At 35.4% G+C, this 72089-nt stretch overlaps 1 pseudogene; it reads left to right on the top strand.

Annotated features, from left to right (window-relative positions):
* Window positions 1-12750: 12750 nt before the first annotated feature.
* On the top strand, window positions 12751-37908 carry LOC141660925 (uncharacterized; annotated as a pseudogene).
* The last annotated feature ends 34181 nt before the right edge of the window (window positions 37909-72089 follow it).

Below are 72089 nucleotides of genomic sequence, written 5' to 3'. Positions count from 1 at the left end.
GTATACGAAATATCAGGACGAGTACATATAATCGCATACATTATAGATCCAATTGCCGAAGCATATGGAACTTTGCTCATACGGACCTTCTCATCTAATAATTTAGGGCAGTTGTCTTTTGAGATCAATATCCCATGAGACATTGGGACATATCCACTTTTTTCCTCTTGCATCCCAAAACGACGCAATACTTTACCAATGTATGTACTCTAACTTAGGCCAATTAATTTCCTTGATCTATCTCTATAGATCTTGATCCCTAATATATAGGTGGCATCGCCTAAGTCCTTCACGAGAAACTATTTCCCAACCAAGTCTTAACAGCCTGTAGAGAAGGTATGTCATTCCCTATTAGTAATATGTCATCTACATATAGTACTAGGAATGCCACATGGCTACCACTAACCTTCTTATAAACACATGGTTCATCTTCATTTTGAATAAAGCCAAATTCTATGACTGTTCCATCAAAATAACGATTCCATCTCCTTGAGGCTTACTTCAATCCATAAATAGATCGAAGCAGCTTACAGACCATCTTAGAAAACTTGGGATCAAAAAAACCCTCAGGTTGTATCATGTATACATCCTCTTCAAGGCTCCCATTTAAGAAAGCGGTTTTGACATCCATTTGCCAAATCTCATAGTCGTAGTAAGCAACTATTTCTAGCAAAATCCATATGGACTTGACCATAGCAACTGGTGAAAAGGTCTCATCATAGTCTATACCATGAATTTGTTTGAACCCTTTTGCCACTAGTCGCGCTTTTCAGGTCTGTACTTTACCATCCATGTCAGTTTTCTTCTTGAGAACCCACTTGCACCCTATAGGTTTCACCCCTTCAGGTGGATCAACTAAAGTCCATACTTTATTTTGATACATGGATTCCATTTCGGATTTTATGGCCTCTAGCCATCTCTCGGGGTCTAGACTGTTCATAGCTTCTTGGTAGGTAAGAGGCTCATCATTATCTATGAGCATTACATCATCATCTTCAGTCAAGAGAAATCCATAATATCTCTCCGACTCATGACGAGCCCTACTAGATCTACGAACAACCTGTGTTTTCGGAGCAGGAACATCTTGATGTATTTCCTTCCCACTTTCTAACTCTGGTTCAATGTTATTTTGTACAACTCGATCTTCATCGAGATCTATAGTCCTCCCACTAATTTTCTTGAAAAGTAACCCTCTTTCAAGAAATACAGCGGTTCGAGCAACAAACACTTTGTTCTCGATAGGATTATAGAAACTATACCCTTTAGTTTCTTCAGGATATCCCACAAAATAAAATTTATCCAATTTTGGTCCCAGCTTGTCAGACACCAAGCATTTCATAAACGCTTCGCATCCCCATACTTTCATAAAATACATGCTGTGACGTTTCTCAGTCCATATCTCATATGGAGTCTTTTGAACCGATTTAGTTGGAACTCGGTTTAATGTATATGCAGCCGTTTCTAGAGCGTAACCCCAAAAACTTATTGGAAGATCTGCTAGACTCATCATCGATCGCACCATGTCCAACAAGGTACGATTTCTCCTCTTATAAACTCCATTTCATTGAGGCGTTCCAGGTGGACTAAGTTGTGATACGATACCACACTCCTTTAAGAAAACTTTAAACTCGAGGCTTAAGTATTCTCCTCCACGATCTGATCGTAAAACTTTTATACTTTCCCCTGTTTGCTTTTCCACTTCACCCTTGTATTCTTTGAACTTTTCAAAGAATCGGATTTGTTCTTTAAAAGATACACATATCCATATATACTGAAATCGTCAGTAAATGTAATGAAGTAGTAAAAACCACCTCTTGCCATCGTACGCATTGGACCACATACATCACTATGTATAAGTCCTATTCGTTCGGTGGCCCTTTCACCTTGTCCGGTAAAAGGAGCTTTAGCCATTTTGCCAATGAGACAAGATTTGCATTCTTCGTATGATTCAAAATCAAACTTATCCAAGTAACTATCTTTATGTAATTTAGAAATGCGTTTCTCATTTATGTGACCTAAATGACAATGCCAAAGGTATGTTTGATTTGAGTCTTTCATCTTAATACGTTTATTATCATTATTTAAGTTATAGACAGGAGTATCTAAATCAAGAACATATAAACCATTAAACAAACGTGCAACCCCATAGGTAATATTATTGAATGAAAAGGAACAACTATTATTCTGAATCAAAAACCAAAAACCTTTCTTGTCCAAACAAGAAACTGAAATAATGTTTCTGCAAATCGTAGGCACGTAAAAACAGTTATCTAGTTCTAAAACAAGCACAGTGGGCAATGATAAATGATAAGTCCCTACAGCTAAAATAACAACCTTTGCTCCATTGCCAACTCATAGGTCGACTTCTCCCTTCGCCAATGTCCTACTTCCCTGCAGTTCCTGCACATTTACACAAATGTAAGAACCACATCCAGTATCTAATACCCAAGATGTAGAAGTAGACAAATTGACTTCTATAACATAAATACCTGATTCAGAAGCAGCAACAACAGCCTTCTTCTTCTTCAGATCCTCCAAATAAGCATGATAGTTCCTCTTCCAATGACCTGGTTTCTTGCAATAATGACAATCACCAACCTTTGCAACACCACCTTTAGGCTTCAAAGCCTTGGTCGGATCATGTTTCGGATTGGCATTAGATTTAGATCCCATCTTCCTCTTGCCTTTCTATTTACCCTTTCCTTTGGCCTTCCCCTTATTCACCATCAACATGGGAGCATGGGACGCCTTCTGAACGTTGATCTCAGCAGTTTTCAACATAGAAAACAATTCGGTGGGGTTCTTATCTATCTCATTCATATTGTAATTCATTACAAATTGAGAATAGTTGTTGTTTAAAGATTGCAAAATTAGATCAATCTGGTGCTCCATAGTAATCGGGGAACCCAATTTGGCAAGGTACTTAATATACTCTATTATCCTTAGAACATGTGGTCCAACCGGATCACGTTCTCCCTGCTTACATGCATGCAACAATTTGAAAGTATCAAACCTCTCCTGACGAGCCTATCCTTCAAACATACATTTAAGGTGCTCAATCATATCATAAGAATCCATATTCTCATGTTGTTTCTGAAGTTCAGCACTCATGGTCGCTAACATGAGACATTGAACATCAATGTCATTATTAATATATTTCTGATAAACATTATGTTAAGCACGTGATGCTCCTTCAGGAAGAGGTGCAGGGCGAGGGATATTTATGACATAGAGCTTGCGCTCTTGTTTAAGGACAATCCTCAAGTTAATCTGTCAGTCAAGAAAGTTTGTTCCTGTCAGCTTGTCCTTCTCAAGGACTGATCGCACAGAGGAGTTGTTTGAATTGATTGCCATTTGGTATCTACAATGTTTAAAATGCATAAGATAAATTAATCTATAGATGATTATTAAATTATGTCAAGTGATTATTCATATTTATTCAAAATATATATCTCCCACTATTTTATCAAATTAATAGCCCTAACTATTAATTTGGAAAGAATATATTCTATATACTTTCTAGTGAGCCAAGATCCAAATTTCACAACGTTTTAGTTCAGCTTTGGCTTTACTCCTAAAACATAATTTAATAAGGTAGACAACATTTGTCAATTATATCAACTATATAACTCTTGGATAGTTTAGTAGAACAACATTTATTTTTATTTATCCAATAAATCACACCAAACTCTATGCCTCTATGTTTACAATCCTATTGTGGTAACTTAGTTAAGTCAAACCCAAAGGTCTAAAAAGTATCATATACTTCAACACGTCGTCCCACGATAGATGAGAATACTTCGCTCTGGCGAACCCACTCCTTATCGATCTAGGAGTTAACGCGTTGGACATATTGGAAGGCATCTAAACAACTTAATATAAACATTAAGGTTTTGTTAGTATTTTAATGATCATGATCCCATCATAAAGAGATTCCCAATTTTTTCTTGAATAAAATACTTTAAATCAATACTCGTCAATGGTTTGATTTCCAGGTAGTGGAGGAGTCACATCGGTCTCGCTTAAAACCCACAGCCTTATGAGTTCAATGAACCCGTTGTTGACAAAATCGCCTCATGTCAGAAATAAAGAAGATTCGTATTTCATTTCGTGTTTCATAAACATGAGAATCTCATAGTCGTTTGTAAATTTTAAAATCTTGAGTCGTTACAGATTTTATCTTATTTAGCAGGCATGGCCTGGGTGACATATCTAATACATACATTCATGCATGATTAATCTAATTAAAGCATGCATCATCAACTATTCTATACATACATTCATACATCAATACGTAAAGTGCGGTATGTAAACGTGCTTGGTTATTGGCTTTATCCTATGTGATCCTATCAAGCTAATGAAAGGATCAAGGTCAATCTATGGTGAATAATATATATACAATTACAATAACAAGTCTTCATTTTTCTTGTCTCGATTGCTACTTCTCCTCTTGGATCATGCCTCCTTGAAGTACATTACGTTAAAACAACCTATACTACTGTACTTACATAAGAAAACTCGAGTTACATTCGAGATAAATGAATTACAAAGAATAAACGACGTGCAAGTCGTATTTAGAAACCAAAACCATAAATAAAAAACCATTAACTAAATGGTCTTAAGGCCATAACCATACACCATGATATCACATGACACATAAAAAATACTTATAATCTTAACATGGTATCGCATATCATTGTTCAGACTATATAATCAAACACAACATATTTTCCAAAATCAGAAAATTAAAATCAGCTTTCTAAAAAATAAAAATCGTTGTTTCGATGCCTGTAACGACATCCAATGGCTTACAGACGCGAACCTGACTATGTCAGTCTTACTCAGTGACCCGATTCCCGTCGAAAAACACATATCATTTGCAAAAAACGGACACTGGACACATATTTCACTAAATTTGTTTAGCTTTTTTCAGAAATTGCATCGTGTACAATCTCCATAATAAAAATAAAGTATATCATATATATTCACACAACGATACATACAACCATCACATGATTATAAAATACATCATAAATATCATATATATATATATTCAAAATCACATATACAGGCATATACTCGAACCAAAAATTATATACATGCTCGCTAATATCACAATTGTAAACATACAACCGAATTAAAATATTTTGCAAGTAGCTCTGATGCCATTTGTTGGGATTCATGACACAAATACAGCGGAAAAATCAAAAATAAATATGAAAAACGAAACCCCAAACGCAGGATCCATGCGAAAAAAGACATTTAATTTGGAGATTAGATGTTTAACTGAATAAAGCTTTCCTTCTGATTGTAATGAATGTATAGATCTTGATGAACCAACACAACAGCTATCCTTTCGAAGATCTGCTCTCCAAGGTATCCACACGAACGCCCGATCATCCAACGATCACCAGGACCGGTACTAGCCGATTTGGTTGCCTCTTTTCTCTCTCTCTCTCTCTAGCCTCTCTAAGATGTAAACCTACTAGGGTTTTCTAAAAACGGGATGTGTCAACTAAACCCTAAAAATATACATCTTAATGTATATATAGAGAGAGAGGATTTGGGCCTAACCCTAATCTTAATGGGCTTCTAAAAGGACCCATGCTGATTTTGGGTTTATATTATTATTAAATTTGAATTCTAATATATATACAATTAATCAAGTCTCACTTAATTAATTATATAATTAAATTCGAATTAACAATAAAATATTTAAATTCATAATTTAAATAACACTCCGTTTTAAACATTCTTTGTGTGTGACCCTTTAGGTTATTATTACGTTGGCAATAATTTTATTTTCAAATAATAAAATTATAAACAATGAGTGGCATATAGTAATACATCATTGCTCCCCAAGTAATAATAATAATTAGTGATTCAATTAAACCTTTCGTGAATAATGTACAATGTAATATAATCCCTTTAGCCTTATATTATAGATGAAACTCGAGGCATGCATTGTGTCATCCTCTTCAAGCATTTAATCCTTCTTTCCATGATCAATGAGTAAACTATTAAACAAATCACTATTTGAGCACGACCATGCATTTTATAGTTTTACTCAATCAAGAGGCCAATAATATCATTCCTTTAATATAGGAGGGCTAAATCCCATCTTGATCATTTATATTTCTCATACGATTCATAATACACCCAATGTCTACTTTTATGATTACCCGGTCAAGGATAATTTTTCAATGGTATCAAAGTATATTAATTCTCGTATAGAAATATAATGATTTCAGGTCAAAGGACCAATACATCATTATCACTGTGAGATTAACTTATGACACCTTAAACATGTAGTATCTCACAACGGGTCAATCCAGCACCATGTATTTAATACATGTGCCCGTGTTTTGACTTTAGTATCACCATATCTTTGATCAATAAGATGTGATCATCAGTCGTCAAACACACTAGTCTCAACATATTTATTATCGTCCCTTAACAATAATACTTGACTAGGGACCTTTAGGAATATCAATACTACTCTCATAATCTCATTTCTAAGTCACGTACTTAGAGATACAGATTTACATATCATATTCCAAGGACATTTATTAATCTAACATTTTATCGCATAAAATAAAGATATAATAAATTACTAAAGAATAATTCATAGAATCATAATTAATAATCCAAATGTTTCATAATAGTGTTGTCTCTAGGGCACAAACACTAACAGGCAGAACGTGCTCGACTAGCAGCTCTTGAGCTGTAAGAGAATATTATCTCTCTTGCAGGCACAATGAGTAGGATTTACCATCGCAAAGCGATGAAGGCGAAGCAAGCGGCAAAGAAACAGAAGAAATCTATAAAATTCTATGCTTAAAATTCTATAAAATCTTGTGCTTTGTTTCTTCATTATTAATGGAAATCCTTAAGCTTCTTTGCTTTCTAAATGAGTTCATGTTTACTTTCTTATATGTGTGATTAAATATTCTTGAATGTTAAATGATAAATCAGTACTGCATGCTATACATCAAATATTTTTCATAGTGCATGTGACTAAACTAATATCTGTTTAAGTTTCATATGATCATTACAGTACAAATTGAGCACTACAGGAGGTAACTATTGTTCAAGAAGAAAATTTTAGAAAGATTTAGTTCTTGATCATTCATAATTATAATCTTTGAGTGTTGCTTACACTTCATAATCTTTTGAAACTTTCTTTTCTGATCAAGAAAGTTGTCCACGCTCAATCTCAAAACTCGTATATCTTATATCTTAAATTTCTTATTACAACTGAAACACTTGAATTCTTTTCTAAAATGTTGCCAAAAATCAAGTATCATAATTCTTGAATTATGCGCACCACTCAGAAACAACATTTAGTTGGTTAGAGACTACTTGCTGAGGTAGATCTTGATGATACTAACAGAGACGCAGAGGTTGCATCAGTCTTTACTGAAGACTCTGTGATAGATATCATTAAACACATTCAAGTGTTAGTTCTTTGCAAGAAGAACAAAGGTATGAGATCATGGTACATGACAATAACCTGATCAAATCATCTCCAATTCAAATGGAGGTTCTCATTATTGATGAACAATAACTGTCATAACCACAATATCTACTGTGAGTCTAATTGTGAATTCACAAGGTATAACTACTGATATTACTTTATCAGCATTCATTTTAAATACTGATTTAGTTCTTTCATCATTTATAGTATGCTTTTTATAATATAAATCATGTTGATATGATTGCATCTAGACCTTACTTAAGGACTACCTCTAGTTGTATGATCATAGATCAACCTTCTTTAGCCACCTCTTATTTCTGTAGGACAATCTTTCTGAGCCTTTTTCTGTGAGATGTGTGAAAAGATTGAGAGAAAAATAGAATATAAGAGAGGCAGGATCCTTCTTGGCAAAAGGAGATATAGATGAGATATATGATTTAATAATCCTTGTGAGGAAGCTCTGACTATTAAAAGTCATGAGATGTGTGGTGTGAGGAGTAGTGAGACTACTTTAAAAGAATATAGAGACTAAGTTTTAATTTGCTATATGTTTGCAGATGCTCAAAGTACTCAAAGAATAGATGTTGAACAACAGTCTGTTGAATCTTATGATAACTCTGATATATCAAAGGCTATTGATCTCCCTACAATTCTAGGTACTGATACTTTCTTGCAGTCTATACATTCTACTATTCCACCACATGAGATAATCCATATTTTTGTTGAAAAACTGTTCATTCATTCTTCTTTTCCATCACTTGAAGTAATCTCTGTTGTTGCACAACAGTCCATTCATAAAGATTCATCCATTTTAGAATCACCACAACATATTACAGGAACTGCACTCCTGGAAGTTAATATTGAAGCTCAAATTCATTTATCTACAATACTTGAAGATGTGGAGAAGACTGCTGAAGGTGTTGAAGCTTCTGAAGCCACTAGATCAAGTTCACATTCTATTATGCATACTGAAGCTGATGAAAAAGTTCAGAAGTTAGTGCAAGATCCAGCTGCTGTTGAAGAATCTAATGATGGTAAAGAAACTCGTGCATCTAATGCTATATTAGATCTTGAGAATCATCTTTTCTTTCTTGAAGATATGTCTATGCATTAGAGACAACAAAAAATGAAAGAGTTAGACGTTAAGAAGAAGCAGGATTATTCTAATAATCTCTGGAATGCTTATTGGAAAGATAATACATATCCTATTTCCAGCACACATGAAGTTGAACATCTGGAAACAGTAAAATAGAAGATTACAAATTCTGATATGCTGAATCATCTAAAAGCATCTACTTTAGTTGTCAGATCCTTACACACAGCTCATGAAGCAACAACTACTCAAATCAATCAGATTAAGAAATCATTGATTGCTTCAAAGCTGCTTACTCATCAAGAAATTCATAAAGAAATTTCACCAATGGCTCTCAGACAAACTGCAATTAAAGCCAGTCAAGCTAGATTGGAAGATAATCAAGCTCAGATGTCTGATCAACTTACTGAAGTACAGAATTCAATGGAGCTGATTCTTTCTCTACTACTTGGCGATGATGCCAAAAAGAGGGAGAAAATTGATAAATCTAAATGCAAACAGCTGTCATTAATAAGTAATGATGATGAAAATCCTGATGGAGGGAAACAGAAGGAGAGTAAAAGAGGAAGCAAGAGGAGTGAAAGAAGAGTTGAAGAATTGACTGTGACTACTAAAATGCAAAAATCTTCTCAAGTCACAACTGTTGTTGATGAAGACCAAGGTATTCTGGAAAAGAAGCTGGTGCTGAAGCAAGCCAATATCTTCAAACTCTGAAAGATAAAGGAAGAAAGACAACTCTGTTCTACAAAGATCCAAAGATTCAATTATTTGATTTTGAGGTGAGTAGAAGACTATTTGTAAAGGAAAATCCTGGAGTTGATCTTGAACAGCTAAGGAAAACGGAAAAAGACTAAAAATTCTATGAAGACAGCAAATGCTGATATTTCTCAAGTACTTTATGAAGATGATGCTTCTAACAGACCAACCAGAGGTATAGTTATAAGGGAAATTAGTCAGGCAGAAGATGAAAGATCTTTCAGATCTCAAGCTATTGGAACTGCTGACATGAAGCTTAAAAGAAAGGAGAAGATTGAAGAAAAGTCAAGGATTTCAAAGTCTAAAGCCAAAGCTGGAGACAATATTTAAGGAGTTTGAATCTTAAAATCTGAAAGTTTTAATCTCTACGGTATTTAAAGCTCTTGATACTGAAGAAAATTTACTTGAAATAGAAATCATCCAAGATGGTCAAAGAAGGAAGATTTCTGGAAGCATTCTGAGCTGAGGAAGTGAAGTTAACCTTTGACATTGCTCAAGTTAAAGAAGTAGTTCAGGATGAAGAGTTAAAGTCTAATATTCACTGAAGCAACATTGAATATGTATACTTGATTCCTGCATTTAGATAGTCTTGACATCATCAATTGAAATTTGTCCATAATTTTATAATGAACAAGTAGGGGAGATTGTTAGGAGAAATTGATGATATCAAACAGAAGCTATCAGAAGCATCTATAGATGGTAATTACTGACATTGATGGATGATGGTGATAAGCATCGACGGATGATTACAAGCATCGACGGATGATGATGACATCGACGGATGATGATGACATCGACGGATGATGATGACATCGACGGATGTTGATATTCGACGGATAACGATATCAATAGATGATGATGACAACGGATGATGAAATAAGTATTTGTCACATCAGTTGATCTTTGAAGAGGAAAAGGAAATAGGAAACTCAAGTCGGTGGAGGACTTTAGCTCAGAAGCAATAGTATACGTTTCCTTGTTAATAGAATAAGATTCCTTATACATTGGTAGTTGTGCTCTATATAAAGCACATATTAGGTTCATGCTATAAGCATTGCGATATTGTTATATCTTTCGCATAACCTAGCAGCTCTCAAGGATATCTTGTTCATCCTTTCGAGAGAGTACTTGTGTAATAAGTATTTATAAGATTGATATGAAAACTGTTAATTCTGTTGAAACTTTGTCGAGTTGATTATATTAACTGTATTCACCCCCTCTATAGTTGATTACGGGCCTAACAGTTTAATACTGACTTGGTTGAAGATGGTCAAGAAGCTGTCTTGGAGCAAAAAAATCCAAAAATCTTGTCTGCTTATGTTGATTGCTACAATGCTGAAATTGATGAAGAAGAAAGTAGAGAAGAAGGCAAAATCAGGATAGCAGTCAACATGGCTAATCAAGAGTTTCATAATATATTGTGGAGGTCTGGGAGAGAAAGATGAAGATGCACTGATGTGAATGTACTTTATGAAAGAGCAGAAAGAATGGCTTATAACTTTCCTAGAATCAGGAACAATTACAAGTGGGAGAAAATTGATGATCTGACATGCATAAAGCAAATCAATTTTACTCCAGGAGGAATAAGGGAGGAAGGATTGCCTGAACCCAATGTTATGAACAAAAATGATGATATTCCTTCATGGGTGAGGCTGGCTCAACCTCTAAAGTTAATTGATCCTTACACAAGAGGAGGAATTGGGCATCATAAAGCTTAATTACTGAATACAAGGATGGTGAACTTCACTTTAGCCGATAGATCTGGTCATGAAGTCACATTAGATCATTTGGTTAGGCTTGAAGCTGTGAAAATCATCCTTGACATATATGATGGTTCAGAATCCAAACAGATAATCTTGTTCATACAATAGGGTGATAAAATTTAAGTTCTTTCAATTGATGAACTTTTGATAATGTCAACCAAGGAACTCAAATACATTCACTGTCTATTGAGGGTTAAAAATGAAGCATCCAAAAAATGGTCAGATTTAATCTTCTATGCCATCAAAAGAAGAATTCTTGATAAAGGCATACAATACACTGGACATTATATTCTTACATACATGAACTTCAGTATTTAGGAGATGAACATGAAAAAGGGAGCAGCAATATTTGAAAATGTCTGGACTCAAAGGCACTTAACTATGAATCATGATGGAATGAAGCCTTGCTATGTGTCATTGGATGAGTTGATGATTGAAAGGATTCCTATTGGAATGCTGAGAGCTGCTATATACCAGTTGTCTGAGGAAACTGAGTATGAAAGAAACTTGAAGAAAATGATATAGTAGATACTTATAAAGAAGATAGATGAAAGAGCAAAAGAATTTTTCGGAGATACTTCAGAGTTTATCAAGAACCATGAAGATCAACTTCTATTTCTGATTATGCTCTACAAATTCTGCTTTCTAAATTTTGTCTTATTATTTTTGGCATCAGACATTACTACAGAATTTATGCTTATTCTGCAAAGTATAAATTGGGGGAGATTTTTGGAAAATATTTAAGTCAGAAATCAGGATTTGCTGGGATCAAGATTAGGATACCTGAAGTCAATCAGGATCTGCATATGTCAGTCATGATTTGTCAACGCATCATGATATGATCAGTTGTCAGTATCTGCATATATAAGGATATGACACTGTCAGGATAAGACTGTACTACAGGATAAGTTAGAATATGTTTGATTGATACAATCCTAGTATTGGAGGAGTTTTGTATTGTCGGTTCCTGACTTATAGGAATGTAGCTGTTGAGTAGATATGTATAGAAACTAAATATACCATACTATAACATATCTTATAATTGATTGAGATTGATCTTATAGTTGTGTGATATATAAACACAGATTAGGCTACCACTTTTGGTACACATCTCGAATATTATTCATAACCTAGCATTTTCTTAAAAATCCTGTTTCTTGAAAAAGTTATGTAACAGTTTATAAAGATTTAATAAACTGTTATTTGATCTATATTGTTCTTTACTTCCTTGACAATCAATTTATTTATTAATTGTATCGAACCCCATTAAACAATTATCATATTATGGGTAACAAGACTGCCAAAGCTATATGTGATGCTTTGGAAACTCAGTATCAAGGAACATTGGCAATAAAAAAAATAGAAGGGTTGTTCTTGTGCAAGAGTATGAATAGTTTGATGCTAAACCTGATGAAACCATTACTGATATCTATGACAGATTTCTGACACTGTTGAATGATCTGTCATTGGGTGGAAAGGAGTATGACAAGGAGGACTCGAACACCAAGTTTCTAAGAGCTCATCCAGAAGAATGGGATACACGGGCATCCATTATCAGACATTAGTATGATCTTGATTTACGACCACTGGATGAAGTCTATGGGATGCTAAAAATTCATAATTTGGAGATTTAACAAAGGAAGAACAGGAAATGTCAGAAAATGAAAGTTGTTGCTCTCAATGTTGAAGCTCACAAAGGCAAGGAAATGGTCAGTGAGAGTTCAAGAAGAAGGAACATGGTTGAGGAGTCAGATATTGCTGAATCATTAGATCCTGACACAGATATTGATGAGGATTCTGATATTGAACTGGATGATTCTCAAGTAGTTTAAATGGCTGCCATGTTGGTGAAAGGTTTCAGGAGGATGAGATTTGGAAAGCCACAGAGAAAAGATGGTTTTAATAAGAATTACTCTGGTGATTAAAAAGGGAAATTTAAAAAGAATGAAGGTTAGTACTCAAAAGGAAAAAAGTTTGACAAGGCCAAGGTGACTTGATACAACTACAATGAAAGGGGACATCTGGCTACTGAATGTCCTAAGTCAACAGGAAGGGCACTTTTCACCTCAAGCTCAAACAAGGACTAGATGGACACATCAGGACCTGACAGTGATGTTAAATGTTATGCACTAATGGCAACTCATGGAGAGGATGGGCCTTCCACTGATAAGGAATAAATGACTATTTTCCTATAGATACTAATAATTTGGCTAAGTTAAAAAGATTCTTACATTCTCTACATTTTAACTTTAAGAATAATTCAATTGAAAATGATAATTTAATTACTGAGAATAAAGAGCTTAAAAAGAGAAATGATCACTTAGAATCTGAGCTTATATGTATTTAAATAACCCGAATTTTTGGGAATTTATAAAACATTAAATGAATAGTAACCCTGACGATCGGGGAAACTTTTGAGCCCACACTATGTTATGCATGGAAAGTTTAGTTTCCAAGTCGATATTGTGATTATACGTACCAAATAAGTGTATATAAAAGTCATTAGTTTTCGAAGAAAACCAACTTTGTAAAACGACCTCATCTCATGAACCATCAAGGAATACGAGAATCACTTTACAATCACGAATCTATAATTCTACAAAATTAAACCCAAGTAGGACCTATAAGAAAAGGAATTACCCCGCGAATCGCTTATGGAGATTTATCACGATAACGAATAAACGGCCAAGCGAATATGTAATAACTCGAATTTTTGAGACCTTGTAAAATGTTTAAATGAATAGTAACCCTAACAGACGGGAAATTTTTTTTGAGCCCACACTATGTAGTGCATGAGAAAATGAGTTTCAGAGTTGATATTACGATTATACGTACCAAATGAGTGTAGGTAAATGCTATTAGTTTTCGAAGAAAACAAACTTTAAAAAATGACCGTATTTATGACTCATCGAGGATTACGGGAATCACAATATAATTATGAGATTAAAACCCTACATATTTATACTCAAGTATGATAATTAAAAGTATAAGGAATGAATACGAAAGGAATTACGTCACGAACCATTTACAAGTAAGTATTACAAAAATGTTTAAGCAACCGAGCGAACGCGTAAACGATTAAATAAACGTAACACACTAACTAAACCATGGTAAGGAAGTAAACATGGTTACTTCATCAAATAGTGAGCTAGCCATAGGATTATCAAGCTAGCTAGCAAAATAGTGTGCTAAGGAAGCTAACCATGTAGTTTAGCTTGTAACTTAGCAAGCTATTAAGATTTATCCCTAAGATTTGCAACCAAGAATCAACCTAGAATGCTATACTAGGAAGAATAAAATCAAGTGCAAGATATCACCCCATCTTCCTGGAAGCAACCTAGCAAATCAACCAAGCTAAGCAACCAAGAGGAGTATAAATACCCCCCCATCACAATTGCTTCCATTCGACAATTTGAAGAAGAAAAGGGGAATTCAAATTCAAAAACTCAAGTTCTAGCTCTTGTAAAATCATCCAATTAATTCTCAAGCCTCCTAGAAATTAAACTAAGGTAATAAAATTCTTTCATCTCTTTTTATCAAGGTTTGATGGGTGAAATAAAATCAAGAAACTCACTAATGAATAGTATGAATAGTAACCTCTGTTTGGTTTCTTGATTTTAATGGTGGTTTTAGGTTCCAAAAATCACACCAAGTACTTCCAAGCCTCCACCATCCTCAACAAAACATCTCAAGCTTTCAAGAAAGGTAAAAATCTTTGGCCCAACTTTATTTAAGATTCATTTTTAAGATCCATTTAGTATGTGGTAATAAACCTAGTGTAATGAGTGTTATTGATGAAATCTTGATGATAAAGTTAAGTAGATTTGAGGTTGGTTGTTGTTGCCTCAATAACATGATGTTCTTGAGAGGAGTTTGTGTGTTGATGATGATATGATGATTGTTGGTGGTTGTATTAAGAGTTAGGGCATAAAGGAAACCCCGATCGTAAACGTAACTTCGTTAAAACCAACAAATCGTAACTTTAAGTTTCTTCAGAAAGTCCCGAAGTTCTAAACTCTAGTTTCTTGAAAAATAACCATTGTTTAGGATATAAAATGTTACAAGGATCGTTTAGGCGCTTGAATCGCTTGATTCTGATTTACGGATCAAAAGTTATGATCGTTTTACTAGAAGTGATTTACGCGACAAAAACTGCTACGAATCACGAACTTTGAAAATATAAAGGATAGACTTAAAAGGGTTCATAAATCATGAAATTTTTACAGAGAGTAACATATTGAGTTTCCTAACTTCCATAAAAATTTCAAGTGAAAATAATTATTTCTTTTTTTATAAAAATATCAGAGCCGAGACCGCGCGAGTAGAAACCGTAAGAATCCATAAGCGGAGCCGACGGCGATAATAAGAATGAACCTAAGATGCTTAGGAAAATGAAGCGACCATAATGTGAATATGACTTAAAGGAATGATAAGGGTAGTATGAGTTGAGAGGGTGCATAATAAGTAGCGCATGAGTGCGAGTTGCCGTAAATTGGAACGGAACCTAATGAAATGAAATGTGTTTATGATTATAGATTTCCGAGCGGAACCTAGAGCATCCTCCACCTCGAGACACCCAGGTAAGTTTACGAACCCAACTCCATTTTTACTGTTGTGTTGTGAAATGATTGTTTTACTACCATCGCATAAATACCATTCTTGCCATGATACGTAGTTGTTGAAATTTCGCATAATGTAGTGATGTTGTACGATAAAGTATATATCGTTAAATTTTATTTCGCTTTAAGCGTGACGTATTATATAAGGCAGAGAGTCGGTCGGGATTTAAAATAAATCATGGGAATCATTCCGGTGATATTATAGGGCGATTATAAGTCCATAGTAGTACATTTTAAAGGGACTCATCATCCACTTACGAAACATTAAACACCTCGAACTTTTATTAAAACGATTTCCCAATGATCATATTCCCTCAACTATATTTTATTGTTTGAATAATAAATACTATATACTTATTCCTTATTATAGGAGTAGTATACTCCAATGATTATTTATTTCAAACCCGATTAATCACTATAGATTATTAATTATGGAGACAAAAACCAGTTGAGGAATATTATTTTAAATATTCTTTTAGAGAGTAAACCCATTCGAGGTTTAATTATTTATTGACTATTATTTAATTAATTATTATTCTTAAAGGGTTTATTATTGATTTAAAAATCATAGATCCTGATTTGAAATATACTTTCTGATTTCAGAATATCATTCGAATAATTTCAGATCGTCGGTGAATATTATCCCGACTTATTTAATATTTTGAATATAGTTTCAAGGAGAAACTTTTCCCCCTTATTAATTATCTGTTGACAACGGTCAACTCACATCCTTAGTACTTCCTCCGAAATTCTCGGAAGTACGTATATACATATATATACACTTATATCTTAGAGAGATAAGCTGTTTTTATCAACAAGCAAAACGCTTGGGGAACTTCGATGTGGTTCGAGTTGTCGAGATTGATAGAATTCTTTTAAAGGACAAGGGAGGGGTAGACTCTGGTACTATGTGTGCTAGATGGACTACCAAAGGTACCGCAAGCAAAGGTACTCTGTGTACTCAGGAACTTGTTAAGTATGCGTATACCCAAAAATGGGACACGTAGCCCGAATGCAGCAAGGGTGATAACCGGGATACGAAGGTGTCGTCCTTCTACTAGTAGAAAAGGTTACTATTATCGTATTACGATTGATCATCGTATACGGTGGCTCCAACGAGTGTGCTAGTTCTTCCAATTGGAATTGAGATGCAATACCGTAACCCAAGCCTAGGTGCTGGGAGTACTATTAAGGTATTCGCATGATATTAAAATCCCTTAAATAATTGTTTTCATAAGAAGGTGTGTATCATGAAGGAAAACTATTTTCAAATAAAACATAATTATCATATATGATGTTGTTATACAGTCATTTTCATACTGTACATTATTATGTTGGGCATTATAGCTCACACTTATTTTCTTAAATTGACACAACACAACAGTGAATCAAGATGCCTTCCATGAGAACCACAGCCAGGAAACGGGTAGGAAATGGCCAGCTGTTCCGTAGATTGTTTGGTGTTGTACCACAGGTAGTCAGAATAAGCTGGATTAGTTTTTAATTGTTTATAGTTCGGCTTATTTATAAGTATGACTTATGTAAGGTAAGAAACAAGAAACATATATTTGGTCGGCGGACTAGCCTTACCTAAAGGTCACTCCCCGGTAAGATTAATTACTTTTGGGTTGTAATAAATATCACTTGATGGTTGATAATTACTCTAGTTATGATGGTTCGTTTCCAAGACAATAACCCGTAAGTATGTGTGTGTGATAAGTGTGGGGTCGTGAAGCGTGAGTATTTATATATTGTAGTGTGAGTTGTGTGAGTTTAGATGGCGTGGCCTCCGAGGCTCCTGCCCCGGGTTTTTGGGCGCCACATAAATGGTATCAGAGCCTTAGGTTATCAAATCTTGGAAATGATAGGACATAAAATACGTAGACATAAGAATAACAAAATAATCAATTAGAGCTCAAGTCGAGTTCGTCTTCGGGCTACAGGGGTAGTCTTGACCATTTTACCCTCAAGGGAATTCCAACTCTAAAGTTAGTAACACCTTGCCTATTATGTCAGGTACCAAAGGAGCCTAGGAGGGAGGTTGATCATGTTGATGATGTCATAATTCCTGAGCGTGACCCTATTCCCGAGTCAGAGAGTGTAATAACCCCAATTTTTGGAAATTTTTGAAACCCTTATGAATAGTGTTTTTGCTGAATGAGAAAACTGTTCATGCCACGCTATGTAGGGGTTCTGTTATTGATCTTATGGGATATTATTAGTACTCTATGTGGTATATAAGTGTATGTAAAGATCGTCAGAATCCAATTCCGAACACTTTGGTTTTTCCCGGAAATCCACAAGATACGGGGAAAATTGAGTATAAGGTAACAGGATAAAAAGGATTTAAATTAAAGGATTATATTAGAGGATCATAAAAAGGAATATAACGTATTGAGAAAGGTTAAGGGAACCTAAGTAATAAGATCCCGGGTATGATCCTTCAAACGATAAACGAGAACGAAAGTTAAGCGAACCGTACAACAGATCAGCGGTCATTAGACAAACGATTAGGAAGCTAATCAAAGGGTTTAATGGGAGTGATGTCATCCAACCAATAGAAAGGAAACAAGGAAGGGAGGATGACATCATAAGGGTGACATAAGCATGACATGGAAGAAGGGAGGTGTGGTTGATTAAGAACCACACAAATTCAAGGGCAAGGTGGTAATTTGCTAAATCAAAAGCAAAACCAAGTCAACCAACTAGCAAATCATTTCATCAAAATCAAAAAAATCAACCAAGGCAATTGTTCTTCACTTTGCTCTCGGCTTTCTTCACTTTTCAAAGCATAAATTTTCAAAAATCAAGATCCAAGCATCCTTAATTGGTAAGAAAATTCCCTAACCATCCTTATGCTTAGTTATGGCTATATCATGAGTTTAAGCCATTAATTCTTTCTCTAACTTCTCCATTTAATCAATGAAGAAGACAATGAATAGTGTTTTCAAGTTTTTAACTTGAACTTTTTCTTGTTTTTCTTGAAGATCCAAGCTTTCCTAAGGCTTCTCCAAGCTTCTTAAGGCTTCTTAGCTCAACCCACCACTTCAAGTAAGGTATACCATTCTCAAACCCTAGGTTCTTATATTTTATAAGGTGATTTTGAGTAGTGGGTTGTTATTGTATCTTGTTGATATGATTTAGAGTTTGAGGTTTGGTATGATAGTGAAATGAGTTGGTAATTTTGTGGTTTTGATTTAAAGAAACTTAAGTATGATTAAAGTTAGGTTTAAGCATATGTATGAATGATTAAAATTGAATTGGTTGGGATTGTTATGATGTGATAAGGATGGGTGTTTGTTGTTTGTTGGATTTGAGGATGGTTTGTGTTGATTGTGGATGGTTTAAAAATGGGAAATCGCGTAAACATAGCCGTCGTAACGTCCGATTTTCTTTGGACTGTTTTTGTGCATAGCATTAGGACCCGAGAACCCCCTGCTAAATTGTGACCACTGCCATGTTTAGATAGCTCATGTTACGAGCTTCGTTTTGATATGTAGTTCGTTCGATTCCGATGCACGGTTTAGGAGAAACGACCGTTTCAAGTAACGGCGTTTCGCGAACGAAACATTTCCCCTCGCCTTACTTTGAAACATAGGTTAAAGACCAAAAAGGACTAATTGAAGTATGAAACATTTATGGTAAGTGTGTTAGGCAGTTGGTAAGACACTCGCGAAGGAATCGCCTTAAAACTCGTAAAGGTTAAATTATTAAAAATGGTGGAGCCGAGGGTACCCGAGTGACTTAAGCGAATCAGTAAGCGCAAAACGAGCGTTAGAGTCTAAGTTAGTTAAAGTATAGATTTACAAGTGACTTTGGTTTAATTCCAACTTACTTGTTGCTTATAGGTTACCAGACTCGTCCCGAGCCATTCGTAACCCCCAGTCGCTCAGGCAAGTATTCTATCCGTTATACTGTTGTTGTGATGTATACATTTGCATATGCATTATCTTGTGATATTGCATGATTGTTATTAGCAGATTTTTGCGATATATTGTAGCATGTGATATGGTATATATGCATGCCTGTTTTATATTCTTGAAATATATATCTGTTGGTTATTTGATAATACCTATGCTAGAGGATAGTTGTATCTTGCGTATACCCTTAGTATAGGGACCCAAAGGTGAAAATATTTTCTAAAACCGGGAGTCGAGGATCCCGAGTAGATTTTTGTATATATGGATATGGATATATATATATATATATATATATTTATATATATATATGGTTATAGTTTTTCCAAACTATTAACCGAATAAGGTTTATTCGATAACTTTATTTTATTTAATGAATATTATTATGAATATTCATTCGAGGACTTATGACTCCTTTTATTTTATTATTGGAATATTATTCCGAATATTATTCGAAGGCGTATTACTCCTTTACATTATTTATTGAATATTATTTGAATATTCATTTGAGGATGTATGACTCCTTTATTTTATTTAATGAATATTAATTATAATATTCATTCGAGGTATTATGACTCAGCGTATTTTATTTATTGAATATTATTTGAATATTCATTTGAGGATCTATGACTCCGATTATTTGCTGAGATATATTCTTTATTTTATTAAAGAATAAGGTGTCGATAATCAAACTTATTTTTGATTATTCAAATAAAGATATTACTTTCGTATAAGTATATCTTTGATTATTTGCTATTCCTTTCAAGTATAAGTTTTAATACTTCTACTTCAATTATTTTATAAAGATTATTTTTTTATGGGAATATTATTTAATTAATAATATTCAGACATTTTCTAAATATCCTGGGGACTGATTTACTTCATTAAATCAGTTTTACTCCAAACACTCTTTAAAGTGTTTTCGAGTCTTTAAAATGATTTTCAAAAGATAGAGCGGATCCCAAAACTATTTTTATATTTAAATTTAAGATCTTCCTTTTAAAAAGGGGATTTAAATACTCGCTCAAAACATGGGGGATCCGGCTCGGTGGTGTGTTTTATATTCGCAACAAGGTTGCTGTCTTGGTAAAAGAGTTTTTGATTACTTACCCAATATTCGGGAAGTAAAATTCTTGGAACAAGTTAATCCATTAACAGGCATCGCCTGGGAAATATCGGTGAGTTTTCCTTTCCAACTAGATACGACTTCTTGGTGGAGCCGTATCAACAAGTTTCTACTTGGGGAAAGGGGGAAACGAGCTTTACGTTTCAGAGTCATGGATTTCATCTGAACTAGGAGTGGCGTAAGTGGCCGAGTAGCGCCGGCCCAGCCTTATTATATTGGCCCAAATGGCCTGGAAGTTCCGCTAAGGCGGTCCATTCCTTAGGAGTTCAGTGTTCGGTTGACAAGTAAATCCGACAGGTTCTCCTCTACATGTAGAAAATGGTGGGGTTGTACTACTACGACTGATCATCGTAAGTGGTCTTCCTGGCGCGGTAAACTCCCGTAATGAGTTCATCATCCATTTGGATAATTCTGCAACACTACCCGTAGCATTTCGATCGAAAGGCTACTAATGGGTGGTTGCCGAAGCATTGACAGGGTCAAACATTTTTATTGGTGTATCCATTGAATGAAGTATCTCGTAACTTCATCTCTTTTCAAAATATTTCAAAGATCAAATATTTTCAAGTTTTATTTGTGGTCTCATCTATAAGATGACCTCGTGAATCTTATAATACTTTGAACGGTGATAGTTCAAGTAGCTTTATAAATGATATAAGTGTAGTGAAGTATTTGGTAACTTCATCTTTTAAACTTATATCTAATTAATAATTGTCTTATGAATGACAAAGATTTTCAGAAAAACGTTGAGACAAGGTTAGATATATGAGATCACCTTGCAACGATATTTTTATATACAGTTATACACTGGGATTTTGTGTATATTATGCATGGAAGAGGACTTCCAATATTTTGAAAAGTATATATGTATATATATATACTGAATATTTTGCGACTTCATAGCATTAAGTTATCAACTTGGTTCATTTCTTTTGACCAAGACTTTCATGAGTATTATGAGTAGACTCATATATTGTTTATCATTATACATATTATTTTGGTGGGCTTGCTGCTCACCCTTGCTTTCTTCTTTCATCACACAACATCAGATAGATAAGATGAACAGGACCAAGCTCCCAATTCGCGAGCGGATAGGAAGCGTTCCGCAGCTTCCTATAGGCATTGAAGTCACTGTAGCTGAGGTAGGGAACTACCAATAGACTAGGCTTCAACTTTTGATGTACCAGATTTATGTATACTTATGAATTGTAATAATGGCAAAGAAATGTAAATTTATTCAGAACCCTTTTAAGGTGTATTGACTTATAACTGTGGAATAAAACGACTTGTGATTATTTGTGGATGTTCATCTCTGAGACTATAACGTGTGGTGTGTGTTTATTGTGGGGTCACAGTACAGAGTAGTTGATTGTGTATTAAGATCGGGTGTTATTAAGGGAAATGGATCTCGTGACAACCCGGATCCCCGACCCCGGATCTGGGGGTGTTACAGAAATGGTATCAGAGCTAAGCGTTATAAACCTCAGAGATGATGGGACGTTAAGATAATAAGTTAACTAAGATAATAAGAACTCTTGCCAAGTTCATAGTCGGACTACCTAACGTAGTACTGACAGTTAAAACCCTTATGGGAACCCTTATAAGTATCGTGATAGTAACATAGTTCGTTCTCGTATAGGGCAGCGGAGCACCGAACCTTGAGGTTCAGGAGCATCCACATGAGGATGTTTTATTACAAGTTGGAGATCAAATTATGAATCCGATGGAGTACCCTAATGAGGGACCGGATGAGGTTCAGATAGAGAATGTTGCGGTTGAGGATGTTATTCCGGAAAGGATTGTGACTGAGGAGGATCTCATGGAGGATCCTGATGAGAATGAAGAAAGGACCGCTGAGGAGCTGATGACCGTAGTCAGGGCGACTACCAGAGCAAGAATGGCCGCGAGAGTGGCACTAGAGGATGAAGAGTTGCCAAGGGCACCAAGGTTAATGAGGGCAGAAGGAGTGGGGCCTTCCACGACCCCAATTATACCAGTATCAGACCCTCTTCCAGAGGCCCCTGTAGACATCCATGAGGTTCCACCAATTCCTGTCCCATCCCCTGTACAGAGTCCAGCACATACTGAGGAAATGCCACCTTTATTCCCTGCACCATTGTCACCTGATACCGTGCTTGGTTATCCATTTGGATCTCCTGGGTCTGCACCACCCGCACCCCATGGACTGCTAGATGCTACCACTCAGGCTTCTCTTATCGCTGATTATCATATGACTTTGGGTGGCCTGTCAGAGGCCCGGAATGTTAGGAGTGATCTGTTGGATCGACTCACTGCACCAAGGATTGAGGGTGGGATACTTCCGGCAGGATTAGCGTATAGCATGGAAAGGATTGAGGCTACCTCCCGTGTTACAGCTAGAGGCCATCTTGAGGGTCAGGTTGATCCAGCTCTACTTGCAACTATCTTAGACCTCATCACCTCTGTGATGGAGCAGGTTAGGGATGTCGTGCGTGCTCGCATCTCTTAATCCATGGTAGTGTGCAGAGCCAGAGCAATCAAACAAGGGTTTCATGTAGCACCGCTTTCGGAGGATTATCCTAAGTAATAAATGATTAGTTTTAATGACGAGATGACTATCTATGGTAGTACTTTTGGGATAGGAGCGATAAGTTCATATGATGTAATCCTCTTTAATATGTTCAGTTGTTGTACCCTCGAACAAATGGTTATGTATATAGTCGTTAATTTCAGTTCAGATCAGTATGTTGGTGATAAATCACATTGTTAATTGCTCTATTAACACTTAAGAGAGTGTCATGAAGTTTATCGAACTTAAGAATTCATAATTTGCAATCGTGCAAGGACTAAACGAGGGGAAGACTTAAGCAAAGTAAGTAAGACAAATATCCGGAGATTCTCAAAATTTTCCAAGTAATATGCCCCCCCACAAGGAATAAGATGAAGGGCAAACCTTGAACGTGATAATCAGGGAGGTCGCAATTAAGATATAAAGAACCCGGAATATAATAAAGTGGAAAATGAAGATTTTAAATTAAAAGATGACTCCAAGTATGGGGAGTAGGAAGAAACATTTAGACTGAGGAAACAAAAGTCGAGCGAGATAAGGAGACCCAAGACGGTACTCCTATACGGCAATTCATGGACCTGTCTAAAAAGAACTTAGACTATTATCCCCAACCACCACCCTGAGGAGACAGTGCTGTGAGAAATTCTTTCAGGACCTCTAAGTCGCTAAGCTCTCAGAGTTCCAAGGAACAAGCTGACCCAGTCGAGGCAAGACCCTGGCTAAAGGAAATAGATGAATCATTTGAGATTCTAAATGATTGACGAACCACAAAAGACTGTTTTGTCACTTACCCTCCTAAGAGAGAGACCACCCGCTGGTGAAAGGCCAAGGAAGGCACGGAGCAAGAGATTATAATAAACTGATTTAAGTTCAGTCAATTGTTTTCAGGAAAGTACTTCCCAAAGACAAGGAGATAGTGTAAAAGCTTTGGAGCTAGAACAAAAGCGGATGAGTATGATAAATTATGAATCTAAGTTGAAAAAGTTATCAAGATTCGTTCTGAGGACACGAATCCAGAATGACGGGATGTTTGAAATCAATGCTTGTGTTGTGTTGGTTCATGAAATAACGATAAGAGAAAGGAATATAAAGGCAAGAGAGTTTGAGGAATGATAAGGGAGTTGGGTATGAGGAAACCCTAAAGACTCGTAGAAATAGAAATAGAAAAGTATGTAATCGTCCGGATGAGAGTGATTCACCATGAGTTAAATTGATGGTTGAAGGTATAAGAGATACATATATTTTATCCCCTGTAAGTTGGAAAGATTCGAGGAAACCTTGAGATAATTCGAAGGATAGATAATGAGACGCGGATAGACTGAGGAGACAAGAAAGTAAGAAACTAGGAAAATTGGATGAAGGAAGTGACCTTCAAGAATGTGAAGTCTAAGACCGGTGGCATGATACCCAGAAAGGGAGACGCCAGGTATGAAAGATATCCCAACATTGAGATGACTGTTGAGATAAACAACAAAAGTAAATAAGGAATTATTAAGAAGAGGTTCACGTTGAACACGACCAATATCTTCCAGAACATCCATGTTATCGTTACCAGATTAGGCAAGAAAAGCGGATAACCGTTGTTATCTTTTGGAGGCCATTTTGATTAACCTCATTTTGTATACAGATGTTATTGTGAAATTAGGAATATACTATCGAGGTGGGAATGATTGAATAAGATACCCTTATCAGGGATATATGACTCTATTTATCCATGGATGGATGCATGTACCTTTTCAAAGGTGGAATTAAGGAATGAACATCAGTAACTTAAAATGAATCCTAGGGGAATGCATAAAGGTTGGCATTTCACCCTTAATAGGGACAGTATGAGTTTTGACAGGATGAATTGGAAAGGGTTAAGGTAACAACAACCTTTAAGGATCAGTGGAGAATTTTTTTCAGAAGTATATAGACAATGGTTCTAGTATTAGTAAATGGTATCCTGATATGCCCTGTATCTAGGGAATACAGGAGGAACGATTGAAGGATAACCTTAGAGGTTTTACAAGGAGAAAGGAAATATTCAAAATTCTCAAGAGTAAAAATATTGATAAAGGAAATATGACGTAGTTATAATGATGCCAAGTGGGGCACGTGTTAAACCACGAGAAAGTATGGATCGAACCAGTAATGGTCGAAATTGTTCAGGGCAATTAGGACTTAAGAAAAAAAAAAAAAATGTTCTAAGTATGATTGAGAGTCAGTCATGACAGTGATTATCCTCTAAAGACTGAGGCAATAACTTATGGAAAAATGGTGATATTTTTTTTTACTCATAAGATTTAAGGAAAACATCTTCACATAAGCTGTGATTGAAATGAGGTAGAAAATGTAGTTGAAGGTGGTTAAAAGACATTGACTGTAAGAAACTATTACTATCAGGAAAGGCCAAAGAGGTGGCCGACACTTTAAAGGTAAGTGGATAATTATAGGCGCGTGTGCCAAAAGAATACAGTGATGATGGTTAAAACTGTGAAGGCTGTATTATGGTTTGGAAGATTGACATTCCTTCTGATGACTGTGCAATACCCAACCGTAATAGTAGTTAGTAAAGGTTTAATTCGTGTAATCGCCATGAGCGGGCTATTTACCTCAGAAGATACTATCTTGAGATAAGCCAGGACCATAGTTCAAAAAGGACTAAACAAACCTTTGAGTTAAGTCTTCTATTGAAGGTATATGATTAAGAATGGTATTAACCTGCTATCGTTGCTTTGAGCGAAACTCTTCTGTAATTTTATCTACTTCATGTCATGTATGTATGTCAGGATCAGGAGTGTTCTTCATGAATCATGAATGGTGATTATGTTACCTCCTTAGAAGAATTAGATACGAGATGTATGGACTCCGTATGGTTAGTTATTAAGACTTCATGGAAAATGAATGACTACAGTAGGTCAGTGGTGGACCATAGTAAGGCAGCAATGATTCTGCGAGTGGTGAGCTAATTACAACCGTGAGAGTTGTATTTGAATGGTTGTTGAGACTGAGTACCACTAATCGGGTCGTGGTAATGTATAAGTTATCATTGATAGACTAATTAAGTAGAGTGTCTACCTAGTGAATTATTATTCTTTCTTATCAATAGGGAGTCGTATTATTATACAAGGAAGGTTGCGGTGCAAGCATAGAATTCTAGTAACGATGATGTCTAGAATGAGATCCCAGATTCGATTTTCGATGTCGAGGGAGTTTCAAAGGTAATTATGTATGAGCTCGAGGAAGAGTATGGGTCCATAGAATGATGGACGGGATAGCGAAAATATTTAGGCACGTGAAATGCGATGCTATAATACTTGATGTTGATATAAATACGTATATGTTTTGTTCTTCTATGACAAACCTCTATAGTTCAGAGGTAGATTCCAAGCCAGATATTTTATGGTAATAAAATTTTTATGAATATATAATTCTCTTCAGTTCGTTCTTTTCTCTTCTTTTCATTTCATGTAATCTGAGAAGAACAACCCTTCCAGAAAGGGGAGGTATTGCCGAATGACTATCTATCTTTGTGATAGAAGCCTAGTAGGATACCATCTATTGTTTAATTGCTTGTCAAGTACTAAAGGCTGGCCACCTTCTGTACTAACTATGCGATATAACAAGTGTTCATGATCATAGTGATCTCTCAACAAATTCCTTTACTTCTATTTGATTGATCAAATTTTGGAAAATAGAAACAACTGAAAAAGGAGTAATAAAGTGGTGGTAGTATGCGGAATGGGAACACATTCGTGATACTAAGGTTGACGTGGTTATTAAAAGGTTATAGAACGCTAACAAGCAAAAGTATAACCCGTATAATATTAGGAACGGAAGGTAGTAGCGATTACGAACTGGAAAAGAATGGGTATTGAGAAGCAAAAGTTCTAATGATTAGAAGCTATGATGAGAGTCTGTGTAATAGACTTGAAAGAATTTGGAATGATCACTTAATGAGAATTGAGTTATCTTACGACAATAGATCCTATGTCATTATCGAGATGTCGCCTTATGAGATCCTTGAGGGAAGACAATGTCGATCTCCCTTATGTTAGGATGAAGTTGTAGAGCGCAAGATGCTCGGACCCGCAGTAGTCCAAAGGACCAAGGATATGATAGATCTAATCAGAGGACGGCTGGTAGTAGCCCAAGATGGACATGATAAGTATGTTGATTTGACACGAAAGGATAAAGAGTACGAAATAGGGGACCTAGAAATGTTATAGGTATCCCTTGGAAAGGATTGATGAGATTCGGAAAGAAAGGAAAGCTAAGTCCACCAATTGTTGGACCCTTGGATATATTAAGACGTTTGGGAAGTTAGCATATGAGCTAGCCCTACCCCCGAACCTGTAGCAAGTTCATAACGTGTTCCACGTATTAATGTTAAGGAAGTGTAATTCAGATGCCAGACAAATAGGGGCATATGAGCGCATAGACATGCAACCAGACGTAACCTATATGGAGCAACCAGGAAGGGTTATAGAGTGAAAAGGAACGAGTGCTTAGGAGAAGGGTTATCAAACTAGTAAGAGTTTGATGGTAGAACCACAATGTGGGAAAATTGACTTGAGAGTTAGAAAGTGCAATACTAAGAAAGTATCCTTATTTATTTCTATCTGATTCCGGGACGGAATCCTTTTAAGGAGGGGAGACTGTAATAACCCCAATTTTTGGAAATTTTTGAAACCCTTATGAATAGTGTTTTTGCTGAATGAGAAAACTGTTCATGCCACGCTATGTAGGGGTTCTGTTATTGATCTTATGGGATATTATTAGTACTCTATGTGGTATATAAGTGTATGTAAAGATCGTCAGAATCCAATTCCGAACACTTTGGTTTTTCCCGGAAATCCACAAGATACGGGGAAAATTGAGTATAAGGTAACAGGATAAAAAGGATTTAAATTAAAGGATTATATTAGAGGATCATAAAAAGGAATATAACGTATTGAGAAAGGTTAAGGGAACCTAAGTAATAAGATCCCGGGTATGATCCTTCAAACGATAAACGAGAACGAAAGTTAAGCGAACCGTACAACAGATCAGCGGTCATTAGACAAACGATTAGGAAGCTAATCAAAGGGTTTAATGGGAGTGATGTCATCCAACCAATAGAAAGGAAACAAGGAAGGGAGGATGACATCATAAGGGTGACATAAGCATGACATGGAAGAAGGGAGGTGTGGTTGATTAAGAACCACACAAATTCAAGGGCAAGGTGGTAATTTGCTAAATCAAAAGCAAAACCAAGTCAACCAACTAGCAAATCATTTCATCAAAATCAAAAAAATCAACCAAGGCAATTGTTCTTCACTTTGCTCTCGGCTTTCTTCACTTTTCAAAGCATAAATTTTCAAAAATCAAGATCCAAGCATCCTTAATTGGTAAGAAAATTCCCTAACCATCCTTATGCTTAGTTATGGCTATATCATGAGTTTAAGCCATTAATTCTTTCTCTAACTTCTCCATTTAATCAATGAAGAAGACAATGAATAGTGTTTTCAAGTTTTTAACTTGAACTTTTTCTTGTTTTTCTTGAAGATCCAAGCTTTCCTAAGGCTTCTCCAAGCTTCTTAAGGCTTCTTAGCTCAACCCACCACTTCAAGTAAGGTATACCATTCTCAAACCCTAGGTTCTTATATTTTATAAGGTGATTTTGAGTAGTGGGTTGTTATTGTATCTTGTTGATATGATTTAGAGTTTGAGGTTTGGTATGATAGTGAAATGAGTTGGTAATTTTGTGGTTTTGATTTAAAGAAACTTAAGTATGATTAAAGTTAGGTTTAAGCATATGTATGAATGATTAAAATTGAATTGGTTGGGATTGTTATGATGTGATAAGGATGGGTGTTTGTTGTGTGTTGGATTTGAGGATGGTTTGTGTTGATTGTGGATGGTTTAAAAATGGGAAATCGCGTAAACATAGCCGTCGTAACGTCCGATTTTCTTTGGACTGTTTTTGTGCATAGCATTAGGACCCGAGAACCCCCTGCTAAATTGTGACCACTGCCATGTTTAGATAGCTCATGTTACGAGCTTCGTTTTGATATGTAGTTCGTTCGATTCCGATGCACGGTTTAGGAGAAACGACCGTTTCAAGTAACGGCGTTTCGCGAACGAAACATTTCCCCTCGCCTTACTTTGAAACATAGGTTAAAGACCAAAAAGGATTAATTGAAGTATGAAACATTTATGGTAAGTGTGTTAGGCAGTTGGTAAGACACTCGCGAAGGAATCGCCTTAAAACTCGTAAAGGTTAAATTATTAAAAATGGTGGAGCCGAGGGTACCCGAGTGACTTAAGCGAATCAGTAAGCGCAAAACGAGCGTTAGAGTCTAAGTTAGTTAAAGTATAGATTTACAAGTGACTTTGGTTTAATTCCAACTTACTTGTTGCTTATAGGTTACCAGACTCGTCCCGAGCCATTCGTAACCCCCAGTCGCTCAGGCAAGTATTCTATCCGTTATACTGTTGTTGTGATGTATACATTTGCATATGCATTATCTTGTGATATTGCATGATTGTTATTAGCAGATTTTTGCGATATATTGTAGCATGTGATATGGTATATATGCATGCCTGTTTTATATTCTTGAAATATATATCTGTTGGTTATTTGATAATACCTATGCTAGAGGATAGTTGTATCTTGCGTATACCCTTAGTATAGGGACCCAAAGGTGAAAATATTTTCTAAAACCGGGAGTCGAGGATCCCGAGTAGATTTTTGTATATATGGATATGGATATATATATATATATATATATTTATATATATATATGGTTATAGTTTTTCCAAACTATTAACCGAATAAGGTTTATTCGATAACTTTATTTTATTTAATGAATATTATTATGAATATTCATTCGAGGACTTATGACTCCTTTTATTTTATTATTGGAATATTATTCCGAATATTATTCGAAGGCGTATTACTCCTTTACATTATTTATTGAATATTATTTGAATATTCATTTGAGGATGTATGACTCCTTTATTTTATTTAATGAATATTAATTATAATATTCATTCGAGGTATTATGACTCAGCGTATTTTATTTATTGAATATTATTTGAATATTCATTTGAGGATCTATGACTCCGATTATTTGCTGAGATATATTCTTTATTTTATTAAAGAATAAGGTGTCGATAATCAAACTTATTTTTGATTATTCAAATAAAGATATTACTTTCGTATAAGTATATCTTTGATTATTTGCTATTCCTTTCAAGTATAAGTTTTAATACTTCTACTTCAATTATTTTATAAAGATTATTTTTTTATGGGAATATTATTTAATTAATAATATTCAGACATTTTCTAAATATCCTGGGGACTGATTTACTTCATTAAATCAGTTTTACTCCAAACACTCTTTAAAGTGTTTTCGAGTCTTTAAAATGATTTTCAAAAGATAGAGCGGATCCCAAAACTATTTTTATATTTAAATTTAAGATCTTCCTTTTAAAAAGGGGATTTAAATACTCGCTCAAAACATGGGGGATCCGGCTCGGTGGTGTGTTTTATATTCGCAACAAGGTTGCTGTCTTGGTAAAAGAGTTTTTGATTACTTACCCAATATTCGGGAAGTAAAATTCTTGGAACAAGTTAATCCATTAACAGGCATCGCCTGGGAAATATCGGTGAGTTTTCCTTTCCAACTAGATACGACTTCTTGGTGGAGCCGTATCAACAAGTTTCTACTTGGGGAAAGGGGGAAACGAGCTTTACGTTTCAGAGTCATGGATTTCATCTGAACTAGGAGTGGCGTAAGTGGCCGAGTAGCGCCGGCCCAGCCTTATTATATTGGCCCAAATGGCCTGGAAGTTCCGCTAAGGCGGTCCATTCCTTAGGAGTTCAGTGTTCGGTTGACAAGTAAATCCGACAGGTTCTCCTCTACATGTAGAAAATGGTGGGGTTGTACTACTACGACTGATCATCGTAAGTGGTCTTCCTGGCGCGGTAAACTCCCGTAATGAGTTCATCATCCATTTGGATAATTCTGCAACACTACCCGTAGCATTTCGATCGAAAGGCTACTAATGGGTGGTTGCCGAAGCATTGACAGGGTCAAACATTTTTATTGGTGTATCCATTGAATGAAGTATCTCGTAACTTCATCTCTTTTCAAAATATTTCAAAGATCAAATATTTTCAAGTTTTATTTGTGGTCTCATCTATAAGATGACCTCGTGAATCTTATAATACTTTGAACGGTGATAGTTCAAGTAGCTTTATAAATGATATAAGTGTAGTGAAGTATTTGGTAACTTCATCTTTTAAACTTATATCTAATTAATAATTGTCTTATGAATGACAAAGATTTTCAGAAAAACGTTGAGACAAGGTTAGATATATGAGATCACCTTGCAACGATATTTTTATATACAGTTATACACTGGGATTTTGTGTATATTATGCATGGAAGAGGACTTCCAATATTTTGAAAAGTATATATGTATATATATATACTGAATATTTTGCGACTTCATAGCATTAAGTTATCAACTTGGTTCATTTCTTTTGACCAAGACTTTCATGAGTATTATGAGTAGACTCATATATTGTTTATCATTATACATATTATTTTGGTGGGCTTGCTGCTCACCCTTGCTTTCTTCTTTCATCACACAACATCAGATAGATAAGATGAACAGGACCAAGCTCCCAATTCGCGAGCGGATAGGAAGCGTTCCGCAGCTTCCTATAGGCATTGAAGTCACTGTAGCTGAGGTAGGGAACTACCAATAGACTAGGCTTCAACTTTTGATGTACCAGATTTATGTATACTTATGAATTGTAATAATGGCAAAGAAATGTAAATTTATTCAGAACCCTTTTAAGGTGTATTGACTTATAACTGTGGAATAAAACGACTTGTGATTATTTGTGGATGTTCATCTCTGAGACTATAACGTGTGGTGTGTGTTTATTGTGGGGTCACAGTACAGAGTAGTTGATTGTGTATTAAGATCGGGTGTTATTAAGGGAAATGGATCTCGTGACAACCCGGATCCCCGACCCCGGATCTGGGGGTGTTACAGAGAGCCCACCCATTGATGATTCAGACAATGACCCTACTGAGGATGTCCTAAAGGAGGAGACTAACTTTCCTGTCCCCATAGCTAATGGCGTAGTATGGAGGGATGTAGAGATGTACCCTCACCAGGATATTCGCTCTCCTACACCACCCCCAGGGATCCAGAGCCCTATTCCCTATACTTATGATGATGATGAGGAGGCGATATGTGCACAGTTCCACGTAGTTCATGACATATCCTCTAGCGACCCAGATTCACCTCTTCCACCACCAGCGACCATGCATATAGCAGTACACGACTGGATATTGGGTCAACTTAATGCCGAGATTACTGCAATATCTGCTCGCATTGCGGAGTTACGCCAGGCACTGACAGCTGAGAGAGCCACCCGACTAGGATACTGATGTGAATATGAAAGGAAATTTGGTTGAGGATCAGCCTATTAATCTGTTGCTCACTATAATGGGGTTTGACAATGACAAGAGACAAATATGGGTCACAAAGCTTACTTGGACAACAAAGCATGATGAAGGAACGGATGAAGCTTTGCCACTCAGCTGAACAACCAGCATGGGCTGACCTATTTTGGCTTATATAATTAATAATTCGACTTTTGGCTTGCAAGTTTTTACCTTTCACTTGAAAGGGTTTTTCTTGCTTTAAGCACTTAGGATTTTATTTTCCTATTTGGATTCTGTTTTTATATGTTTTCTATTTGGATTTGGATTTTAAATTTGTTTCCTGAAAGGATTCAGATATTGGCTAATTCAAGCTGATATTGAATTTCTCTTGGAATTCTGTTGGGTTTAGGTTATTTGTTAAGCCTATAAATACCCCTCTCATGTAATCTTTTAAGATATATGTGATGATTATGTTTTGAGATAAACTATAATTAGTTTTCTTTCTTCTAAACTTCAATTACTGGATTGTTTTGAAGGTTAGATTCAAATTACTTAGTTTCTGGATTGATCAAAGGAATTTGAGATTCAAAGTTCACGTTTTTGGATTGATCGTGTTCATTGAACTATCCTTTTCTTCTTGTTTTTGTTTCTTTGTGGTGCGATCCACATCAATTTGGTATCAAGAGCCAAGGTTTTTTTTTCTCCAATTTCCTAATAGTTGGGAGATCTAGGTTCTGAATTTTTTTTACTATTCACGGGTACTGTTCACGGGGTTACTGTTCACAGGTTACTGTTCATGGGGTTACTGTTCACGGGTTATTGTTCATGTGCACTGTTCATCAGAATTTTTTTCCCCTTCGTATTTTTCATATGGCTACCAATGAATTACTCATGAAATTAATTAAAAAATTGGAGGATATAGATGTACAAACGGAAAAGCTTGCTGATTCAACAGAGTCTAGATTGGAAGCGGTTGGTAAACTTTTACTTAAGGTGCAAAACGACAAGACACATGATGAACTTGTTGATTCGGGTGATTCTGTTTCACCTAAAGAGAAAAGCTTTAAAATTAATGACCGTGGGATTAAACTTGATGATTTTACAGGATTAGGCAGCCCAGACGATTTTCTTGAATGGGTTCGACAAGTTGAGAAGATTTCTGATTATAAGCGGTTTGATGATAAGACACGATTTCAAATTGCTACGATCAGACTTACAAAGAATGCAGGATTATGGTTTGAGAACCTGAAGGCAAGAAGAGCTAGATCTGGAAAAGAAAAGATCATGACTTGGACAACTTTAAAGAAAAAACTTCGTGCAAGGTATCTTCCGGATGATTACGAACAGGTACAATACTTGAAGCTCACCTCCCTTTCTCAAGATACAATGAGTGTTTCAGAGTATGTTGCTGAATTTGATAGATTATGCTTAATTTGTGACTTGGCGGATAAAGAAACAATGAAAATTGCAAGGTTTATTCGTGGATTAAAACGACCTATTGCTAAAAAGGTAGAATTACATTCATATAGCTCGTTTAATGATGTTTGCAAGCTAGCTATGAAAATAGAATCTCATCAAGAAGAGGAGAAACTGAAATCTACTTTTAAAGGGTTTGGGTTTGGTACTTCCAAAGGGACTGGACAGTTTAAATATAATTTTTCCGATGACTCTACACAAGCTTCGCTGAAAAGTCAATCGACTGGCTTTACTACACAACCAGAGACTTCTTCATCGGCCGAGAAGAAGGCTGAAAGGCAGAAAGTGTACGTGTCTAAAGAAGAGTTCGATAGTCGACAAAAGTGTTTTAAGTGTCAAGGTAAAGGACATATTGCAAGTGAGTGTCCTTCTAGAAGAACTCTTACTATGAAGCAATACATGAAGTGGGATGCAGAGGAACAGTTCTTACAATTTCTCCGAGAAGTGACTCAAGAGAAATTAGTCAATAATGACAGAGATGAAGTTGCTTATGCAGAGAATGATGCTAATTTGCTTGTTGTTGGTAGGATTTTACACACAGAGACTACACCAAATACTGATCAATGAGAAAACTTATTTCATACAAGGTGTAAAGTTGGGGATCAGACTTGCAATATGATTATTGATAGTGGATCATGCACGAACGTTGCATCCATTGACATGGTCAATAAGCTAAATCTTCCAACTCGTGTTCATGAGAAACCATATAAGTTGAATTGGCTTGATGACTCGAAGGGTTTAGACGTGAAAAAGCAAGCCTTGGTGAGTTTTTCGATTGGTAGTTATAAGGATGAGTTATGGTGCGATGTAATTCCTATGAGTGCATGTCATCTTTTACTTGGAAGACCATGGAAGTTTGATAGAAAGGTAATGAATGACGGTGATACTAATGTTTATTCGGTACAAGTTGGGAGTAAACGTATTAAACTTCAACCTTTGTCTCCTAATGAGTATTATGAACATATGCGTGATTCAAAGAAGAAAACTAGCTTATTTTTGTCAGGAAAAGAATTTGAAAAGGAGGCGGCTACAAATGGGGGTATAGCATATGCTTTGTTTATAAAGAAAATAACTCCTAATCAAGGCGATTCAGATCCACTTCTTCATGATTTGCTCGCTGAATTTGGTGATGTTTTTCCAGATGAGTTACCTACTGGTTTACCTCCAGTACGAGGAATCGAACATGCAATTGATCTTATTCCTGGTGCTCCTTTACCTAATAAACCTGCTTATAGATGTGATCCAGAGGCCTCTAAAGAGCTTCAGAGACAAATTGAAGATTTGATTGAACAAGGTCTTGTACACGAGAGTATGAGTCCTTGTGCGGTTCCCGCTTTGCTAGTTCCAAAGAAGGATGGAACATGGAGAATGTGTGTTGATTCTAGAGCGGTGAACAACATTACCATCAAATATCGTTTCCCTATGCCTCGATTAGAAGACATGCTTGATGAGTTGCATGGTGTGACAATTTTCTCTAAGATTGATCTTCGAAGTGGATATCATCAAATGCGGATTCGTGAAGGTGATGAATGGAAAACAGCTTTTAAAACTAAACAAGGATTATATGAGTGGATGGTGATGCCTTTTGGTCTTTGCAATGCCCCTAGCTCCTTTATGCGGCTCATGAATGAGGTACTTCGTCCTTTCCTAAACAAATTTATCGTTGTCTATCTTGATGATATTCTGGTTTATAGTAGAGATAAATTTGAGCATATGCATCACCTTAGACTTTTGTTTGAAAAGTTGCGAGACCAGAAACTTTTTGGTAAACTCGAGAAGTGTTCTTTTATGGTATCGCGTATCTCGTTTCTTGGTTATATTATTTCTGATTGTGGAATACAAGTTGATCCTGAAAAGGTTATAGTTATTTCTTCCTGGGTTGTTCCTCAAACCGTGCATGAGGTGCGGAGTTTTCATGGATTGGCTTCTTTTTATAGAAGATTTATCAAAAACTTTTCTTCTATTACGGCTCCTATTACCGAGCTACTCAAAAAGGGTGAGTTTGAATGGTCTAATCAAGCTCAAAAGGCATTCGATGAGATGAAGGAAAAGCTTTGTAATGCTCCAGTTTTAGCCTTACCAGATTTTAATACACTATTTGAGGTTGAGTGTGATGCAAGTGGAGTTGGTATAGGTGCTGTTTTGATTCAAGCAAAAAGACCTATTTCATTTTTTAGTGAAAAGCTGACTGGCGCAAAACACAACTATTCTAATTATGATCGTGAGTTTTATGCTATTGTCCGAGCATTGGATCATTGGTCGCATTATTTGCGTCCCAAACCTTTTGTGCTATATTCTGATCATGAAGCGCTAAAGTTCATTAATGGACAGCAAAAGTTGAACTATCGTCATGCTAAATGGGTGGAATTTCTTCAATCTTTCACATTTTCCTCAAAATACAAAGAAGGAAAGTCTAATGTCGTGGCAGATGCTCTTTCAAGGAGGGCATATTTGTTAGCTATGGTTGATGCTCGAATTCTTGGTTTTGAGCTTCTTAAAGGCTTGTATGCATCTGATGTTGATTTTGCACAAGAATTCAGTTCTCCAACTCAGAATTACACCATTCAAGATGGGTTTCTTTTTAAGGGGAATAAGCTTTGTATTCCTCATTGTGGTGTGCGTGAGTTACTTGTTCGTGAAGTACATAGTGGTGCTATTGCCGGCCATTTTGGGGTGCATAAAACTTTGGATTTGTTAAATGAGAGTTTTTTCTGGCCTCGAATGATTCGAGATGTTCAATCAGTGGTTTCTAGATGTGCTACTTGTCAAAAGGCCAAAAGTACATTTTCTAAGGGTTTGTATACTCCACTTCCTGTTGCTGAAGTTCCGTGGGATAGTGTAAGTATGGATTTTATCATTGGTTTGCCAATAACGCAAAGAGGGAAGGATTCTATAATGGTTGTCGTTGATCGTTTTTCAAAGATGGCTCACTTTATTCCAATGACTAAGACGGATAATGCACAACATGTTGCTGATCTCTATTTTAAGGAGATTGTTCGTTTGCATGGTATTCCACGAAGCATTGTTTCTGATCGAGATTCAAAGTTTTTGAGTCACTTTTGGAAGTGTTTATGGAGATGGCTTGGAACTAAGTTGCTATTTAGCACATCTCGTCATCCTCAGACGGATGGCCAAACTGAGGTGACTAACAGGACTTTAGGTACCTTACTTCGTGGATTAGTAGGCAAGACTCAAAAGGATTGGGATATCAAGTTATGTCATGCCGAGTTTGCTTATAATCGATCTCATTCTTCTACTACCTCCCGTTCTCCTTTTGAAGTGGTTTATGGTATTAACCCATTTCTTCCAATTGATTTGCTTCCTTTACACAAAGATGATATTCACACTGATGCCAAGAATCGTTTGGATGTCTTTAAGAAGACCTGTGAGCAAGTAAAAGAGAGGATTGAGAAGATGAATGCACTTTACAAGGCTCGAGCCGACAAGAGGCGTAAGCAACCTGTATTCAAACCTGGAGATATTGTTTGGGTTCATTTGTGAAAAGAAAGGTTTCCAAGCAAAAGAAAGAACAAGCTTATGCCAAGGGCAGATGGTCCATTTGAGGTACTTGAAGCTTATGGAGATAGCGCTTACAAGATAGATCTACCAAGTAACTTTGGCGGTGTTAGTGCAACTTTTAATGTGGGTGACCTTTCTCCTTACTTGGATGATGTGAATTTGAGGGCAAATTTTTTTTGATGAGGGGGAGAATGATGTGAATATGAAAGGAAATTTGGTTGAGGATCATCCTATTAATCTGTTGCTCACTACAATGGGGTTTGACAATGACAAGAGACAAATATGGGTCACAAAGCTTACTTGGACAATAAAGCATGATGAAGGAACGGATGAAGCTTTGCCACTCAGCTCAACAACCAGCATGGGCTGACCTATTTTGGCTTATATAATTAATAATTCGACTTTTAGCTTGCAAGTTTTTACCTTTCACTTGAAAGGGTTTTTCTTGCTTTAATCACTTAGGATTTTATTTTTCCTATTTGGATTCTGTTTTTATATGTTTTCTATTTGGATTTGGATTTTAAATTTGTTTCCTGAAAGGATTCAGATATTGGCTAATTCAAGCTGATATTGAATTTCTCTTGGAATTCTGTTGGGTTTAGGTTATTGGTTAAGTCTATAAATACCCCTCTCATGTAATCTTTTAAGATATATGTGATGATTATGTTTTGAGATAAACTATGATTAGTTTTATTTCTTCTAAACTTCAATTACTGGATTGTTTTGAAGGTTAGATTCAAATTACTTAGTTTCTGGATTGATCTAAGGAATTTGAGATTCAAAGTTCATATTTTTGGATTGATCGTGTTCATTGAAATATCCTTTTCTTCTTGTTTTTATTTCTTTGTGGTGCGATCCACATCAGATACCTAGGAGATTTCAGAGCTGCTTCCCCAGCCATATCCCGCAGAGAGATCGATGGGATCGAGCTTCGTACCAGGATTCAGATGAGGATGACAGTAGTGGGAGGATACATCCCGGTAGTTGATGCAGAGCTGATGATTGCAGGAGCGATGAGGAGGGTGCGTGACCTCACTCGCAGTGATAGTGACTGAGAGACTAGTGACTAGATATGGACCTTGAAGAAGGATGGGTGACTTGTCACCAATTTTGATAGGATAGCTAGTAGTAGATAGCGTTCCTAGCCCTTCAGGGTACACGACTTATATATTTTCATTTCAGTATTCAGAACTAGTAGTGATAGATTGTAATCAGGCATGTATGAACTCGGCTAGGTGTTTCATCCCAAGATATAAGTGGGAGATCTTATTAATATATATCTAAGCAATTATTAAGAAATGATCTCTATATTATTGCACTTTATAAAAACCTACTAGATAATAAATGACATGCTTATATATGAATAAAATAATCCAACTGTTATAATTACAAGTATGTTGACAAATTTTCAATATCAGAACAATGCCACCCCGTAGAAGAGGAACCAGGGCACAACCCGCAGAATCTGTTAACCAACAACGAGGTGAACCTGACCCTATAGTGAATGAGGAAAGTGAAGAAGACCTAGACTATAATGAATATGATGAGGAAGAATATGTAGAAGAAGAGGCCGAGGATACCCATCAGGGAGGAAACCCCATGAATGAATTTATGGAACTGTTAAGAGCAAATCTGAACCAACAGCCTATTCCACCACAGCCACATGCTACCCAACAGACTGCAGCTACTGCCTTTAGAGCCTTCAAATCTCTCACACCCCCAGAGTTTGTAGGATCTGCCGACCCCATTGAAGCACGGGCCTGGCTCAAAGAGATAGAAAAGTCCTCGAGATACTAGGTGTTGAGGAATGACATAAGACCATTTTCGCTTCTTACAAGCTGAAAGGAGAAGCTAACTACTGGTGGGAGTCCAAATGAAACCTAGAGACTGATGCTGTGATCCCATGGGATAGATTTACCCGACTGTTCTTAGACAAGTACTTCTCTAGATTTATGGAAACCAAGATGGAGATTAAGTTTCTGGAGTTGAAACAGGATAAGATGACTGTGGCAGAATATGAGGCCAAATTTACTGAGTTGTCGAGATTTGTGCCTGAGTTCGTGAATACCAAAGAAAAGAAAGCGCGAAGGTTTCAGCTTGGTCTGAAACAGTGGATACAGAACTAAGTAGCAGTGTTAGAGCTGACAGACTATGCCACCTTAGTGCAAAAAGTCTCGATTGTTGAAGCTGGCAGTGAACAGAGTGTGTAGGAAAAGGAAAATTGGAAAAGGAAGATAGGAAGATAGGAAGCCAAGGAATAGGAACCGAGAACAGGAGTCTTCCGAGCAGGTTCGTCAGGGGAGCGGTGTCCCAACCTGCATGAGGCCCCGGATTCAGAAAGGCCCCAAGCGAGAGTGTTGGCCAGGGAGGCGGACAATCTAGGGCAACATTTCATAGCCAACCACGTGCCCCAATACCAGAATGTCAAACCTGTAATAAGAGATACCTTGGAGTGTGTACCCAGACAAGAGCCCCTATGAGATGTTACCGGTGTGACCAAATCGGACACCTTGCCAACAACTGCACCCGACCCAATGTAACGTGTTTCCAATGTGGAAAGGTAGGACACATGAGAAATGATTGCCCAACATTGAAGCCCCCAGCCTCAGGGATGAGCAAAGCTTCATCCAACCGACCCCCAGCTGCTAGGACCTTCAATATGACTGTTTAAGATGCTGTTCGAAACACTGACGTGATAGCAGATACCCTTTTGTTAAATTCCGAACATGCAAATGTCCTATTTGATTCTGGAGCAACCAAGTCTTTTATATCTCAAGATTTTGCTAAAAAGTTAAAACTTAATGCCATACCCTTACGTGAGATATTACGAGTGGAAATAGCAAACGAAGAAGTAATTCCTGTAAATCAAGTACACCCTAAGTGCAAGTTGAAATTAGAAGGGAAGATCTTCGAGGTTGACCTAATCCCATTCGCGTTAGGAGAATTTGATGTAATCTTAGGAATCGATTGGTTATCCAGTAACGGAGTGCAAATAGATTATGAATGGAAGAAAGTAAAGATAAGAGTGGGAAATGAAAAAGAAGTAGTGTTTAAAGGTCAACGAGAGAACCAGAAATTTCTAACCATGCTACAAGCAAAAAGATTGTTAAGGAAAGGTAACGAGGCTTATTTGGCTTATGTGATAGATACCAAGAAGGAAGCCCTAATGTACAGGACATACCCGTAGTAAACAAATTCGAGGATGTATTTCCAGAAAACTTACCAGGATTGCCACCTGACCGAGAAATAGAGTTCGCTATAGAGTTAGCACCAGGAACGACACCAGTATCCAAGGCCCCATATAGGCTAGCCCCAGTTAAGATGAAGGAACTAGCTTCTGAACTGCAAGAGTTATTAGATAATGGAATGATAAGGCCCAGTGTGTCGCCATGGGGAGCGCCAGTACTGTTCGTAAAGAAAAAAGATGGCAGTATGAGATTATGCATAGACTATCGAGAGCTGAATAAGCTGACTATAAAGAATAGGTACCCTCTCCCCAGGATTGATGACCTATTCGACCAACTCAATGGAGCTGTACATTTTTACAAAATAGATTTAAGAACATGATATCACCAGTTAAAAACCAAATCGGAAGATATACCGAAGACTGCTTTTCGCACTAGGTATGGACACTATGAGTTCTTAGTTATGTCGTTTGGGTTAACCAATGCACCCGCAGCCTTTATGGATTTGATGAACAGAGTGTTCAAAAAGTACCTAGATATATGTGTGATAGTTTTTAAAGACGATATTCTGATCTACTCAAAGACAGAGCAAGAACACGTAGAACATTTGAGGATAGTCTTGGAAATCTTGAGGAATGAGAAATTGAATGCCAAGTTATCGAAGTGCGAGTTTTGGTTGAGAGAAGTTCAGTTTATAGGACATGTGGTGAGTAGCAAAGGAGTTTTAGTTGACCCTGCCAAAATAGAGGCGGTATTCAATTGGGAAAGACCAACTACCCCAACGGAGGTTAGGAGTTTTGTGGGTTAGCAGGATATTACCGAAGATTCGTGCAAAATTTTGCTAAGATAGCCGGTCCACTGACTAGACTTACCCGGAAGACAGAAAAGTTTGTATGGACAGAGAAATGTGAGGAGAGTTTTCAAGAACTGAAAAGGAGGCTGGTGTCAGCACCAGTGCTCGCTCTTCCCGATGGAAAGGGAGAGTTTGTGATATACAGTGACGCATCGCTTAAAGGATTATGATGTGTACTGATGCAGCACGACAAAGTTATAGCATATGCCTCTCGGCAATTGAAGAAATATGAGGACAGATACCCTACACATAATCTAGAATTAGCAGCCATAGTGTTTTCCCTGAAAATTTGGAGACACTACCTATACGATGAGAAATGCGAGATCTACATTGACCATAAAAACCTCAAATATATCTTCACTCAAAAGGAACTGAACATGAGACAAAGGAGATGGTTAGAGTTGATAAAAGACTACGACTGTGAAATTTCGTATCACCCGGGTAAAGCCACTATGGTGGCTGACGCCCTTAGTAGGAAGGAAAGACTCAAGATGATAATGACATCGGAGGAGTTGATTAAGGAATTTGAGAAGATGGAAATTGACGTGAGGATGACCGGTAGGGGAACGAAAGGATTATTTGAGATTAAGCTAGTGCCAGAGCTGACTGAAAAGATACGAGTATGTCAGTAAAAGAAGATGAGTGAGGAAAGAGGAATATTGACTGGTGAAGAAGTAAGATGCGAGAAGGACGAGAAAGGGATCATGAGGTATGCGTCTCGGATTTGGATTCCAAATGTGCAAGAATTAAAGGATGAGCTGCTGCACGAAGGGCACAGCTCTAGATATTCAATCCACCCGGGAAGTACGAAAATGTACCGTGACCTTAAGGAATATTATTGGTGTCCTAACATATAGAGAGAAGTAGCAGAGTGGGTTAGCAAGTGCTTGACATGCCAGAGAATGAAGGCTGAACATCAGCGATCTAATGGACTATTACGACCCCTGGAAATTCCGGAATGGAAATGGGAGCATATAGCCATGGATTTTGTGACAGGCTTACCAAGAACAAAGACCAATCACGATGCCATATGGGTCATAGATAGATTGACCAAGTCCGCACACTTCCTACCAATCAACAAAAGATACACCGTAGACAAGTTGGTAGATATTTACTTGAAGAAAATTGTAGTGAGACACGGCGTTCCTGTAGCCATAGTGTCAGATTGAGACCCAAGGTTTAATTCCCGATTTTGGAGAACCTTCCAGGAATGCGTAGGCACCAGACTAAACATAAGTACCGTTTACCACCCCCAGACTGATGGACAAAGCAAAAGGACTATTCAGACCCTAGAAGATATGCTACGAGTGTGTGCCATTAATTTCAAAGGAAATTGGGATGACCACTTACCCCTGATCGAATTTGCTTACAACAATAGCTATTACGCTAGCATAGGAATGCCCCCGTATGAAGCTCTTTACGGAAGAAGATGTCGCTCTCCCCTGTGTTGGGACGAAGTTGGAAAACATAAGATATTAGGACCAGAGTTAGTTCAGCAGACCAGAGAAATGGTAGGACTCATCAAGAAAAGACTGGTAGCAGCCCAGGACAGACAAAAGAAGTACACCGACTAGACCAGGAAGGATAGGGAATATGAAGTAGGAGATTCTGTGCTATTAACCCTGACGGAATCTCCTACTTCATATTCACAGAAAGGAGTGATGAGATTTGGAAAGAAAGGGAAGCTGTCCCAGATTCATAGGACCCTTTGAAATTTTGAGGAGATTAGGACCTCTAGCTTACGAGCTCGCCTTGCCTCCTCATTTTCAACAAGTACACAACGTGTTCCACGTGTCCATGTTAAGGAAGTACCATACAGACGCACGACATGTAATAGAATATGAGCAGGTAGATTTACAACCAGACCTGACCTACATCGAGCAGCCAGTAAGGATAATGGACCAGAAAGAACAAGTGCTGAGGAACAAAACTGTGAAGCTGGTTAGGATCTTATGGAGAAATCAAAATGTCGAAGAGTCAACTTGGGAACTTGAAGATGCAATGAGGAATAGATATCCCCACTTATTTTGAAATTGATTCCGGGACGGAATCCTTGTTAGAGGGGAAGACTGTAATAACTCGAATTTTTGAGACCTTGTAAAACGTTTAAATGAATAGTAACCCTGACCGACGGGAAAAAACTTTTGAGCCCACACTATGTAGTGCATGAGAAAATGAGTTTCGGAGTAGATATTACGATTATACGTACCAAATGAGTGTATGTAAATGCTATTAGTTTTCGAAGAAAACGAACTTTAAAAAATGACCGTATTTATGACTCATCGAGGATTACGGGAATCACAATATAATTACGAGATTAAAACGCTACGGATTTATACTCAAGTAGGATAATTAAAAGTATAAGGAATGAATACGAAAGGAATTACGTCGCGAACCATTTACGAGTAAGTATTATGAAAACATTTAAGCAACCGAGCGAACGCGTGAACGATTAAATAAACGTAACGCACTAACTAAACCATGGTAAGGAAATAACCATGGTTACTTCATCAAATAGTGAGCTAACCATAGGATGATCAAGCTAGCTAGAAAAATAGTGTGCTAAGGAAGCTAACCATGTAGTTTAGCTTGTAACCTAGCAAGCTATTAAGATTTGTCCCTAAGATTTGCAACCAAGAATCAACCTAGAATGCTATACTAGGAAGAATAAAATCAAGTGCAAGATATCACCCCATCTTCCTAGAAGCAACCTAGCAAATCAACCATGCTAAGCAACCAAGAGGAGTATAAATACCCCCCATCACAATTGCTTCCATCCGGCAATTTGAAGAAAAAAGGGGAATTCAAATTCAAAAACTCAAGTTCTAGCTCTTGTAAAATCATCCAATTAATTCTCAAGCCTCCTAGAAATTAAACTAAGGTAATAAAATTCTTTCATCTCTTTTTATCAAGGTTTGATGGGTGAAATAAAATCAAGAAACTCACTAATGAATAGTATAAATAGTAACCTCTCTTTGGTTTCTTGATTTCAATGGTGATTTTAGGTTCCAAAAATAACACCAAGCACTTCCAAGCCTCCACCATCCTCAAGAACACATCTCAAGCTTTCAAGAAAGGTAAAAATCTTTGGCCCAACTTTATTTAAGATTCATTTTTAAGATCCATTTAGTATGTGGTAGTAAACCTAGTGTAATGAGTGTTATTGATGAAATCTTGATGATTAGGTTAACTAGATTTGAGGTTGGTTGTTTTTGGCTCAAGAACATGATGTTCTTGAGAGAATTTTGTGTGTTGATGATGATATAATAATTTTTGGTAATTGTGTTAAGAGTTAGGACGTAAACGAAACCCCGGTCGTAAACGTAACTTTAAGTTTCTGCAGAAAGTCCCGAAGTCGTAAACTGTAGTTTAATGAAAAATAATCTTTTTTTAGGATATAAAATGTTATAGGGATCGTTTAGGCACTTGAATCGCTTGATTCCGATTTACGGATCAAAAGTTATGGTCATTTTACTAAAAGTGATTTACGCGACAAAAACTGCAACGAATCACGAACTTTAAAAATATAAAGGATAGACTTAAAGTGTTCATAAATCATGAAATTTTTACAGAGCGTAACATATTGAGTTTCCTAATGGCCATAAAAATTTCAAGTGAAAATAATTATTTCTCAATTTTATAAAAATATCGGAGCCGAGACAGCGCAAGCAGAAACCGTAAGAATCCATAAGCGGAGCCGACAGCGATAATAAGAATAAACCTAAGATGCTTAGGAAAATGAAGCGACCATAATGTGAATATGACTTAAAGGAATGATAAGGGTAGTATGAGTTGAGAGGGTGCATAATAAGTAGCGCATGAGTACGAGTCGCCGTAAATTAGAACAGAACCTAACGAAATGAAATATATTTATGGTTATAGATTTCCGAGCGGAACCTAGAGCATCCTCCACCTCGAGACACCCAGGCAAGTTTACGAACCCAACTCCATTTTTACTGTTGTGTTGTTAAAGGATTGTTTTACTATAATTGCGTAAATACCATGCTTGCCATGATACGTAGTTGTTGAATTTCGCATAATGTAGCGATGTTGTACGATAAAGTATATATCGTGAAATGTTATTTTGCTTTAAGCGTGACGTATTATATAAGACCGAGAGTCGGTCAGGATTTAAGATAAAACCTGGGACTCATTCCAGTGATATTATAGGGCGATTATAAGTCCATAGTAGTACGTTTTAAAGGGACTCATCGTCCACTTACGAAACATTAAAACACCTCAAACTTTTATTAAAACGATTTCCCAATGATCATATTCCCTCAACTATATTTTATTGTTCGAATAATAAATACTATATACTTATTCTTTATTATGGGAGTAGTATACTCCAATGATTATTTATTTCAAACCCGATTAATCACTATAGATTATTAATTATGGAGACACAAACCGGTTGAGGAATATTATTTTAAATAATCTTTTAGAGAGTAAACCCATTCGAGGTTTAATTATTTATCGACTATTATTTAATTAATTATTATTCTTAAAGGGTTTATTATTGATTTAAAAATCATAGATCCCGATTTGAAATACACTTTCTGATTTCAGAATATCATTCGAATAATTTCAGATCGTCGGTGAATATTATCCCGACTTATTTAATATTTTGAATATAGTTTCAAGGAGAAACTTTTCCCCCTTATTAATTATCTGTTGACAACGGTCAACTCACATCCTTAGTACTTCCTCCGAAATTCTCGAAAGTACGTATATACATATATATATACACTTATATCTTAGAGAGATAAACTGTTTCTATCAACAAGCAAAACGCTTGGGGAACTTCGATGTGGTTCGAGTTCTCGAGATTGATAGAATTCTTTTTAAGGACAAGGGAGGGGTAAACTCTGGTACTATGTGTGCTAGATGGACTACCAAAGGTACCGCAGGCAAAGGTACTCTGTGTACTCAGGAACTTGTTAAGTATGTGTATACCCAAAAATGGGACACGTAGCCCGAATGCAGCAAGGGTGATAACCGGGATACGAAGGTGTCATCCTTCTACTAGTAGAAAAGGTTACTATTATCATATTACGATTGATCATCATATACGGTGGCTCCAACGAGTGTCTTAATTCTTCCAATTGGAATTGAGATGCAATACCGTAACCCAAGCCTAGGTGCTGGGAGTACTATTAAGGGTATTCGCAGGATATTAAAATCCCTTAAAGAATTGTTTTCATAAGAAGGTGTGTATCACCAAGGAAAACTATTTACAAATAAAACATAATTATCATATATGATGTTATTATACAGTCATTTTCATACTGTACATTATTATGCTGGGCATTATAGCTCACACTTGTTTTCTTAAATTGACACAATACAACAGTGAATCAAGATGCCTGCCATGAGAACCACAGCCAAGAAACGGGTAGGAAATGGCCAGCTGTTCCGTAGATTGTTTGGTGTTTTACCACAGGTAGTCAGAATAAGCTTGATTAGTTTTTAGTTATTTATAGTTCGGATTATTTATAAGTATGACTTATGTAAGGTAAGAAACAAGAAACGTATATTTGGCCGGCGGACTAGCCTTACCTAAAGGTTACTCCCCGGTAAGATTAATTACTTTTGGGTTGTAATAAATATCACTTGATGGTTGACAATTACTCTAGTTATGATGGTTCTTTTCCAAGATAATAACCTGTAAGTGTGTGTGTGATAAGCTGGGGGTCGTGAAGCGTGAGTATTAATATATTGTAGTGTGAGTTATGTGAGTTTAGATGGTATGGCCTCCGAGACTCCTGACCCCGGATTTTGGGGCGCCACAGGATACATAAGCGAATAAATAAGAGTATCAAGCCCATGCACTTCCCATGCAAGCCATGTAAACTAATTGATATGAAATGCAACCAAGGATTGGTAATGAAATAGTAACCATCCAAGGAGCATAGTAACTTAGTAGAGTGAATAGTAAGCAAACATGTAATAATAGTACTTGACTAGGTTTTTAGCTTTGACAAAGAACCGTGCTATAGGATTTGATCAAAGATATGTAAATATATATTATATACACCAAATCAACCAACACTTATCTAAGAAGCAAGCAAGCACCAAAATTTTCTTTCCATCTCCCCTTTAAGCTTCATTCGGCTGTTTACAAAAAAAACCTAAACTTAAATCTCAAGACCAAGCCATGGATAAATGCTAAAAATGATTCCTAAGCTTCCTCATCATCAAAATAAGGTAAGATAAATCTTCCATAGCATTTACTTAAGGGTTTGGTGGTTAAATAAAATTATAAAAGTGATGATGAATAGTGGCAAATATTGATTTTTCTTGATTTCTTGAATTTCTCAGAAAGATCTAGGTTTCTTAAGCACACCAAAGCCTCACCAAGCATCATCCATCAAGAAGAGAATCTCCCAAGCTACCAAGAAAGGTATAAACCTTCATCCAAACTTTGTTCAAGCTTTGAGTTTCAAGAAAAGTAAGGATATCTTGGATGTAAACCTAGTTTTGATGATTGTTTTATAATTTCTTGAATATTAATTAGTTAGATGCTAAGATTGTTGTTCTGGCCTAAAGAAATTTATTTTATAGGGATTATTAAGTAGTTAGATGTTGGTATAATGATTTTTGGTTGGTAAATAATAATTTAGAGCGAAAACGAAACTCGGATTGTAAACGTAACGACGATAAAATGATTGAATCATGACATTAAGTTTTCTGCAGAAATACAGAAAGTGTAAACTGTGTTTTATTTAAACAAAGACTTGATAATGATAGAGCTTGTTGTAAGGATCATTTAGGATCTTGAATCGCTTTATTTTGATTTACGGTTCAAAAGTTAGGTCTGTTTTAGTGAAAACGATTTACGCGACAAAAACCGCTACAAATTACGAACTTTTGAAGTATAAATGGTTGACTTAAACTTATTCAAAAATCATGAAAATTTACGGAGAGTAATAAAATGGAGTATACTAACTGCAATAAAAATTTCAAGTGAAAATATATATTTTTCAATTTTATAAAAATGTCTGAACTGAGATCGCGCGAGTAGAAATCTTAAGAATTCTGAGAGGAGCCAAGTGGTAAAAAAAACTAGAATAATGGACATAAAAGATCATAAAAGGAAAAAGAAGTTAATGACTACTCATAATTTATTAAAATGACGAGAGTAAAACGAGTCTTGCAAATTGATTATAAGCATTGCGTATTTACCAAGTGATGATAAATATGATTAGAATCTAACAGAACGATATGTTCTTAATTATAAATTTCTGGACTAACTCAAGAGCGCCCTCTGTAATATCCGGGATATATCGTATATTTATTTTTATCAATAAATGATTATTATGTGAATATAATATGAATTTTGGTGAATTATCAGTTAATTGGTATCTGTGTTTGGATGTTTATATATGTGGTAAAATTTGCGTATATTAATTTTTATATGTCTAAAATAAAGTATAGATAATTTTGATATTTTTTATAAATTTATAGGTTGCTATATGATTTTATAAAGGATTTATGGATATAATAAATTATTTTTTTGAGTAATTATAAATTATTTTATATAAACGGGAATCGGCCGACTTCAATCGTTTTTATGTTTTTACAACCCGGAAGTCTCGGGAAAACTCATTTCTGACTTAATTTGATTATTCCGAGCATTTTCCATGTTTTGACTTTTTCAATCTGGAGTACGGTTTTACCTGTGCGGTTCCCGACGTAAATTTTACGATACAGTATTCATTTTGGTAAATCGATAAAACCTGTATTTTCGAGAAATGGGATATTTTGATTAAACTATTATACTATCTTCTCTTAATTCGTGTAACCAAAGCGCTGAGACCAAGACTGTATTTACAAAAAGCCCGGTTTAGAAGATATGGAGCCAAGTGTTTCTCTAAAATTGATCTCAAGATATCATTAACTGAATATTAAACTTGAAGATGTATAGAAGACAGCCTTCCAAACAAGGTACGGTCATTATGAATTCTTAGTGATATCTTTTGGATTAACTAATGCCCAGTAGCGTTTATGGACTTGATGAATAGAATTTTTAAGGAATATTTGGACAAGTTTGTCATTGTGTTTATAGATGATATTTTGATTTACTCGAAGTCAACAGAAGACTATGCAGAGCATCTAAGGATAGCCTTGGAAATTTTGAGAAAGGAAAAGTTGTATGCCAAGTTTTCAAAGTGTGAGTTTTGCTTACAGGTAGGGGTGTTCAAAAAATCCGTCAAACCGTGAATCCGGACCGGACCATGGCAATCCGAACCAAGAAAAACCGAAACCGCTAAAAGCGTTTTTAATGGTTCGGTTAATCGGACCGTTTACGCATAAATGGTTTGGTTATGGTTTCCAATAAATTAAAACTGTTTAAACCAAACAGGACCGTTATATAATAATATATAAAAATTCTAATATATACATATGAGTTATGATTATAAATTATGGTTTTGTGTATGTGAGTATATATTATATTAAAAAGATCTAATTAATTTTTAAATAAAAACTTAGTTAATTGTTAATATGTCGTAGTTATACTCTACTTCATATACTTAATATTATTTAAATAAATTAAAGTATATGAAAGTCATATGTAAACTAAATATTTGTAAATATATATATATAAATCACACACTTATATATAATATATAATAAATTTTATATTATATTGACTTAAATAACCGTTTAGTTGTAAGTTTAATATAAAAGAAACAAAGGAAATGATTAATGTAACGTCCTCCAAACCCGGGTCAGAAGTTTGGGGACCACAACACACACACACACACACACCATATTTAAACCTGTTTATGAATATAATAATATATGTGAAATGACCCTACTTACCAAAATCCATGGATTGACGCAGTTTAAAGTATGTCCACAAGCCACAATCTTGGTTATTATACAAACGTACCAAATTCCAGTTTATTTATCTTACAACTGAAGTTTAAACTTTATTACAAACTATCAACACAACCAAGCCAAACATCATCTTCTATTCTATTCCATTTCAACCTAGATACCTAGCTCGCACACTTGTTTGGAGATCCTCGCTACCACCAGTTTCATTTTTCACTGGAAAAGAATATAAATAGATTTGCAAGAGTGAGCTAACTGGCTCAGCAAGTCACAATGACAGTAATTGAGATTAACAATGATCAATTGAAATGATATAAGGAATCAAGTTTACTGATAAGCAATGATTAGAATTGGATATTCATTTTTATTTTAAAAACCAAGGTTAGGTTGCTGATCAGTCACACACTAACCCCGAGCAAGGCTCCCAGCTTTGCTCTATATACTGGATCCAAGGCACACATTGGCCTATTATGACCACGAATCTGGTCCGATCACGAATCTGGTCTATATTTAAAAATGATTCAATTCTAGAATCACAATATGATAAGCAATGTAAATCAATAGTTTAATTATAAACAATATTTATCTTAAAGCATAGGATGATCTGTAATTCCATGAAATGACAAAGAAATCATAAACGTTGGGTTTCAGTCAAGGAAAGAATCAGAAAGCAGAAGACCCAAGGGTTCAAGAGTTACAAGAATTGGTCCTCTGTTACACAAGATATAAGGGTTGGTATGTTAAGCAATCTCGTATCGAGAATCAGTATGTGGTAGATACATGTTTGTGGAGTAGTATCGTATAAGTGTGATTTATATCTGAGAATTTAATAATTAATGGTTTATGAAAAACCAAGCTTATGGCTCAAGATCAATAAGAATCAGGGTTTGAGGTTAAGTATTTCAAGTACTTGCGATATAGAATAAGAACTGTTTGAAATAATTGTAACATAATGAAGAGAGTTCAAAATACTTCTAATATCATCAAGAAGAATAGGAACACTTGCCTTATCAATCCGCTTTTACTTTACTAACACTTGCAATTGGTTTTCACTCGTTAACCACTTGCTTTCCCTTTCTATGTCACGCTTCCTCTATTAAACATCACATGTACTTATCAATATTACTTCTCATCACATTATATTCGTTACAAGCTTCTAACTACCCTTCGTTTCACCCAAATCCGACGTACGGATTGAAAGTTATGAATAAAATAGTCAAACAATGCACATATAATCAGATCACATATAGCACATGGCATGTAAAATTTTTAATCAAAATAATTTTTCAAAGAAGATTCGGGGGTTAAAATGATTTTCCAGGTATTTAATACGAATTTTTGAACATTTTTCAGAATTAAAACGGGTCTCCACATCATTTTATAATTAAATAACAGAGTTCAAACACCCGAATATGTCTTTAAAATAATTTTATAATAATTATCGAGACTTGAAAATAATTTTAAATAATATTTTAAAGCTCAAAGCTATTTTTTAGGATTTTTAAATAATTAAATCTAATTATTAAATCAATTAAAATTAATTATTAATTAAATTAATTAATCAATTAATATCAAAATAATTAAAATTATTAATAAAATAAATCCAATTAATAATTAAAAACTAATTAAAATTAATTAATAAAATAAATCAGATTTGTTTTTAAGTAAATAAATAATTCAAAACAATTTTCTGATTAAAATAAATTAAATAAATATTTGCTGAATTTAAATAAATAAATATATATTTTCTGATTTTTAAAATTAACAGAATATTATTTTTGAAAATAATCAAAACAATAATGTGGTTTTTGCAAAATATTAAAACTAGAGTATTAAGAATGTGAACCATGCAAAACTCCGGGCGCCAAACTGTAACTTTTACGGTCTTCCCCCCTGTCGCCGGGAAGCCATGGTCGCCGGCCATGAGCTTTTTCGGCGACTTGCAAATCAGCCCAGAATCACTCCCAAATCTCAGCATACGTTCTCTGTGATGCGAGGAACAACTCTGCAGAATTGAAATCGCTAAATAATCATGCTGGTGGTCGGAAAATCGGCTGACGTTTTACGCCGCCGCCTTGTTCTTCGACTCCGGCGAGTCAATTTCGGGACCCTCCATAAAACCAAACACATGAATCAATTGGGTTTTGCACGATCTATTCATTGGTGTCATTCAATCGAGCCCAGGATCATTAAAAATGAAACCCCCAATTTTGATTTAGAGCATTCATCGTTTTAAACCCTAATTTCAGTTTTACAGAATCAAACATCATTTTCTCTATGTTATTGAATCCTATTTTTGACATATAATATACCAAATTGACCAGAAAAATATTATCTACAAGTTGGAATCATCAAATCATATCAACAACATCAAGAACAAATTTTCATAATTTAATCTTTCATAAATTCGAAATAAAACAAATAAATAAGAAGAATACCTTGATTCTTGCACAAAAACAGATGGTGGATTCAGAAAGGGTTTTTCGAGAGCTTCGTTTTGATATATTGCACGTTTGAATTGGAGTTCGATAACGTCTTCGTTCGTACGTTTGATTCTAAAAAACGTAACATTTTAGGGGTTTTCTTTGTATTTCCTATTTGTTTACTGATTGATTATGATTTTACGAATAAAATGAAATAATAAAAGGGCTATATATATTTATGGAATATTGGTTCGTGTTGGATCGTTTTGGATCGATAAATTAGTTACTTAGCCGCTAAGTAACTGCAAAAACGATCCGATTTAATACCCGTGTTGGATAATTATCCCAACCGGGCTTTTTATAAAACACGTTATACGAAAATAATAATATTATTCCGTCTTTCAAAAACACGGGTTTTGTTGATATATCAAAATAATTATCATATCAAAAATTGTACGCCGGGACGCGTACGGGTCAAACCGTAATCCGGATCGAAAAGGTCAAAACACGGAAAATGTCCGGAATTACCAGATCAGGTTAGGAAGGAGTTTTCGGACGAGTTTCGGGTTGTAAAAATGTAAAAACGGTTGAGGTTGGACAATTCCCGGCTTTATAAAATAATTTTATAATTATTCATAAAATAATTAATAAATTCATAAATCAATATAAAATTATATAATACTCCAAAAATTACCAGAAAAATACCTTAATTATCTATATTTTATTCTGGACATAATAAAATTAACACACTCACATTTTATTACATATATACATCAAAATATTATTATCAATCAATAGATAATTCACCAAAATTCACATAATAATCACATAATAATCATTTATTGATAAAAATAATTACACGCGATATCCCGGATATTACATCCTTCCCCCCTTAAAAGGATTCCGTCCTCAGAATCTCCTAAGTAAACAAGTGAGGGTACTTTTCTCGCATATCACTTTCTAGTTCCCAGGTTGACTCTTCAACTTTTGGGTTTCTCCACAATACTTTTACTAACTTTACAACTTTATTTCTTAATACCTTCTCTCTTTCTTCTAAATTCTCTATTGGATTTTATATATAGGATAAATCTGCCTGAAGTTCTATCGGCTCATACTCAATTACATGCTTAGAATCTGGATTATATCTCTTAAGCATCGAGACGTGAAAAACATTATGAATATGCTCCATATGCGGGGGTAACGCTAATTCGTATGCTACCTTGTCGACACATTTCAAGATTTCAAAAGGTCCAACGTATCTAGGACTTAGCTTTCTTTTCTTTCCGAATCTTGAAAATCCTTTCCACGGTGACACCCTTAGTAACATTAGATCTCCGTTTTCAAATTCCATATCTTTTCTTGATTGGTTTGCATACTTTCTTTGGCGATCTTGTGCTGCAGTTAAACTTTTCTAGATGACTTCCACAACTTCTGTTGTCTGCTGTACCAATTCAGGTCCAAGTATCTTACGTTCTCCAACTTTGTCCCAATATACTGGTGATCGACATTTGCGTCCATAAAGAACTTCATAGGGTGGCATTCTAATACTGGCATGATAACTGTTATTATAAGTAAACTCCACTAAGGGTAAATGCTCGTCCCAATTGCCTTTGAAATCAATGGCATAAACATGTAACATATCTTCAATTGTTTGGATCGTTCTCTCGCTTTGACCTTCTGTCTGTGGGTGATAAGTCGTACTTATATTTAACTTAGTTCCCAAGCATTCTTGAAAACTTCTCCATAATATTGAATTGAATTTTGGATCTTGATCAGATATAATAGACACAGGGACTCCATGACGCACTACTACTTCTTTCAAATACATGTGAACCAACTTATCCAGTAAAAATCTTTCTTTGATCGGCAAGAAATGAGCTGATTTAGTTAGTCTGTCCACTATGACCCAAATAGCATCATGGTTCGCTTTTGTTCTTGGTTATCCGACTATAAAATCCATAGCAATGTGATCCCATTTCCACTCTGGAATTTCTAGAGGCTGTAATAATCCACTTGGTCTGTGGTGCTCTGCCTTAACTCTTTGACACGTGTAACATTTGCTAACCCATTCTGTAATTTCTCTTTTCATGCCTGGCCACCAATAATTCTCCTTTAAATCTCTGTACATCTTGGTACTTCCGGGATGGAATGAATACCTTGAGTTGTGAGCTTCTTGTAGAATTTCATTCTTCAATTCTGTTACTGGCGGAATCCAAATTCTGGAAGAAAATCTAAGAATACCTTGATCGTCCTTTTGAGTGCATAACTCTTCTTCGACCAAATGATTGATATCCTGATCCATTATTTCCTCTTGACATTTTCTTATCTTTTCTATTAATTTTGGTTGAAAAGTCATACTATACATATTCACTTCATTAGGCTTGCAAATTCTGACTTCCAATTCCAATTTCTGAAATTTCTTGTATAATTCCTTGGGTACTGTCAACACGTTCAGTCTTTCCTTTCTGCTTAACGCATCAGCTACCATATTCGCTTTTTCTGGATGATATTTAATCGTGCAATCATAGTCCTTAATCAACTCCAACCATCTTCTCTGTCTCATGTTGAGTTCTTTTTGCGTGAATATATACTTTAAACTTTTGTGATCCGTATAGATCTCGCATTTTTCTCCATATAGATAATGTCTCCAAATCTTCAAGGCGAATACTATTGCTACTAGTTCCAAGTGCTGAATATGATAATTCTGCTCATAAGGTTTTAGTTGTCTAGACGCGTATGCAATGACTCTATCATGCTGCATCAAAACACAACCTAATCCCTTACAAGAAGCATCACTATAAATTACGAAGTTCCCTTGATCATCTGGAAGTGACAATATAGGTGTCGTGATCAATCTCTTCTTTAATTCTTGAAAACTTTCTTCGCACTTCTCTTTCAATATAAACTTCTCACTTTTCTTGGTAAGCTTGGTCAAAGGCGTTGTAATCTTCGAGAAATCTTGAACAAATCATCGATAATATCCCGTTAATCCCAAGAAACTTCTTACCTCTGTTGGTGTTTTTGGCTTTTCTCAATTCTTAATAGCTTCAATCCTTGCTGGGTCCACTTTGATTCCTTCATTGCTTACACGTGTCCTCAAAAATTGAAATTCTTGTGACCAAAATTCACACTTTGAAAACTTGACATACAACTTCTTCTTTTTCAGAATTTCTAAAGATATCCTTAGATGCTCCGTGTGATCTCCTGTTGATTTTGAGTAGATTAAAATATCATCGATAAACACAATGACAGACTTATCCATGTATTCCTTAAAAATTCTGTTCATCAAGTACATAAATGCAGCTGGGGCATTGGTCAATCCAAAAGACATCACTAGGAATTCGTAATGACCGTACCTTGTTCTGAACGCTATTTTTTGGTATATCTTCAGGTTTGATCTTCAATTGGTGATATCCGAATCTCAAATCAATCTTAGAGAAATACTTAGCTCCTTTCAGCTGGTCAAACAAATCGTCAATTCGAGGTAACGGATACTTATTCTTAATCGTAAGCTTATTGAGTTCTCAATAGTCAATTCATAACCTCATGCTTCCGTCTTTCTTTTTAACAAATATTACCGGTGCACCCCATGGGGATACACTGGGTCGAATCACTCCTTTCTCCAATAGTTCCTGCAATTGCTTTGCTAGTTCTTTCATTTCAACTGGCGTCATTCTGTACGGGGCCTTAGGTACTGGTTCCGTTTCAGGTGCTAAGTCGATTGCAAATTCAATTTCTCTATCTGGAGGAAGCCCTGGTAGTTCATCTGGAAATACGTCTGAAAATTCATTTACCATAGGAATATCTTCCAGTTTTGCCGGCTCCTAACTTTTGTCTATCACGTAGGCGATGAAATGCTTGCATCCTTGTCGTAATAGTTTCTTAGCTTGAATCATCATCAAGAACTTCTTTGCTTGCTTCTTGCCTTTAAATGTCACCGCTTTCTCGTCTGACATCTTCAAAATTACCTTCTTGTTACGACAGTCTATCTGAGCATCATGCTTAGATAGCCAGTCCATTCCTAAAATAACGTCAAACTCTCATAACTTAAATGGTATCAAGTCAGCGTTAAACTTATTGCCGGAAATCTCAATCTCACAGTTCTTACACACTTGATTCACAAATACACGCTCCTGATTTGCTAATTCTACCGTCATAATCTCACTTATCAATTCAATTGGGCAATACAACTTATCAACAAAATCTTGAGAAATAAATGATCGAGTTGCTCCCAAATCTACTAGCACTTTGGCACATAAAGAATTCACAGCAAGCGTACCTGCCAAAACATCTATGTCCATGATAGCATCTTTCACAGACATGTCATAAACTCTAGCTCTGGGAGGTTCATTCACTAATGGAGGGACTCCCATGATTCGCAGTGTATTATTGACTGGAACTGGTGCCTTGGAATCCCTTGCTATATGTCTTGGCTTTCCGCACTTGAAACAGGTATATCCAATTGCTAGAACTTTGCCTGCCTGATTCCTGGTAGGCTGATCCTTGTTAGCTGGCTCTCTGGCTGGCTGGTTACGACACTCCATTAAATAGTGCCCCTTCTAGTTGCATCTGTAGCAGACCACATTCAACTTGTTGTAAACTCCTCCATGTTTTTTACCATAGACTTGACAATCTGGTATAGCTGGCCTCTGCTGGGTTGGCGGGTTCCCAGTGGCTGGACGGTTTCCTTGTCCTCCATTGCCTGCATTCTGCCTATTGAAATTCCTTCCAAGCTGAAACTTGCCTTTCCTTTGATTGAAATTTGGAAACTTCCATGTCTGGGACTGTCCTTCATTTCCTTCAAACTTTCTCTTCTTACTTTCCTTCTCTTTCTGAGACATTTCACTTCCTGTCTTTGCGATCATAGCTTTCTGCACAACTCCCGCATACGTATCCAATTCAAATATGGCTACCTTCCCATGGATCCATGGCTTGAGTCCTTGCTGAAACCTCTTAGCCTTCTTCCTATCACTGTCCACATAGGATGGCACAAACCTGGATAACTCCTCAAACTTACTTTCGTAATCTGTCATTGACATACTCCCCTGCTTTAACTCCAGAAATTTCAATTCCATTTGATCTTGGACAAACTGAGGAGAATACTTCTCGAGAAACAATTCCTTGAATCTCTCCCACGCAAAATCATCAGTACCTTCCAACACTTTAACAGTTTCCCACCAGTAGGTGGCTTTTTTCTTCAAATAGTAACTTACAAATTCAGTCTTCTGCTCCTCTTTCACCTTAACTAAGGAAAATGCCTTCTCAATCTCCTTCAACCAGACCCTTGCCTCAATTAGATCTATAAAACCTTTAAACTCTGGTGGATTTACCACCTGAAAGGTCTTAAAGGTTAGTTGAGGGTTAGTTTTCCTCTGCTATTGTTGAGCAGGTGGACTATCTGTTGGGCCAAGATCTGAAGAATCTGGGCTACAGTTGGGTCTATGGGACCTGGATTCATATTCTGGTTATTGCTGTCTTGGGTATTGTTGTTGTTATTTGTTTATTCATTCTGGTTGGTGGAATGGGTATTTCTTTTAGGAGGCATTTTCTGTAAAGAATCAAATAACTTATTTAGCCTTTAAATCAAATCCCTTTTTCCGAAAAGATTTTTGTAAAACAGAAATATCTCCTTTTAAAAACATTTGCAATAGTCAAACTAAGTAAATTGTATGCTTCTTTACATAATATAAACAGTTAGGGGAAAATTACAAGTTATCACAAGAGTTTTATAACTGGTGCAATAAAATAAAACAGGTATAGTAAAGTATATGACCATACTAGAAATGAAAGGTACTAGTGTATATCAAAGTTTGGTTGTACAGGCGCAAAATGTTTTATTGAAGGCAAAGGTACAACATGCCTATCCATTAACCAACAAGTCTTGTTTATTCATATTCCCACCAAAAGTCTGATCTTACATATCACACAATATTATACATATATCAGTCGTCACATCATTTCTGTCGTCTAGTTTCAAGTAGTCTCCGGGTCACCTGAATCTCATTCCGAAATTCCTTCACACCCCCACCGACATCTATAGTCCTGATAATGTGTTGTAGTTACCGGACCTGTGCCCTAAAGGGCTTCTCGCTCCAAAAGAAGAGCCTCAAACTAGAGATTACTGAAGAAATTCATTATCATAGAACACCAAATGAAATTTCAAAATCAAGGAAATCGAATGAGAAGGGATAGTGAATAAGATGTAGGTATGACTGAGAGCAACCATACAAGTACATAAGATGGCAGTCTTAGTACCACATAGCTCACAATACATAATTCATGGCGTCCCACCAGACCCTTTTGTCACACAGATAAATAGTCAACGCATATGCATTGTTTGCCCCAATCGTCCGATAGAATCACCGAGAAAAGAAACAATGATTAAATAGAAAATTTCACAAATAGGGAAAAAGAGAATCTGATTTATAATAGAATCAACAAAATCCTAAGACGCACCTGCAACCGAATGTCCATTAGAGTCAGAATCAGCAGGTAGAGATCCTTGAATAGGTGGCCTCATACTTGGAGGTAGAATAGTTCGTATTAGTGCAACCGTCGCAACAGGTATTATGGCTGACACTGGTGGAAGAGCAGGACATGGATCAGATGACAGTCCTCCGACGGAAAGCTCCGAGTAATCAGATGATATCAAAATAAAGGAATCTGCCATCAATGCTATCTGAAAATCACGTTACTAGATAAGAATCTCGATTCTCATCACGAATCATACTAAAGCCTACTATTCAGCCGCACTCAACCTTTCGACACTCTATTTCTTTATTTCCTAATACTAATCTTAACCCTCTACCCATTCCTGACAATCTAGGCTTGTGACAGTGACTTTAAACCGTAGCTCTGATGTCAAACCTGTAACGCCCTCTAAACCCGGGTCAGAAGTTTGAGGCCCACAACACACACACACACACACCATATTTAAACCTATTTATCAATATAATAATATATATGAAATGACCCTACTTACCATAATCCATGGATCAACACAGTTTAAAGTATGTCCACAAGCCACAATCTTAGTTATTACACAAACGTACCAAATCAACGTACCAAATCCCAGTTTATTTATCTTACAACTTAAGTTTAAACTTTATTACAAACTATCAACGCAACCAAGCCAAACATCATCTGCTAGTCTATTCAATTTTAACCTGGATACCTAGCTCGCACACTTGTCTGAGGATCCTCACTACCACCAGTTTCCTTTTTCAATGGAAAATAATATAAACAGATTTGCAAGAGTAAGCTAACTAGCTCAGCAAGTCACAATGACAATAATTGAGATTAACAATGATCAATTGAAATGATATAAGAAATCAAGTTTACTGATAAGCAATGATTAGAATTGGATATTCATTTTCATTTTAAAAACCAAGGTTAGGCTGCTGATTAGTCATGCACTAACCCCGAGCAAGGCTCCCAGCTTTGCTCTATATACTAAATCCAAGACACACATTGGCCTATTATGACCACGAATCTGGTCCGACTACGAATCTGGTCCATATTTAAAAATGATCCAATACTAGAATCACAATATGATAAGCAATGTAAATCAATAGTTGAATCATAAACAACATTTATCTTAAAGCATAGGATGATCTGTAATTCCATGAAATGACAAGGAAATCATAAAGGTTGGGTTTCAGTCAAGGAAAGAATCAGAAAGTAGAAGACCCAAGGGTTCAGGAGTTACAAGAATTGGTCATCTTTTACACAAGATATAAGGGTTTGTATGTTAATAAATCTCGTATCGAGAATCAATATATGGTAGATATATATTTGTGGAGTAGTATCGTATAGTTGTGGTTTGTATCTGAGAATTCAACAATTAATGGTTTATGAAGAATCAGGCTTTTGGATCAAGATCAATAAGAATCAGGTTTTGAGGTTAAGTATTTCAAGTACTTGCGATATAGAATAAAAACTGTTTGAAATAGTTGTAACATAATGAAGAGAGTTTAAAATACTTATAATATCATCAAGAAGAATATGAACAGTTGCCTTATCAATCCGCTTTTACTTTACTAACACTTGCAATTGGTTTTCACTCGTCAACCACTTGCTTTCCCTTTCTACATCTCGCTTCCTCTATTAAACATCACATGTACTTATCAATATTACTTCTCATCACTTTATATTCGTTACAAGCTTCAAACTACCCTTTGTTTCACCCATATCTGACGTACAGATTGAAAGTTATGAATAAAACAGTCAAACAATGCATTACAATCATACTGTACAACAATCAGATCACATATAGCACATAACACGTAAAATATTTAATCAAAATAATTTTTCAAAAAAGATTCGAAGGTTAAAATGATTTTTCTGGTATTTAATACGAATTTTTGAACAATTTTCGGAATTAAAACAGGTCTCCGAATCATTTTATAATTAAATAATAGGGTTCAAACACTCGAATCTGTCCTTAAAATAATTTTATAATAATTATCGAGCCTTAAAAATAATTTAAAATAATATTTTAAAGCTTAAAACTATTTTTCAGGATTTTTAAATCAATTTTTAAATAATTAAATCTAATTATTAATTCAATTACAATTAATTAATAATTAATTAAATTAATTAATGAATTAATATCAAACTAATTGATTAATTAAAATAATTAAAAACTAACTAAAATTAATTAATAAAATAAATCAGATTTGTTTTTAAGTAAATAAATAATTAAAAACAATTTTCTGATTAAAAAAATAATTAAATAAATATTTTCTGAATTTAAAATAAATAAATATATATTTTCTTATTTTTAAAATTTACAGAATATTGTTTTTGAAAATAATCAAAACAATAATCTGGTTTTTGGAAAATATTAAAACTAGAGTATTAAGAATGTGAATTATGCAAAACTCCGAGGGCCAAACTGTAACTTTTACAGTCTTCCCCCCTTTCGCCGGGAACCCATGGTCGCCGGCCATGAGCTTTCCCAGAATCACTCTCAAATCTGAGCATACGTTCTCTGTGATGCTAGGAACAACTCTACAGAATCGGAATCGCTAAATAATCATAATGGTGGTCGGAAAATCGGCCGACGTTTTACGCCGCCGCCGTGTTCTTCGACTCTGGTGAGTCGATTCTGGGACCCTCTATCAAAACCAAACACATGAATCGATTGGGTTTTGCACGATCTATCCATCGGTGTCATTCAATCGAGCCCCGAATCATTAAAAATGAAACCCCCAATTTTGATTTAGAACATTCATCGTTTTAAACCCTAATTTCAGTTTTACAGAATCAAACATCATTTTCTCTATGTTATTGAATCCTATTTTTGAAATATAATATACCATATTGACTAGAAAAATATTATCTACAAGATGGAATCATCAAATCATATCAACGACATCAAAAACAAATTTTCATAATTTAATCTTTCATAAATTCGAAAAAAACAAATAAATAAGAAGAATACCTTGATTCTTCCACAAAAAAGATGGTGGATTCAGAAAGGGTTTTTCGAGAGCTTCATTTTGATATATTGCACGGTTGAATCGGAGTTCGATAACGTCTTCGTTGGTACGCTTCATTCTAAAAAACGTAACGTTTTAGGGTTTTTCTCTATATTTCCTATTTGTTTACTGATTGATTATGATTTTACGAATAAAATGAAATAATTAAAGGGCTATATATATTTATGGAATATTGGTTCGTGTTGGATCGTTTTGTATCGATAAATTAGTTTCTTAGCCGCTAAGTAACTGCAAAAATGATCTGATTTAATACCCGTGTTGGATAATTATCCCAACAGGGCTTTTTATAAAACATGTTATACAAAAATAATGTAATATTATTCCGTCTTTCGAAAACACGGGTTTTGTTGATATATCAAAATAATTATCGTATCAAAAATTGTACGACGGGATGCGTACGGGTCAAACCGTAATCGGAATCGAAAAAGTCAAAACATGGAAAATGTCCGGAATTCCCAGAGTAGGTTAGGAAGGAGTTTTCGGACGAGTTTCGGGTTGTAGAAACGTAAAAACAGTTGAGGTTGGACGATTCCCGACTTTATAAAATGATTTTGTAATTATTCAGAAAATAATTAATAAATTTATAAATCAATATAAAATCATATAATACTCCAAAAATTACCAGAAAAATACCTTAATTATCTATATTTTATTCTGGATATAATAAAATTAACACACTCACATTTTATCACATATATTTATTATCAATCAATAGATAATTCACCAAAATTCACATAATAATCATTTATTGATAAAAATAATTACACGCGATATCCCGGATATTACAATTAAGCTCAAACCGTGGTTCAGAACCGAACCAATCCATTATTTTATGGCCTCATTTGGTTTGTTCTCGGCATTTAATTGATCTGGTTTGGTTTTGAATTTCAAAAAACCGTTCTTACTGGATCGGTTCGAAAAAAAAGAATCCGGAGCAAACCAATCCGTGAACACCCCTAGTTACAGGAAGTTCAATTTTTAGGGCACATAGTAGGTAATGAAGGGATCAAAGTGGACCCAACGAAGATTGAAGCTATTATGAATTGGGAAAGGAAAAAACACCAACAGAAGTGAGAAGTTTCTTGGGATTAGCAGGATATTATCGAAGATTTGTTCAATATTTCTCGAAGATCGCGGCACCTCTGACGAAGCTTACCAGGAAAAATGAGAAGTTTATATGGAACAAGAAGTGTGAAGAAAGTTTTCAAGAATTAAAGAAGAGATTGATCACGGCGCCTGTTTTATCACTTCCTGATTATCAAGAAAAGTTTGTAATCTATAGTTATGCTTCTCATTAGGGATTATGTTGTGTTCTGATGCGGCACGATAAAGTTATTGCATATGTGTCTAGACAACTGAAACTTTATGAACAAAAGTATCCTACTCATGACTTGGAACTTGCAGCAATATTATTCGCTCTGAAGATTTGGAGACATTATCTATATGGAAAGAGATGTGAGATTTATACAGACCATAAGAGTTTAAAGTACATATTCACGCAAAAGAAACTTAATATGAGACAGCGAAGATGGTTGGAGTTGATCAAGGACTATGATTGCACGATTAACTATCACCCAGGAAAAGCAAATGTAGTAGCAGACGCGTTAAGCAGAAAGGAGAGATTGAATATGAAGACAGTACCAGAGGAGCTGTATAAGGAATTTCAGAAGTTGGAATTGGAAGTTAGAATCTGCAAGCCTAATGAAGCAAAGATGTATAGTATGATTTTTCAGCCAGAGTTGTTTGAGAAGATAAAGAGATGCCAAGAGGAAGTAATGGACCAGGATATCAATCGTTTGGTATGAGAAGAGTTATGCACTCAGAAAGATGATCAAGGTATTCTCAGATTTTCTTCCAGAATTTGGATTCCACTAGTGGCAGAGTTGAAGGATGAAATTCTAGAGAAAGCTCACAATTGAAAGTACTCAATCCATCCAGGGAGTACCAAGATATACAGAGATTTAAAAGAGAATTATTGGTGGCCAAGCATGAAAAGAGAAATTTCGGAATGGGTTAGCAAATGCTATATGTGTCAAAGAGTTTTGACGGAGCACCAGAGACCAAGGGGATTATTGTAACCACTAGAGATTCTAGAATGGAAGTGGGAGCACATTGCTATAGATTTCGTAGTCGGCTTACGAAGGACAAAAGCGAACCATGACGCCATTTGGGTTATAGTGGACAGACTAACTAAGTCAGCTCATTTTCTGCCTATTAATGAAAGATTTTCACTGGAAAAGTTGGTGCACCTGTATTTGAAGGAAATAGTAGTTCATCATGGAGTCCCTGTATCTATTGTATCTGATCGAGATCCAAGATTCAATTCAAGATTTTGGAGAAATTTTCAGGAATGTTTGGGAACCAAGTTGAATATGAGTACAGCTTATCATCCACAGATTAGAGGCCAAAGTGAGAGAACGATTCAGACAATTGAAGACATGTTACGTGTTTGTGCTATTGATTTCAAAGGAAGTTTGGATGAACATTTGCCCTTAGTAGAATTTTCTTACAACAATATTTATCACGCCAGTATCGAAATGCATCCCTATGAAGTTCTTTACGGACGCAAATGTCGATCACCGGTATATTGGGACGAAGTTGGAGAACGTAAAATACTTGGACCCGAGTTGGTGCAAAAAACAAAGGAAGTTATCGAGGTTATTCAAAAAAGGTTAATTGCAGCGCAGAATCATCAAAAGAAATATGCAGACCAAGATAGAAAGGACATGGAGTTTGGAGAATGAGATTTAGTATTGTTAAAAGTGTCACCGTGGAAGGGATTATCCAGATTTGTAAAGAAGGGAAAGTTGAGTCCTAGATACGTTGGACCTTTTGAAATTTTGAAACGTGCCGCCAAGGTAGCATATGAATTGGAGCTACCCCCGCATATGGAGCACATTCATAATGTCTTTTACGTGTCAATGCTTAAGAAGTACAACCCAGATTCTAGGCATGTAATCAAGTACGAGTCGATAGAACTTCAGGCAGAAATTCGATAGAGATTCTAGAGAAGAGAGAGAAAGAATTAAGGAATAAAGTTGTAAAATCGGTAAACGTATTGTGGAGAAACCCAAGGGTTAAAGAATCAACCCGGGAGTTAGAAAGTGATATGAGTGAAAAGTACCCTCATTTGTTTACTTAGGAGATTATGAGGACACAATCCTTTTAAGGGGGGATGTAATATTTGGGATATATCGTGTAATTATTTTTATCAATAAATGATTATTATGTGAATATTATATGAATTTTGGTAAATTATTTGTTAATTGGTATATGTGTTTGGATGTTTATATGTGGTAAAATTTGAGTATTTTAATTTTTATATGTCTAAAATAAAGTATATATAATTTTGATATTTTTCTATAAATTTATATGTTGTTATATGATTTTATGAAGGATTTATGGATTTAATATATTATTTTTCCGAGTAATTATAAATTCTTTTGTATAAACGGGAATCGTCTGACTTCAACAGTTTTTACGTTTTTAAACCCAGAAGTCTCAGAAAAACTCCTTTCTAACCTGATTTGATTATTCCGAGTATTTTTCATGTTTTGACTTTTTCAATCCGGAGTACGTTTTACCTGTGCAATTCCCGACGCAAATTTTATAATACTGTATTCGTTTGGGTAAATTGATAAAACCCGTATTTTCGAGAAACGAGATATTTTGATTAAACTATTATATCATCTTCTTGTAATTCGTGTAACCAAAGCCCTGAGACCAAGACTGTATTTACAAAAAGCCTGGTTTTGATAATTATCCCAAAATCGATACCAAATTCGATCAGTTTTATTAATATTTAATGATTAAGTATTCTATTTTTATATCTGACATGATCCAATGGGGTACAAATATTCCGTAAATATAAATAGCCCTTACCGTATTTTATTTTGTACAGATAATCATAAACAAACAGTAAAATTGTATAATTTACAGAGAAAACCCTGATATTCATAGTGTTCTTACAGATCAAACCAAAAAATGAAGGCGTTATCGAACTCAAAATCAAGCGTGTGAGTTACCGAATCGAAGCTTGTGAAGAGTACTATCAGATTCCACAACCTATTTCACTACAGAATCAATAGGTATTTTCCTATATTTTTAATTAATTTCAAATTATTTATGATTAAAATATGAATTTTTAATTATGATGTCGTTTGTGTGATTTGATGATTGCATGTTGTAGAGAATTTGATTCTGATCATTTTGGTATATTATCTGTTAGATTTTGAGCTTCACATCATAGATAAATTGAGGTTTTAATTTTGTAATTTTAAATTTGGGTTTATAATTAGTTTGAATGTTATTGGTTAAATTTAAGAGTTTCATTCATGTTGATTCTGGGTTTGATTGAGTTATATCAGTTTATAGATCATTTCAAAATGATTCGATTCATATATAGAACTGCTGTGTTGGATGTCAAAATCAAGTTAACCAGAAAGCTTCAAAGCTTCGCCGATTTTTATGTCGGTTGGTCGGAGAATCTTCGTGAAGGTTATGGATGAATCTTAAGCACATTTCTGAGTTGCTGTTGTGAAATGGAATCGATTGATGTCTAGAATCCTATCAAACGATTCGTGGATGGTCGTGAATTGGCTGGCCGGAAAACCGGTCGTCGCCGGATTCTGGAAAAAGGGGCGGCGGGTCAAACGGTTCTTCGTGACCCGGTTCTTGACCCGCCATGACCCGGTTTTGATCCATTCAACTCCTATTTCTTTTTTATAAAATTGTTTCTATGATTTTATTTTTAAAAATAATTCAAAATTCATTATTTAATTTCTAAAATATATTTTTAATTTAAAAAATCATTATTTTAATTCTGTAAATTATTTTTAATTCAACAATAAATCTAAATTCTTTAATTAGTTAATTTTATTTAATAATTATTTATTTAATTAGTCAATCAATTTAAATATTAATTGATTAATTGATTTAGTTAGTTATTAATTAATTTTAATTAATTATTTAATTAGATTTAGTTATTTCTTTTGATTTAAAAATTCCAAAAAATAGTTTCGAGATTTAAAATATTATTTTAAATTATGTTCAAGGATCTATAATTATTATTAAATAATTTAAAACTTAGTTTCGGGTATTCGGACCTTGTTAATTATTTATAAAATGATTCGTTGAGCCATTTTAATTTTGAAATATGCTCAAAAATTCGTATTAAATACCCGAAAAATTATTTTAACCCCGAACTTTCATTGAAAAGTTATTTTTATCGAAAATATTACGTGCTATGTGCTGTATGTGATCTGATTGATGTGTAATAAGCTATGTGTATATTGTTTGACAGTTTTTGTCATAACTTTCAGTCTGTAAGTCACATTTGGGTGAAACGAATGGTAGATAGATACTTGTAACGAATAGAATAAAGTGAGAATGAATATTGATAGATACTTGTGATGTACAACAAAGGAAGCGGGGCGTATAAAAGGAAACCAAGTAGTCGGTGAGTAAGAGTCGATAGACGAGCGCGAGTGAAGTAAAAGCGAATTGAGATAAGGCAAGTCTTTTGAACCTTTCTTGAATTATGTTGCTTAGTATTCCAAGTAGTTCTATTTTATTTTGCAAGTGTTTTGAAGTACTTAACCCTAAATACTGATTCTACTTGTTTATTTTGTTGAGCCTTATTCTTTGTAAACCATCGATTGTTGAATTCCCATATATAAACCACAAATATATGATACTAATCCAAAAATACATACATACCATACACTGATTACCGAAATGGATTTGTTCAACATACAAACATGCATACTTTATACATCAAAAGACTGATCCTTGTAACCATTAAACCTTTGTTCTTTCACTATCTGATTCTTTCCCAGGCTGGAAGCCAATCCTTATACACACTTTGTTAAACTTAATTGTATTTATGAATCACCATATGCTTTGAGATGAATGTTGTTTATGATTCTACTTATTGATTTACATTATTTATTATGTTGTTATTTGAGAATTGTATTATTTTCTAAATGTGGACTAGATTCGTGGTCAGACCAGATTTGTGGTCGTATTAGGCCATTATATGCCTTGGATCCAGTATATAGAGCAGAGATGTGTGCCTTGCTCGGGGTTAATGCGTGAATGATCATCATCCTAACCTTGGTTTTTAAATAAAAGTGAATATCTAATTCTAATCATTGCTTAACAAGAAACTTGATTCCTTATAATATTTCATTTGATCATTGTTTAATCTCAGTATTGTCACTGTGACTTGCTGAGCTAGTTAGCTCACTCGTGCGAATCTATTTATGTCATTTTCCAGTTGAAAAGGAAACTGTGGGTAGCGAGGATCCCCAGAAAAGTGTGCAAGCTAGGATTCCAGGTAGACGAAATAAGCTAGCTGAAGACTTTTGTTTTAGTTTCGAGTTTGAAAGTTTGTAAGAATGTTTTATTTTCAGTTGTAAGTTAAACTAGTTGGGATTTGGTATGTTTGTAATGTAAATAAGGTTGTGGCTTGTGTGCATACTTTAACCTGTTGCGATCTGTGGTTATGGTAAATAGGGTCATTGCATATTTATTTTCATAAATAGGTTTATATAATGTGAGTATGTGTGTGTTTGTGTGTTGTGAACCCCAAACTTTTGACCCGGGTTTGGAGGGCATCACACCCTCCACCTCAAAATACCCCCAGGCAAGTTTACGAACCCTACTCCATATACTGTTGTGTTGTGAATATTATTTTTCTGTCCTTCGTAAAAATACCATGTTTGCCATGATAGTAAAATACGAGATTTTACGTATCGATATTGATTGAGATTATGATGCATATATCGTAGAATATATTAATGTTATTAAATAGTGTGATATATTAGTTATAAGACCGAGAGTTGTTCAGCTTTTATAAGTATAAACCTAAGAATCATCCCGGAGATGTTTTGGGCGATTAAAAGTCCGTATCTATTTTATTCCAAGGGACTCGATGTCCTCTTGCGATGTATTAATTACCTCAAATTTAATAAAAATGATTTCCAAAGATCGTATTCCCTCAACTATATTTAATTACTCGAATAATGAATATTATTTCAAATGTTCATTTAAATAGGAGAAGTATTCTCCAACGATTATTTTATTTTAAATTCTATTATTTAATATTACTCTAAATTAATTTATATTCTTAAACATAAATTAGTTAAGAAATATTATTTCAAATATTCTTTTAAAATAGAATTATTCGAGATTTAATTATTTAATAATTATTGTTATGGATTAAAAACTAATATATATAATTGCTGTATTTAGTACTAAGGAACGTGAGCTTCGAGGCTCGATTTGACTGCTCTTGTGTTTCGTGACTCAATCTGCCTTAACAAGATGCCTACGTACCTTGCTGATTGCCAAGGATCAAGTCAAAAAACATAGTTCTGATTGGTGGGGGTGAGACCCCTTATATAGATGTTGGGAGTCCTTGAATTGGACTTGGTATAGGAGACTTGGTGGGTAAGTCTCATAATTAGAATGGACTTTGGAGTCCTAGATAGTAGGAAACTGATTCCTTATCCTTTTAGGTCCCCTTGAGGCTAATCTATAAGGATTTATATCCTTATCGGGACTCTTCTCAATAGCTGATTTTTCCCTTATTAATTAATTACGAAATTAATTAATAATCAGGGCTTTTGGGCCTTCTTTATTTCATCGGGCCTGATCTGGTCCATCAGGCTTAACCTTTCTGGTATGAGTATCATATATCTTTTTATTGGGCCTAGCAGCCCACACCTTGCAGTAAATAAATTATACTATCATAATTTATTTATCCCTATCAATTATTACTTAATTATTCAATAACTTAATATATTTTAAAAATCATAAAACCTATTTTAAAATATTTTATAAGTTTCAGAAAATCATACTAATACTTTTGGATCATCGAAAAGTATTATCTCAACATATTTTAAGCATTTTGACTATAGTGTCAAAAGAAACTCCCCTTCATTTATTTTTCTATTGACAACGGCCGACTCACGTCATTTTAGTACTTTCTCCGAAAATTCCCGGAATTACATATATATACATATAAAATGAGTTACACCTGTCAACAAGAAAAACGCTTGGGGAACTAGAGGAGTTTGATTTCTTGGGATATGATAGGATTCTTAAAGGACAGAGGAGGGGTAAAGATCCTGTACTTTGTGTACTGGGGAGACTACTAATTTAATTTCCGCATGAGAATGTACCATTTGTACTGAATGACATCTAAAGTATGTAAAATATACTCGGGAGTTGGGGAAGCATATAATGCCCGAATGCGGCTAGGGTGACAACCGGGTGTAAGGAAGTCATCATTTTACATGTAGAGAGCACTAATAACATTCTGATATATGACTGATCGTTGTATAGTAGGGCTCCGGTGAATGTCCTATTCTTCCAATTGGAATTGAGATGCAACACCGTAACCCCAACCCGGGTGCTGGGTTTACCATTAAGGTATTTACAGACTAATAAGTCAATCAAAGAATTATTTTGAAAAGAGGTGTGTGTCACCAAGAAAAATTACTTTAACCAAACATATATAGATTCAGATATAATTCTTATACAGTCTTTTTATATTGTCAATTATTATGCTGGGCATTATAGCTCACACTTGTTTCTTAAAATGACACAACACAATAGTGAACCAAGATGCCGGTCAGAAAGCTCACAGCCCAAAAGCGAGTAGGACATGAACAGCTTTTCCGTAGGTTGTTTAGTGTAGTGCCACAGGTAGACCGTATGAGCTGGATTAGTTTTTAATTTTTTTAGTCCGGCTTATATATAAGTATGACTTATGTAAGGTAGTAATGAACAAACATATATTTTTCCACCGGTCTAACCTTAAGTAAAGGTTACACCCGTGGTAAGATACAATTACTTTTGATCTCTAATAACTATCACTTGGCGAAAAATAACTCCAGTAATGTTTTATTCATTTCCAAGATTACAACTTGTAAGTGTGTGTGGGTGTTGTTAAGTGTGGGGTTGTAGATGTGTGAGTATTTATAATGTTGTCCAAAGATAAGTGTTTAAACATGATTCAAGATGGCGTGGCCTCCTAAATATCCGATCTCAGATTTGGCGGCGTCATATGTATGCATGAAAAAGAAAAAGCATGTAAAAAGGCTATACATAATGAAGCTCAGATGCACATCAAATATGCCATGCTAGAAGAAGTACTAGAAAAAGAAAGAGAAGTTTTTCAGACTTGGATGACTTCAGGAAGAAAAGTTCATAACTTTTAAATGAAAAAAAGAGAAAAAGGGTTTAGATTATAATAAATACACTTATAAAAAATATTAATTAGACTATTACCAACACAACACCAGTTAAGTTTGTCAGTGTTGATAAAAATAGAGTCAAGTCATTCTATGAAGTAGGATCTACCTCTAGAGTTCCTGATAAAAAGAAAGTTAAATTTAGAGTTAAGTAAAAGAAAGGAAAAAACATAGGTCTTCTCTCTAAAAGTCAACTAGAAAAGAAAATTTGTGAAGTCACTGCTAGGCCTCACAAATCTAGTTTAAAAAGAGGTAGAAATGGAAACTATGGTATAATTAAAGCAAGGAATTACAAA

This window comes from Apium graveolens, chromosome 5 (assembly GCF_009905375.1).
Source record: "Apium graveolens cultivar Ventura chromosome 5, ASM990537v1, whole genome shotgun sequence".
In the NCBI taxonomy this organism is placed as follows: Eukaryota; Viridiplantae; Streptophyta; class Magnoliopsida; order Apiales; family Apiaceae; genus Apium; species Apium graveolens.
The sequence above is the reverse complement of the archived record's forward strand: the minus strand, read 5'-3'. Positions and strand labels throughout refer to the sequence as shown.